Source organism: Cibotium barometz, chromosome 60 (assembly GCF_041138505.1).
Source record: "Cibotium barometz isolate CiBa-2024 chromosome 60, ASM4113850v1, whole genome shotgun sequence".
Lineage (NCBI taxonomy): Eukaryota > Viridiplantae > Streptophyta > Polypodiopsida > Cyatheales > Cibotiaceae > Cibotium > Cibotium barometz.
This window is the reverse complement of record NC_141105.1, coordinates 37,009,033-37,081,121: the sequence shown is the minus strand read 5'-3', so window position 1 is coordinate 37,081,121 and position 72,089 is coordinate 37,009,033. Positions and strand designations below refer to the sequence as shown.

The 72,089-nt window shown below is 42.3% G+C and overlaps 2 protein-coding genes and 1 pseudogene across 5 annotated transcripts; 1 reads left to right on the top strand and 2 right to left on the bottom strand.

Annotated features, from left to right (window-relative positions):
- Positions 1-20,448: 20,448 nt before the first annotated feature.
- LOC147605312 (bZIP transcription factor 30-like) lies at positions 20,449-68,725 on the bottom strand. Of its 4 annotated transcripts, XM_086793947.1 has the most exons (6): positions 68,545-68,725; positions 68,375-68,417; positions 66,605-68,272; positions 66,358-66,490; positions 21,236-21,320; positions 20,449-21,062 (listed from the first exon to the last, which is right to left on the bottom strand). In XM_086793947.1, the coding sequence occupies exons 3-6, from the start codon at positions 68,113-68,115 to the stop codon at positions 20,722-20,724; spliced, it is 2,070 nt and encodes a 689-aa protein (XP_086650073.1). In that variant the 5' UTR covers positions 68,116-68,272; positions 68,375-68,417; positions 68,545-68,725; the 3' UTR covers positions 20,449-20,721. The 4 variants fall into 4 exon arrangements, with proteins under 4 accessions (XP_086650073.1, XP_086650070.1, XP_086650072.1 ...); XM_086793944.1 differs by having other exon boundaries at positions 68,375-68,725; XM_086793946.1 differs by having other exon boundaries at positions 66,605-68,417.
- On the top strand, positions 38,342-39,510 carry LOC147605314 (uncharacterized). Its single transcript, XM_086793902.1, has 3 exons — positions 38,342-38,672; positions 38,779-38,940; positions 39,064-39,510. Exons 1-3 carry the CDS (start codon positions 38,370-38,372, stop codon positions 39,508-39,510), a joined length of 912 nt encoding a protein of 303 aa, XP_086650028.1. The 5' UTR covers positions 38,342-38,369.
- On the bottom strand, positions 49,666-52,246 carry LOC147605313 (uncharacterized; annotated as a pseudogene).
- Positions 68,726-72,089: the final 3,364 nt, after the last annotated feature.

The window sequence follows — 72,089 nt, the reverse complement described above, 5'->3', positions numbered from 1 at the left end:
CTTTTGCTCCCACATGTCGTATGACCACTGTTCGTAGCATCTGTGCATTAGCAGCTCATAATGGTTGGAATGTACATCAGCTGGACATAAAGACTGCGTTCTTAAATGGAGATTTGCATGAGGAGGTGTATGTATCGCAGCCTCGTGGTTTTGTTCAAAGAGGGCAGGAAAACAAAGTGTGCAGGTTAAAAAAGGCTTTATATGGTTTAAAGCAAGCTCCACGAGCTTGGTATGAAAAAATACATGCATATTTGACTGCACATGGGTTTCAGAATAGTCCAACAGAAAGCACTTTGTATGTTAAACGTGTGGATGGTGTACATCTAATCATTGCTCTCTATGTCGATGACATGCTGCTCACAGGACCAAATAAGAGTCATATTGCTGATTTTAAGGCTGATTTGAATGCCTCTTTTGAGATGTCAGATTTGGGGCATTTGCATCATTATTTGGGGATACAATTTAAGCAGTGTGATGGAGGTATTGCTTTGTGTCAGACAAAGTATATTGAAACATTGTTGCGGAGATTTGGCCTTGAAGACTGCAAGCCTATTGCTACTCCAATGGAGACAGGTTTGAAGTTGAGTCTTCATGATGCTGGGGATCACTTTGATGTCACACTCTATCAGACAGCTGTTGGTTGCCTCATTTATGTATGCATTACGAGACCAAAAATTCAGTTTGCAGTCTCACAGGTGAGCAGATTTATGCATAGCCCAGGCATTAAGCATTGGCAGGCAGTGAAGCGTATCTTTCGCTATTTGAGTGGTACTCGGCATCTTGGGTTGTTTTATCCCAAGGGGGGATCATTGCCGCCAGATTTACATGTTTTTTCAGATTCTGACTGGGCTGGTTGTTATGACACACGCGTGTCCACGAGTGGTTTTTGCTTCATGCTTGGAAGCTCATGCATATCATGGTTGAGCAAGAAGCAGCCTACTGTGGCCACTTCTAGTTGTGAAGCTGAGTACAGGGCAGCTTTCACAGCTACGGTTGAGTGTGTGTGGCTCAGACGCCTTATGGCTGATTTGGGTGTTGGGCAGCCATCTGCCACCACCATCTTCACTGACAGTCAGAGCGCATTGGCAGTTGCGCGGAACCCAGTGTTCCATGCTCGTACGAAGCACATTGAGGTGCACTACCATTATGTCAGGGAGAGACTCTCTGCAGGAGAGATCAGTTTGGCTTATGTGCCAACACAGGATAACCTTGCAGACCTTTTCACAAAGGCTCTGCCTCGTGAGAAGTTCGAAGCTTTTCGCAAAGCTTTGGGCTTACTCCCTTTTGTGGATTCGTCCACATAGCTAGACACTTCCCTATACATGAGTGCTAGCTCTTGTTCACCGCATCACTCCAGGGGGGATTTGTTACCATATTATAGTAGTGATGTGTGTGAACACACTTAGGACCGCCGGGGCACTTTTTCCCTCACTAGGAGGTTTTTTCCCCCGTGCATTGTATATACGCCCATTATCTTCTAGGGCTTGTTATCTTTCATTTTTGGCACTCATAATACACTACTGTGTTGTGCTCAAGCTTCCTCATCTTCTTGAAGTTGTGTGTGCATTCCTGCAACCCTAATTCCAACACAAATTTGGCTGATTGAGGTTCAAGTTCCGGTGTTTTGAGCTCTTGAGGTGTTGGAAAGGAAGACTTTGCAGTGGATTCCTCAACTGGTGGTAAGTTGGGCTCTTCTCTGAGATCTTTAGGTGTTGGCGAGGGAGATTTGGTAGTGGGGTCTGGTTTTGGAGAAGGTTCTTTGGAGGTTGGCTTTGGAGACTTGGCAGTCTTCTTGGGGAACATGAAAAAGAAATTGAATGGAGAGCCAACATTTGCCCTCTTACTTTCTTTGTTGGATGAACGACGCTTCTGAATTTTAAATTTCACTGGTGAGTGAAACGGAAGACCTTTAGTAGCACTCTTCTCTTTGACAGGGGTCTTCTCTTTGATTGGGGTTTTCTCTTTGACAGAAGTCTTCTCTTTGATAGGAGTCTTCTCTTGAGCTGGTGAAGAGCTCTTCTCTTTAGCAGGAGGGCTAGGGCTCTTCTCTTTAGCAGGAGGGCTAGGGCTCTTCTCTGTAGCCTGAGGGCCTCTTTAGCAGGAGGGCTAGGGCTCTTCTCTTTAGCAGGAGGGCTAGGGCTCTTCTCTGTAGCCTGAGGGCTCTTCCCTTTAGAATGGGTCTTCTCTTTAGTAGTGCTCTTTTTCCCCTTGGAAGATCTGCTCTTTGTAGGGCTCTTCTTTCTTTCCTTCTTCTCTTTGGCAGAGGTCTTTTTCTTTTTGGATGAGCCATCCTTGACATGGCTTTTCCTCTCCTTCTTTTTTCTTTTCTTTGAAGTTATACCCTTGGCTCCTTTCTCAGGTGGAAAGGGAGAATCAGGATCAACTGGATTGATAGATCTTTCCAAAACCATAGACACTGCCTTCTCCCTTACCCAACTTATCCAAGAATCTGGATATTCATGCAACTAAGACAAAAGAAAATGATAAAAATTTTTTAATATGAGAAAGTCACTAAATGTATTGACCCAATCAATCAATGCTATCATTACATGAACTTACAGTAAGTGTTGTCATTCTAAATCTTGACTTAAGATATCTCCAAGCATTAGCAAGTACCATCCATCCACAAGATGTTGAGTCTTTCTGCAAAGGAACTTTCTGATTGTAGTACTTAAAATCTTCAAGTTTGTAGTCTTCATAGGTGGAACCTAGGAAACTCAAGATAAGTTTGGCAGCACTGCAAGCATAAAATATTGAGGGTCAACCAAACAATTGAAAACTTATAAAATATTGCTCTAGAACATAAACCATGGTAAAGTTGATTCTTACATTTTACTTCTCCCATGAATGGATGCTAAAGAATTCATAAAGATTACATCTCTATCCAATAGATTGAAGATAATAAGACTCCAATGGCCTTTGTGATAAGATGAATACTGCAATTAGTTGTGAATATTGTAATGATGGACAAAAGATAATTGAGTGTGAGTCTTACACTTCAACATAAGGGTATACAATGTAATGCATGTCAGCATATCAAAGTTTTTTAGAAAACTTGCAAGATCCCCTTGCCTATTGAAAAGGCACTGTGTAACAAGGGGATCAAGAATGGTCACTTACATAGCCATTGAGTCAGGAAGATCCCTCATAAGACATCTGGAGACATAAACAAAACATATCAATAAAATATGGAATCTGAGAAATTCATCAAGAAAGCAAAAGGAAATCCACACAACCCTGAGACAAATAAAGAGGACTGTGTCACATATCTCAATATTGTGATTCACAAGCATACTTGTGTCTTCAGGGGCAATGTCACAATAAACCTCATCCTCTCCATGCATGGAGACATCTACTACCATTTGACCTGTTACATTTTGATAAAGTTCTGAATTGGATGCATGAAGAATTTCAGCTTGTAGAGAAAGAATGGCATCCTCTGTAATCTTCTCCTGCTCTCTCTCTTTCTCCACTTCTTCTTTAATATCTTGAGCTTTTCTTGTACTATAAGTATGCGAAACATCTTCAATAACAACTGATTGTTTGGGTTGTCTTGCTGGAGGAATATTAAGAATTTCAAAAGCCCTCATATCTTGACTTGGAATGGGTTCCAAAGCTTTGTCAAACTTGTATCTAAGTCTGGACACAAGCACAAAATCTTTGCTCATGAGAGTGATCCTATGAGCAAATGCAGCAGCAATGTATCCATCATTCATAAAGTCGATCAAAAAATCCTCAGCAGCCTCTTGAAGACACATAAGGGCCTGTGACTCCCATCGGACTTTATCAAGATTTGTGTTTCTCATTCTGCCAATTAACCTTTCTGATATGTCCCTGACAACCCGCATAAATGGCAGTCGAGGGATGAGAAGATTAGTAGACTTCTGTGCCTTTGCCTTGAAGGTGTTGTCAAGGTTCATGGGATACACTCCCCTTCAAATAAATGCTAACAAGGTCTTGCTTCTAGAGAGAGCTGCTGCTCTTAGAATCTTCGGATATGCTGCAGGTTTCAATGCCTCAAGAGCAGGATACTTTCTTTGCTACTCTAGCTATGCAGCTGCAGAGCAGCTGAGGAGTCAGATATCAATCTTCTTGGAGGTTATAGAAGGAGAAAATTTTTGAGATACAGAGGTGACATACCAAATAGTCCCAAGAGAATCAAAAACTAATGTACACACAATATTTTGCAAGGACTGATTATAATTCAGCAAATATTTTGTAAGAGGTACAAATTTGTTAGTAAATCATTAGTTGTTTGTGTAGTTTCAGATTGCTGGTTCTTTGATCTCATCCTTTGAAATTACCTCCTGTAGAACCAATTGAATAATTCTTTAAGTGCATTGCTTCTTCTTTGACCACCTCCTCTTTTGGTACATCTGAAAAAGGAAGTTCTCGCTTGATAGTGAGACTTTTCCATTCCTTGTGTGTTCCATGTTGCAAGGGGTCCTTCTGTAGCAAAATATGGTCCATGCAAGTAAAGAATATGCTACAAAGACAATTCTTTGTTAGTAAATTTAAGAAATTACACTTTACTTTTAACTGTTTTGATAAGTCTGAACACTCACCAAGTAATAAGTTATGTCTTTTTCTCCCCGGGCATCTATGATAGCTTTTATTAAAAGCTTTATTGCTTTTTTGAAATCATCTGCATAAGTATTTGAACCAACTTGTTGTCTTAGGACTTTGAAAAAATTGTTGAGTTTTTTCCAAACTTCCATACGTTTATTGGCTACATCTAGTCTACTTTTGACATTTGTGGTAAAAATGACACATAGATGTTTCCAGCAGTTCCACATTGCATTGACTTGTTTGGTGTCATGGTTGCTCAAAAATCTTCTTGCTTTTGCTCCTCCCATTGAAACTTCTTGCAGAATATCACCTGTACCTCTAGAAAGAACAGGATCTTTTTTAAGATGCACTTTGCCACCATGGAAACCCATTTGAGAGAGCAAGGCTTCGCATTTTTCTATGCACTCATCTGCAAGTTTAGTCGGCTTAATAGAATATGCATAGTCCAGATGAAGTCAGAGCAATTTGTCCAAGATTCTTATCTCTGCATGCAATGTACATATATGCACATTTTTTAAATGTATTGGTAGAATTGGATCCCAAATTTTAACAGAAGTTGGATAATCGACAACATTCACATTATTTCTGGATGGTGGTTTTCCAATCTCATTTTCTGCAAGCCATTCTCTTGTCCCTGTGCTTGCCATGCAATAAAGACATGGATATTTGGTATTTGCTCCTCCACATACACCAAACATACACTTCAACGCCTTGAGGTCGGCACTCAAATGCCATTCCACAATGAAATCACCTATGTCGTCTACATGAAGGTGTTCACCTGCATTTTGCCTCTGAATAACTGAAGGAATGTCTGTATGTGAAAAGAGCCACTTTAATGTTTCATGACTCTCTACTGGCACATGAGCTGATCCAATCCACCATAGCTCCATTTCTGATTGAGTTTTGTGGTATGGAGAATCAAGCTTACCTTGACTATAGTCCAATGCTTTATTCATTAGGGATATAGATATTCTTTCCATTTTTTGACATTTTTGGATTTGAGCTTCATCTAATTTTATAACAAATACAAGTTTTCCTTGACAATCTATTTCTCGAATGTTGTAATTGTGTCTCAACAAACACCCCTACTCCACTCCTCACTGATAGTTAAAGTGTAATGGCAGTAGCCAAGGATTATGTCTTTCATGCCAAGACCAAGCACATTGAACTGCACTATCTCTATATCAGAGAGAGACTCCATGCAAGTGAGATCAATCTAATCTATTGTGTACACATGACAATGTGGCAGCTCTTTTCACTAAAGCCTTATCTCATGAGAAAAGTTTGAGGTCTTTCACAAAGCTTTGGGCATCATCCCTCTTAGAGACTAATCTGCAATCTCTATAAACCTCACATTTGTACTACAAGGGGATTTGTTAGATATTTATGGTAGTACTACAATGAGGCCATGTAGTACTGATGCCATGGGCACTTTTGTCCCGTCGATTATTTCCCATACCATCTGGGTGTGAACGGACACCCTAGGGTTAGCCTAGTATATATAAGTAACTACATCTATTGTTTAGGGTTACTGCTCATTTATACTTTCTCCTTTGTACTTGTAGAGAGCTTCATCTCTCTTCCCTCTAAGCTAGCCATTCTCTCTCACACTGTGTTCTTCTTCTCATTGAGCATTGTGTGTGAGTGTGTGTGAGTTTAGCTCCATTTGTTTGGGGACCCAAGTGGAAGGGTTGAGTCGTCATAGAAGCTTGGGCTTCCAACACTTTGACATAAATCTAGCAGGGCTTGGGTTATGGGTAAAACTCCCTTGCATGAGCCTGTCGCTTGGCAAATCTCTACTTATTGGTAGGCTTCGAGCTAAATAGTAGCTGTGGGTGTGGCGAGGTTTCAAATCTCTAAATGGTTTGAGGGGGTAGTCGATGACACAGGCAAGGTGAGAGGGTTGTTTCGTGTTAAAGACTTAACTAAGGTGAGGGCTTGTAAGTGGAGGATGAGGCTTGGGTTGTTGAAAGATTTGGGGTGTCCTCAAACATATACGGTTGTTAGCCATCTAGTGGGGAAGCTCGAGTGTTGCAATTCTTTTCCACCAATTGATTACACAATCAGTGGTGGTTGCAATCCCTCCCTTCCCCCACAAGGATGCTGCTCTCTTTCATTGTGCCTATGGGGTCACATAAAGCTTGCAAGACGCAATTGATTACATAATGAGTGGTTGGTATCCATCTCCTCCCAAGGATAGTGCTTTCTTTCATTGTACATTTGGATTCATATAAAGGCTACAAGGTGCAAGTTTAGTTTCAACTCTAAATTTAGCTTCAAAATGATCAATAGTTATGTATTAGGAATTATTCACCACAGTGATGGGGTGGTGGCTATGGATGATGCAAGGGGTGGGTGGCCTAATGAGGTCCATGTCTCCTAAGACAAAACCTGTGTTAATGGTGTGTATGGAGTGTGTGTATGGAGTGTGTATACTCGCTTGCTTGAGTGAGAGAGTGACTGAGCAAAAGAGGGTGGTTTAAGCTCCCTGGCTTAACTATTGCCTTTTGAAAGGATTGCTTAGTTGATTAGAGAGTAGAGGAAGCTTGGCTCAAGTAGGAGATATTGGCACACCTCTTGGCTTCTTTAGCCTCTCCAAAGAGACTTTCATGATCCAAGACAAGTGGTCTAACAACTAGAACTATGATTCTTTGCTAGAGAGCAAGAAGGTTCTTAACAAATGCCGTCACTACCGAGGATCAAACAAATGGTGTCACTTCAAGGGATCGAAGTAGTCTAAGATTAGGTAAGGAACTAGAGCTATTTTTCTACTAAAAAATACTCTATTTTTTTCCACTCTATCTTACCCTTGGATGCAAATTCTTGGTTCATTTGTTAAGGAAATATTTTCTAATGTAGGATTGGGATTGCATTGTGTGATATATGTGTTATTGGTGTGATCAGGAAAGATTTTTGTGATTAGAATAGGTTTTTGCTTCTAGCCTTAACCTCTTTTGTGTTTTATGTTGCTCAATTTATTCAATTATTTTTCTCATGGGAGTGGTGGAATAAAGATATTCATACAACGAGACCCCTAGAGCCAATCATAGAAACGTCTTAGGAGGGTAGTGTCTCAACTTGGGAATCACAAAAAGATCACAAACCGAGGGACCTCCCAAGACAATAATATGAAAATAAGGAAGCATAAAATGATCTTAGAACCAAAGAGAAAACCTGCAATGAACCTTTGGAGCCAGAAGATGCACAAAACCAAAGACTGCTACATGATGACCATGTCCTGAGAGGGAATGAGAGATTCATGAGAGGCAACTTTCTCTCATCAGACAAGCTATGATAGGAGAAAACACGGAGAGAATTGAGTCCTATAGTGAGCATGGGCACCATGATAGCCTAAAGGACCATGCCTTCATACATTGGCTCTCAGAGATGGCTCCGAGACTAACCTAAAACAAATTCACTAAGGACCATGCCTTCATACATCGGCTCAAAGGAAGATTCTATGACCATCACCAATGTGCCTTTAATAAGACCGAAACTTAAAGAAGAAACAAGAGCCTTGAGAGAAATCCTCTTTGCCCCTGTGAATATCTTAATGGCTGAGTATTTGAAAGGGAAACTAGAAGCCTAGGATGAAGCCCACAAAATAAGCTTAAGCCAGTAGAAGATACAAGTGAGACGGACCAGGAAACCAAGGAAAACCTAGTAAAAATATACAAATATCAATGTAGTGAATGATATAGACACCACCATTTCAATCAAATTGGATCGAATTGGAGGGCTTGAGCACAACTAGAGCAGGAGTGAGCATAGCTGCCAAAAACATGTAGGGGATCAAGCCCCTAAAATCTTCAAAAACTCAAACTAGCCAAACTAGACAATGGAAAACACTTGTAGGAATACTGAAGGGAGTGGAATTAATGTCAAGGATAATTCCATTGATTTCAACCTTAGTTGACTCCAAAAAGATTTCCAAGTTTGGATGAAGAAGACGAAATAAAGCCATACACGAGGAACGAATCAAGGAAGAATCTCAAGAAGTTAGTTCCAATGGCAGTGACCAAAAAGAGAATTGCACACAAGTCCCTTCCCATTAGAGGAACTATAAGATTGAGAACAAAAAGGTGTGCGCACCAACACTAAGAGAAAAACTAAAAGAAACAAGGGTATCTTATGAAGGACTCTATAGAAGATGCCAAACAAATCGACCTAGCACTACCATGGAAATAGCCCAAAAAGTTTTGGATATCTACTAACTTAACCCAACATGAGGAGACAAAGCTAACGGAGTTTCTCAAAGAGTATAGAGATGCATTCGCATGGAGTTACTTGTATCTCTAGGGTGTCCCTCCAAAAGTTTGCCAGCATACAATTCCTCTAGTGGATGGTGTTAGGAGGCACGTTAAGAAAACCATACACATGTAATGAAACCTATTCAAAGACTATCAAGGAATTAGTCAATATGCTCCATTTTTTAGGTTTCATATATGAGATTAAGCACAGGCAATTATGAGGTCTTCATGGATGACCTTGATGTGAACTCAAAGCTAATAAGAGAGCACATTTCCACATCTACAACAAGTGTTCAAAAGATGCAGGTATTATCGGTTATGCATGAACCCAAAAAAATAAAAATTCATGGTTGGGCATAAGAGAATCCTTGGACAAGTAGTGCCCAAAGTGAGACCACCATTGACAAGAGGAAGGGAAAATTAGAGTTATTAAAAACAACTCAACAAACCAAAATCCCAAAGGCTATCCAAGATTTATGGGGAACATGGGGTATTATAGAAGGTTTATATTCATGTATCCTAAAATTGCTAGACCTCTAAATGCCATATTAGTCTTTTTTGTGTAGACAGAGGAATGCAAGGAAGCAGTTCAAGCAACCTTTGGTCTCAGCTCCAATTTTGAGAGCTCTAAGATGGGATATTATTTTCCATGTGCACATTTATGCATCAACTTATGCCATAGGATGCATATTACCTCAACTAAGAGAAAAGAACATGGATTTTCAAGTTTGCTATGCCAGTAGTAGGCAGTTGAATGAGCTAGAAAACAATCATATGACCATTGAGAGGGAAAGACTATCCATGCTATATGATGCTATAAAGAAGTTTCCCCATTACCTTTCAGTAAACAAATTTGTATTCTATATTGACCGCCATCAAATCTTAATTTATCTAGTGAACAAACACTGTACCACTTGTCTCAGTAAGAAAGGGGTTAACCCACGTAGGACCTAACCATATGTCAAGAATCTTGAGCAAAAGCCAGCACAATGGGAGTTGAGGATTATCTTCTAGAGGCTTCTCTATTCCAAATCATCTTAGTGCCAAGATGAAGCTATGAAATTTCTCAATTCTTAAGCAAGGAATCACTATACTTAAAAAGGAAGAGATAATTGGTCAAGACTACAGCACCTTACACACTTATCTTGGGGCAACTCTGTAAAAAGAGATAGAGGACATCCTAAGACTATGTGTGAGGATGATGGTGGACTCATTTCTTAAGTGAGATGGTGGAGTTTCTCTTAGAAGAATTTATGGTTACTCATCTTAAGTCTTCCCCTTATTACTTGAAGATAAATGGACAAGTTGAGAGCACAAACAAGGCCTTATGCTTATGCACAGAAGTGCATAAGACCTTGCTCATCATAATTATTCTCCTATTTATCTGAAGACAAATGGGAAAAGCTGAGAGAACAAACAAGGTCTTATGCACAGAAGTGCATAAGACCTTGCTCATCATAATTATTATCCTATTTATCTGAAGACAAATGGGAAAAGCTGAGAGAACAAACAAGGTCTTATGCACAATAGTGCTCTCAAAAACAGCCGAAGCTTCTAGGACAAACTGGGAAAACAAAAGCTTCCATTAACACCATGGGCATATTGCCTACTACAAAACATCAACATGGACTACACCTTATAACTTAGTCTTAGGACTGGATGTAATTCTCCCTGTAAAATTTTTTATCCCAACTCTGAGAGTAACAAAAAAAAATGGAGTGGACTAGCCATGAGTTGTCTGGACAAACTCAAAACTTGAAAAACTAGATAAGGCCATGCTGCACTCATTAGTGGGCATGTATGCTGAAAAAAAAAGGAGAAAAGACGGTTTGATTTGAACATAAAAACCAAGATGTTAAAGGTAGGTTATTTTGTGTTGGAAACAAATTTTCTCAATAATCCACCCCTTGTGATGTTTTGCATGGGTGACAGACGTGCTCTATTTTGTAAGGTCCCCTTTATGAGGAGTAGTTATCGTGGTGAGGAGAACCTACTTTAGACACTGGGGAAGATGGTTAAGAGACGGCTTCTGTAGACTTGGCACTCTACCAAGTAGGATGCATGCTTATGCAAACTAAGTGACCACTTTATATATGGGTGTTGGGATAGCAAAAACGGATGACACATTGTTCTCAAGTTATGGGAAGTTCATAGTTCATAGTTCATAGTTCATAGAACATATATCCCATCGTGGTGGATACATATGGTCGTTGGTTAGGATTCAACAAATTGACCTACCATATGGGGTACTATGTATGGGAGGATTTATGGAACTCCATAATCATCAAGTTCATTATGTTCAAGCAATCTTGTAAGCAAGATATCCTCCATCCAAAGTCTTTCTAGATCATGATGATCAAAGCTCCTTACTCAAAGCACACAGGTGGGTGGATGCCACCAGTTTGTAATCAAGTTTTTGCAAGAAATATTATTGTTTACTCTCCACTTCTTTCTACAATTCAGTGCTTTGTATTATGTTGATCTAGCTTCCACTACTATGTATTCTTCCACAGTATTAGAGCATAGGCTCTAGGCAAAGCTTGTTTCAAGTTAGCAGTTTGCTATTTGAAGGTATATTTAGACAGATGGCCCAACCTATAAATAATTTAGCTACTCATGCCTACCCTCCACCTTTTGGTGATGGGAAGTTGGATGACACAAATTACACTCTTTGGAAGTTCAAGATTAGGTCCATTCTTGATTCATATGAGTTATCAGAAAACCACAATAGGGATTGATGCAAAGTCGGGTCCTACTCTAGATCCGAAAAACCCACTATAGACCATACCGCTAGACATATTCTCACTTTAGCATGGATGCAAAGGAATGCAGATATGCTATGTGCCATCATCACCAGTGTCACAGATTTGGTGATGACCTTGATTCAACATACTACCAAAGCTTCTGAAGCATGGCAGGTTCTAAATAACCAGTATAAGATGAGGAATCGGACAAGGAGTCAAAATCTTAAGAATCAACTTGTAGCAGGCAGTAGAGTAGTTCATATTAAAGATAAATAATCTATAAGATCATATGGTGGTGGTGAGGATCACTACAAAGACCAATGAAGAAGTGGCACAAAGATGCATCAGAGTGTTGCCCCTAAAGTATGATAGTTTGGTGACCTCATTGAGCACATAGTAGGTGTGCAGCCTACCTCTTAGTTTTGAGGTATTTGATGCAATGATAGTGGAGGAGGAATTGCATTTCAAAGCCAGAGATGGTAGCAAGGTAGTATCCTCCATAAATGTAAAGAAAGGCAAGGGGAAAGGCAGCTCTAGTAACCCCAATACTTCTGAAAAGAAGAAGATATCTAAGGCAAAGTGTTTTGATTGCCACAAGCATGGTCACGTGGTCAAAGCATGTAGATTCAAGGAAGCAAATGAGAAGAATGGCACTTTGAAGCCTTGGGGAAGGAGTTCGAGAATAGTGATGAAGCAGAATTGGAGCTATTTGTGACAATAAACAACATCTGTGCAAAAGCACAATATTCCTCAGCATCCGTCGTGGATCATCGACAGTGGAGTATTCCGACATATGACCAGTCAAAGGGCTGGTCATATGACCAGTCAAAAGGGCTAGTATACCTCCCTCAAGCCTATGGGGGAGTCCATCCTGGTACCGTGGTCGAGAACGATGTCAAATGCCGAGCCATATGTTGAGGTACCATTTTTAATTCTAACAATGGTGTCCTTTATATGCCAGACATTAAGAGGAATCTATTGTATGCACAGTTGTTGTGGCCATAGCTGATCATGACTTCAAGGTTCTCTTCAATAAGGCTTGTGTAATCATCACACATGCCATCGGCAATGTCATTGGGAAAAGAATACGACATAACAACTTGTATGAGCTATTAGCTTTTATTTCCCGAGCCGATGTGGAGACAAGCAAGCTATGGCATGAGAGATTTGGGCACTTGAGCTTTGTAGTCTTGAAAGAGATGTATAGGTTTGGGATTGTGGCACATCTACTAGCATGTTTTAGAGATGTCAGATGTGTGTGAATCTAATATGATGAGAAAGCAACATCAACATGCACTTCCATAAGAAAGCAAGAATCATGTAAAGGCTCATCTCTAGAGCTTGTACATGCAGATCTCTATGACAAAATGCCAACCACTGCATTGGATGGTTCTTCCTAGTTCTTGTTTACTGATCGATGGCTTTAGTAGGAAGATGTGGCTGTATCTTCTTCAAGATAAGGCTGAAGCTTTTGAAAGTTCAAAATATGGCATAACTTAGTAGAGAATGAGACTGAGACAAGAGAGATCTTGAAGAAATTTTGAACAGATCAAGGAGGAGAATTCACATCAAGGGAGCTCAATGCCTACTGTAAGGATCACGTGATCAATAGAGATTTGACAATTGCTCATACTTTGCAAACAAAATGATGTTGCAGAGTTCAAGAATCATGCAGTGGTGGAGGTGGCGTGGAGTATGCTTAAAGGCAAAGGATTGCATAACTCTTTTGGGCCAAGGCAGTTAACACTACACTGCATATTCTTAGCAAAAGTTACACAAAGTATCTTATTCAAGTAAGAAACCCTCAGTTGTATATTTCAGGACATTTGATGTGACTGTTCTGTGAATGTTCATGTCTCATCTAGAACTAAGTGGGATTATAAGAGCAAAAAGTGTATCTTCATGTGGCATATTATGGAGTCAAAGGGTTATTGACTATATGACCCTGAGAGGCAAAAAAGATAATAGTCGACCATGATGTGGTGTTCAAGGAATATCCTCATCAGGTGCCTCATTAGGTGGAGGAGAGGGCTCCATCCACACTATCCTTCAATGAAGAAGTAGCCTAGTAGACACGACCACCACTGATAGTACCAACTCCATAAGATGTTAGTGGGGATTTTAATCTTCCTATGCAATACATGGCCTAACATTAGCTTTTTAATTGCTGTCTTTAGTTGTTGGTTTCCTTAGTAGATTCTCAAATCAGCCCAGAGAGAACCACTAGAAGGTAGGATGCAGATATTGCAATACATCAAAGGTACCATTGGGTATGGCATCACTTATGAATCAGGACATTCCCTTGACTAGATTTTGTGACTCTGATTGGGCAGGAGATTATGATAGCATGAAATCAATCTCTGGTTACTATTTTCTTATTAGGTCTAGAATTACATCCTAGATTAGCAAAGAAGCAACCTACAGTGAAACTTTCTTCTACAAAGGTTGAGTACAAGGCAGCATGAGTTGCTTCATGTGAAGCAATTTGGTTGAGGAGGATCTTAGGAGACATGGGTGTTTCTCAAAAGAGAGCAACAGTGTTGTTGTGTGGTGATAACCAAAGTTACATGGCTATTGCCAAGAACTTGGTGTTTCATGCTCGCATGAAGCATGTTGAGATTCAGTATTATTATGTGCGTGAGCTTATCATGGATGGAGAGATGGAGCTGGTCTATTGCTTGACACAATAGGGAATTGTGCAAATACGTGAAGCAGTCTGGTTAAGGAGGATCTTAGGAGACATGGGTGTTGCTGAAAAGGGAGAGTAGCAGTGTTGTTGGGTGATAATTAGAGTTACATGGCTATTGCCAAGAACTCGGTGTTTCATGCTCACAAAACACCAAGCACATTGAGATTCAGTATCATTATGTGCATGAGCTTATCATGGGTGGAGAGATGGAGCTGGTCTGCTACCCAACAATAGTGAATTGTTCAAATAAAGTTCCATCTTCATCGACTCGGCGTTGGAACGAAGAGGTAGTTCACATACGGGCGAACATTGAGGGGGGGGTTGGAAAAGCAATGCTCCACCCTCTCGATGTTTCTATGGGTGATGGATGTGCTCTATTTTATAAGGCCCCCTTTATAAAGAGTAGCCATTGTGGTGATGAAGCACCCAACAGTTCTTCCCAATTTACGCATTGGTGGATAGTAGCCAAGTGTGGCCAGATGGTTAGGAGATGGCTTAGGCACTCTGCCAAGTATGATGCATGCTCATGTGGGCTAAGTGACTGCATTCTATGGGCAAATCGAGGACACACTCTTCTCGAGTTACCAGGAGTTCATAGTACATATATCTTGTCTCAACAGATATCTACATGTGATCGTGGGGGTAGGGTCCTACCATATGGGATACTATATATAGGGAGATTTATGGAACTCCGAGTTCATTATGTTTAAGCACTCTTGTAAAGCAAGACGTCCTCCATCTAAAATCTGTCTAGATTACCATTAAAGCTCCTTCCTCACACCACATGGGTGGGTGGATGCCATTAGTTTGTAATCAAGTTTTTACAAGAAGTAGTCATATTATTTACTCTCTTCTTTTTGCGATTCAGTACTTTGTATTATGTTGATCCAAATTTCGATGTTGTGTATTCTTACGTTGGTCATACGCTATAACCTCAAGAAAAATAGAAAAAAATTCAAGCTTAGAGGGATGGGTCCTTTTAGAATCTATAGACTGACTTAAAGAGGAGTTGTCCACCTAGAAACATTGGATGGAGTCAAAATGGAAGAATAGAAGTGAACTAAGAAAGCTGCGTGGACCCTCTCCTATGAACAACTTGAAGCCATCCACCAATCTCAGGACATAAAAAAAGAAAGAAATAGAGAGGAAGAAAGAGGCTCGATGAGAGTAGTCAAAGCTCATAAGGAGAAGGGAGTTGGTCCACATGACTCGAAGATGTGAAGCCTGCAAGAAGGCTTTGCTTGGACTTCCCCACCACTAAGGTGTATGCAAGCTTGCTCTGCTAGATATTAAAGTAAGAGGAAACCTCTTATCCTATGAGACATGGGTCTCATTAGGAAAACCAGTCCTTGAGCCCACAAAAGCCTTACTGTAAACTATCTCAAGATTGTATAATGAGTGTCAAGGTGTTGTTAAACTTCATTTCCACATAAATTCTTATCCCATGGAAGGTAGTTTCTTTGTCGACTACTACAGGAAATATGCTGGAAGAAATCATAAAAGGTAGTTTCTTTGTCGGCTCTACAGGAAATATGCTAGAAGAAATCAACCTTGGAAGAGGGTGGATTGCTAAGCATGATTGTAGCGTTGATTAGATTGCAACTCTCAAGTTCAAGAAAAGAATCTTGAGTGTCCTTCTAGAAGGACCACCCCTCTCAAATATTAGAGTAAAGAATCATGAGAGTCCTTCTTGTAGAAGGAGAACCATGATAACTGCAACTCTCAAATTTGAGTAAAGAATCATGAGTGTCCTTCTTACAAGAAGAAGCGCGACAAATCTCCTCGGAGATCCAAAAATCGCTTGAACAGGTCCGATCGGGTGAGCAATTTTGATCATCTAAAAAGTCCAAGCCTCATCGAAACAAGAAACTTGTCCTCTAAGGTGTTATGGCATCAGAGTCAGATTCTGACATGGAGAGGACCCCATCCCCGAGACCACAATAACAAGACAAAGATAAGGGTGAGGAAACCAAAGGCCCCACTACCATCACTACAGTGCAAGAAAGCATAACACAAGGACCAAGTGAGTCCACAAAGGTGCAAGTTATGCCATAGTCTTTGGGACCGTTGTCCCCCGATGCTAAGGTGCTTGCATATTTGGTGGTTAAAGTTGCAAATGACAGCCAAGTGACATCTGAGAGCCATGCTCTGGTAGCGACTAGATAACCTGACATTCAAGCCGAATGTATAGAATTGATCCAATACTTTGTGGCCCAACTCCACAATGCACATGCACAACGAGTGGCAAAAGCAAATAATTAAATCACGCTTTTGTAGAGCAAGTTAGACTACGGGAAGCACATATTGTATAAATTGTTAAGTCCAATGGCCATTGTCAGAGAGATACATGGGAGAGAATGCACACCGAGGATTGATTAAAGTTTGATACCAAATCAGAAAGGGTGATGAACTTGCTGTTGGGGCAAACCTGGCTACTCTGATAAAAAAGATGAGGGAATTGGGGCACTCTAAGTAGAGAGGAACAAGACCTTGCAGAATTTCTAAGAGTAGCTTAGCAAGGTCATCCCCGCCTTGAGGCCAACAAATAGAATATCACTGCCTTGCATGCAGCTGAGCTCACTAAGAGGGATGCAATCATCAAAGCAGCAAGACTTTGGCCAAAGAGAGTGCACAAACACCCATAATCCAAGACTCTGCAAACTCGGCAAGGGCATAATTAGAGAACCTCTACATCACCTCTCTTTTTCCATGCCACCTCGGAAAATTGTCTGCCATTAGAGCTACCCAAAGCTTCCCACCACTTTTCTCTATATCCGATTCTTGCAGAAAAATCGGTCCCAAACTATGCTACTTAACCTTGCCTACCAACTTCGATTCTTGCAAATCAATCCCAAACTATGCCACTTAACCTTGCCTACCAACTTCATAGCATATCCTGGACCATCCTCACCTTCTACCCCAGTAGCACATCAACTTCATAACCGACTTGGGTGTAACGCGAGGATGTGGTCACCATTACAAAGGGGGGTAGTTTAACCACTCTGTAGGTTAAAATGGTTTCACTGGCTCAACCTACTATAAAGCGCATTGCCATTTTACTTGCTCAAACCGGCACTTAACTTTTGTAAGGCGGTACTAATACATATAAAGTGACCTTATTAACGTCAAATAGAAAAAGTTCATGGACTTAGTGAGCATAGCTTCTTAAAACTAGTAATAGATGCCGAACTAAATTTCAGTTTGATTGACTTAGTGTCCATAGTTGCTTAAGACTAGTGATAGAGGCCAAACTAAATTTCAGTTTCTTCGACTTAGTGTGCATAGGTGCTTAAGACTAGTAATAGAGGCTAGACAAAATTTAAGTTTGATTGACCTAGTGTGAAAACTAATCATGTGTACAAGTTATTTTTGGATAAGCAATAGACAATCATTCACTTGTAATAGTTTTTTTATGAGCTCTCCTTCTTCCCTCATCTTGTTTAGTTGCATTTTAGTTGAATCTTGCTTGATTGGTGGATGTATGCTAGATAAGTTTGATTGTAGGTTTTCTTCTTGTATTAGCTTCCTCTTCATTTCCTACCTATTATGAGAGAGAACCACTGTGAAGACGGATCTCTTGTTGCCTCCATCAAGGCATAAAGAGCTCTCCCTTCACCCCTTTGGTAAGGAGCATTCTCGTGTGACAATGGAGTGAGGACGTGATAGACAAGCAAGTGCACCCACATGGGAAGTTGTATTTGTGGTTCGATAGCAAAACCCAATGACACATGCTTCATCAAGGCTAAGGTATGCTCTTCTTGACTTGAACAATATGATAAACAATATCTTTTATCCATATTTTGAAAAGTTTATGATTTTTTTTATAGATAGCATATCAGTTCCACGGAGGAGAAGGAGCATGGTCAACACGAACTATTTTAGCAATTCCTAGGAGAAAAGATCTGTTTGCGAGGAAGTAAGTGTGACTTATTTAAACAAAAGTTATATACCTTAATTACATCATTACCTTTGAAGGTGTCAATATTGACTATGAGAAAGACAAAGAAGTATATGAATTGCTTATCTTAAAGATCATAAATTCTTTCTTGAAAGGCAAGTACATTAAGTACAAGCATGTGGAATGTGTTGAGGAGTTAAAGGAGTGTTTTATAGCATTGACACATGAGGCTACGATAGCTCCTATGCTTCAAATTATGGATCCCAATAAGAGATTTGTGATTAAAGCATATGCTAGTGATTATGCAATTGGAACAGCTCTATTCCACGATGGTAGGTCGCCAATGTATTTTGAGAGATAAAAAGCTAACTTATCGACAAATTAATGACCTATGCAGCATGAGAAGAAGCTTTAAGTTGTGCTTCATGCATTAAAAAGTGGAGACATAATTTATATAAATCTATGTTTGTGGTTTATGTGCATATCTCGTCCTTGGCACTTTTGCAATGCCTTTGAATGAAGGGGAAGAAAAGCTCGTAGGGCTTATGCGAGAGTAACTTTGAGATACATTATTAGAAAGGATCTATCAGTAAGGTGACACATGCTTTAACGAATATTAGACATGTGACAACTTTCATCTATTGAGATTCACTCCAATCTTTATGATTGTCTTAAGAGCTTGTATCCAAGAGAGATGCTTTAGTAGAATCAAGGATGTCGTCCAAGCTAAGACAATTGCTATTAGTGTCGGTTTGAGATAGTATTTTATTCAAACAGGGTTGCTTCTTTGAAAAGAGAAATTTTGTGAACTAGAAGCTTTAGTAGAATCAAGGATGTAGTCCAAGCTAAGACAATTGCTATTAGTGTCCGTTTGAGATAGTATTTTATTCAAACAGGGTTGCTTCTCTGAAAAGAGAAATTCTGTGTACCTACTGGTACAAGAATCTCATCTTGTTTGATTGTTATGAGACATTCTCTACAAGGCATCCTTGAGTATTGAGATTTGTGCATTTAGTTAGAAGGGATTTCTTTTGGCTAAAGCAAAAGGCTGATGATGTTATTTAATATGTTCAAAACTATTAGTGATGATAAGTCAAATAAGTTGAGCACTTGGTGGGTGGGGGTGGTTGTATCCTTTGGAGATACTTGAAACGAAAAACGTAGACTAATTCTATAGATTTTTTCTATAAACAACCATATACTACAAGACAGAATAATGCCATGTGGATGATCATTGACGGCCTCACCAAGTTACCAAGGTAGATCAACTTGCCTTTTGGAAATTATTAGAAATATAGATTCTAAGCTCACTATACATTTATGATGTGAGATATTAAATGGCGTGAGGTATTCAAGGAATTGGACACTAAGCTATTGACTTGTTTGATCATATCATAAGTCTAAGTCTGATGAGCAGATAGAGCATGTGAATTAGACAATGTACTACACAACAAGTAGTACATATTATGTACATGTCTCCATAAGATAGTTTGATTAGGAAGAGTATGTTTCATTAGTATAGTTTATTTAAAATGATTCTAAGCATTCTATGCTAACCAAAAGCAATTGGCTAAAAGCTCATCTTCATAGCATTCTCGTAGAGAGTTCAACCTGCTACAAAGGTGAGCTCTTTCGTGATAATGTATAGATATTTCAACCCACAGTCTAGTGGATCGTAAGACTCGGCATTGTTGTTGTCTTCTTAACACAACAACGAAAGATGTAGTTTGCAAGAATGAGCAAACGGAGAATAAAGCAAAATTCTAGCCAAAATTATACTCTAATAGTGTAATAGTGTTTGCACATGTATTGCTGAACTAGTGAACTAGTGTCTATGTACATGTACTCTCGTGACATATACTACAACGATACCTCTTTCACTGCATTCTCCCCAAGGAACATGCAGTGCACAAGGCAAGAGGGTTTTGGGTGGTGTTGAAAGGGTCGCAAAAGCTCACGATGGCCTGTATTATTGGTTCGTCCTTAACACAAACAGTATTAACACTTGCTCCCAGAAGTAACAAGACCTATGTGATGTAATTTGATGTATCTTATTAGCTCGTCGAGGATATTAAGCTACACATAAGCATTCTGCAGAATGCCCCTCTCCACAAAAACGATGCTCTCATGGGTACGGAGCAGAAAATTGGCCGACGGGCGCTCTGACATTTCAAAAAGTCAACAGCACACAAAAAAATTGAGCTCTCTTGGAAGAAGAGCTTGAGCCTAACAGACCAAAACATGATTCAAATCACATCCTCGTCGTCTCAAGAAAAAACAGTGCACAAAAAAATAAGCTAACAGACTAACACATCAGATGATTCAAATCATTGCAGGGTCTGCAGGTATCTGCTTGTTTCTCCAATGTACAAGGTGAGCCTAAATTAGTAAAAGAATGGTGAGATTCCAGTTGCCGTGTCCTGAAAACTGAAAGACTTTTAAGAATACAGAAGCCCAGTCCTCTCTCTCTCTCTCTCTCTCTCTCTCTCTCTCTCACATATGTAGAGGTATATACAGTGAGCAATTTCTGCAGAATCATGAATTCCAATGCATAGAGCAACATGGCAGTTATCATCCTTCAGGGCCAGCTCCAACAGTACCAGAGGCAGACTCCTCTGATTTTGTCAATGAGTTCTTCAAATCAGAAAATGTGCCATCCAAAGTCTTTGGAGGGAGCTCAGCTTGATTCTGTTGCTGGCTTGGAGATTGATATGAATTGCTGGTTTGCGTTTGCTGTTGCTGTTGCTGCAATTGTTGTTTCTGTTGCTGATGCTGATACTGGATTTGCTGCAATGTACGATGGGGGCCGTGTTGTGGCAGTGGTAAAAGCTGTCCGTTCAAGGCTTGCCCTTGTATTTGTCCTGTTGCTATCTTAAGCCTCTGGACCTCTTCCCTTAAGGCCTCATTCAAAGCTGTATACATTAAAAAGCAAGGCAAAATTGAACATGAAATCCCCTCCAATTGATCACCCAAACACAAATGATAAAAGTACTGATGACCTTGCACACCCATTTTTCAATGAAGCCATCAAAAACATGAGCAGAACGAACTGATCTGACACATGACCTTGAAGCAAACCTCTAACCTTCACGAAGCTGTGCTTGCTGTTCCATAGCCTGGAGTCTCAACTTGAGTTCACTATTCTCATTGCCAAGGCTTGTAGAATCTCTCTGTAAAATGTTAACTCGATTTAGTAATAGGCCTTTTAACGTCTCTAGTTTTGGTCTATCCTCTTCTTGTTAATTTTCATCCTAGCATCCCCCCCCCTTTTCTCTCTCTCTCTCTCTCTCTCTCTCTCTCTCTCTCTCTCTCAAATAGCCAAGGTTCAAACAGCTCACAAAGAAGGCGAGTGGGAAGTCTATCGTGAGGGTGAGGAGTCGTTGAGGATTTCAGCAAAACAAAACCAGAACCCAAAACAAAACCAAATCGCTTCTAGTTGAGATGAATGTATCTGATGCCTAGCATCGTAGCTCTACTAATTGATTAGTAGGATCACATTTAGTTCTTTCCTTGGGTGTTTTCTCTTTTACTTTTCCAAGACCACAAATTTGAAGTAAGGGTTGTTTGTGTATTTGGTCACGAAGGTCATTTTGGCCTTTTGCAGACATTAGTATAATTAATTCTCCCTCACATATTTGGCCTAAGGTCCATGAAGTCCCTAAGACCTTTGTATCGTGTATTTGGTCTCATACGCTATTTCAGCCTTCCCTAAAATATTCTCTCTCTCTCTCTCTCTCTCTCTCTCTCTCTCTCAACTTCACATCCGAGAGATTCTTTAAAGACAATAGAGATCCCCCTCTACAAATAGTGGACATATAGAGCATATATGAGATTATACATGAGCTGTAACATAGTGACAACGCCCATATTTTACATGGCTACCTTGTAACTCTCTAGTGGCATGATCATTTCTTTGTATGGGTAGGTAGGTAGTTTACTGTTCCATTTTTTATGGAATGGGATCATCACAACAAGCATAGATCACAACTGAGAAGCATGAAGCTAGAATGCTTGTGTGTGTACAACATTCAGAATCGATGATTTGGGCGTTGCTTAGATAGCCCTCAAATGGAATGTCCAAGGTCTTGACCTTTGGACTAACCACAACTATTCATTATTATAATCACCATATATGAACCTTAGTTTACAATCAATAAATGAGTTTGTCTCCCAAGTGCTAAATAAGTGAACATTATCTTTCACATCTCCCCGTTAACGATCAACTTACACCCATCGTATCTCTGAAATACTCACGCGTGAGTTTTCGTTTTCTTTTCAAATGTCGACTCATGGTACTCACAGCATAAGGTATGTCAAGACGAGTAATTATCACATATATCTAACTTCTAACATGTCACGTGCACAGGACATGCTTTAAGGATTAACTTCTAACATGTCATGTGCACAGGACATGCTTTAATCCTTAAGGTAGCTCAGAGATCGAGTACAAGGCCAGATTCATGTGTTTGTAAGGGCTATTGTGCCATATTGATGAGCAACCATATGTGGACAGAGTTATTGGGTTAGTTTGTGAACACGCTTAGTTGCGTTGCACGCATTACTATTACCGTTGGTACGGTTGGTAACTAACTCACCAACATTAGATGCTATAAATAGGAGTCTAGGCCTTGGTCATTTTCATTCATTAATCAGTCAATTAAGTCATTGAGAACTCACGACCAGTGCTTCATTGCGTATCTCTATTTAGAATTGTATATAGTTCATGTTTGTAATACATGGTAGATTAGGTCATCTCTCTCTACTGCGTATTGAACATGAAGTAGAAGCAGTTTGTTACATGGGTTTAATTCTCTGATTAGATACTAATCACAATCAATCAATCAAAAACACGATTCCACCAGCACCCATGTTACATCGGTATCAAACTGTTAGAAGGCGGCTGCAACCTTTTTCCTCTCACAAGGGCATGGAAATTCATCGCGAAAGACTCCATCATCATCAACATTTTCACTCAAGTTTGCATTTTTCATCAAGGTTGTGTTTTGCAAATTCTATACTAGATTGCTCGTGTGTGCAAGGGGCGTTTAGCCAAAGGGAAAGAAAGAAGGCCAAATTGTCACGTGCACCCCTGCATTGTGGTACATGATGACAAACTGGCTCATCAACAGTGCAAGAAACATGTATAAAAGTACCTTTTAGGATTTATTTGTCGTATGCCGTGACCCCTTTGTGAGCCCAGTCAGGGACATGTCAGGCACGAGGTCAGTCTCTTGGCCTTAGAGAGTCAGGTCAGTCCTCTTAACCCATTGTGGAGAATTCAGCAAGTGTTCATCATTCAGGAGCATGTAAATGTCAACCATAGCAAAAGATGCATTAGGAGCATATAATTGCACTTCATATAGATGGGGCCAGCCCCAAGGCAGCCCCCAAAGTGTGGGCTAGCCTTGCAAGGGATAGACAATCCCCTAGCCTTGCTTATAGGCTCAGCCGACCAGCCCTTGGGAGGTTGTGGAGCAGTCAGCAAGACCCATTGAGGTCTTGGGGCCCAGTCGGCCAAGACTGGCAGCCACCTGACTTGTTGCAGGCAGCCGACTGGCATTAAATGTCAGTCGTGGACAGTTTCAGCCAACCGACAGGCTTAAGGGGCAGCCAACTAGGCACCCTGAAGCATATGAAAGGCAACTGCTGTTCGGTCCATAAAATCATCAGTCATAAATCAGAGATTATCATCAAAATTCAAGCATGTATGCTTAGGCTCTTGCCTACAGTCCAAGGCAAAGAAGGTTAGTCTCTTTAGGAGTATTTAGCACACCTTCCCTCAGTCTCGGGCAACGTTTGGTCGCTTTGCCCTTGCGTTTGGCGGTCACAATCTATCGGTTTGTCTGCTCAGTCTTGTGGACATAGTTCAGCTTGTATACAGTTCTCCAGAAGAAGAAATAAAGTAAATACTCCTGCTTGCAAGGCGGGCCCTTCAGTGGGTAATTCGGGACTCCATCTGGTGTCGTCACTACATCATCTATTTTCAGATTCATGTATGCTGTTTTAAAGGATTGCTAAAGACTCACTAAACTCCGGTTTAAAGAAAGGCTTCGTTGTTTCACACGATCCTAACTCGGCGCATGCTACATTGGTATCAGAGCGATTCAACCAGGCAACCTAGGGTGAGGCCATCCGTTGGATGGTAAAGCTGAGATCGCGAAAAACCACTCGCCCATCCACAATGGCATCAAGCTCTGAAGACATCACTAAAGAAGAAGAACCATTCGAAGAAACCCTTCCACAAAAAGAAGTCGAAGACACCCAAAAGCTAAAGGAGTAGATAAGGCAACTCCAAATTAAACTCGAAAGAGTGCAGATAAAGAAAACTGGCAAAATTACATCAAACATTGGCCCAGCAAGAGACACCCAAAGAACAAAGTTCCTCAATGGAACAATAGTATCGATGGATGACTCAAAAGGAAGAGTGAGACCGTGAAGCAAGAATGGCCAAACAATTGGCACAGAAAGCCAAACGCAAGGCCAAAGAGGAGCGATTGCGGGCGGAGCTCGAAGTGAAGGCAAACCACCAGCGACAAGCCCGAGAAGACTCCAGGGACCAGTTCCAACAGAGACTCCAGACACTGGTAACTTCTTCCACCCTTCTCAATCCTCCACAACCCCAGTCATAGCCTCGACAACAGTTATTCGTGCCTTAGCAAACTTCACCAAGTACGATGGCAAGTGCGACCATTCGGTAATGACTCAGTTCATTCACCAGTTCGTTGCCCACTTTCCTATTTCAAAAATCACAAAAACCCAAGACAAAGCCCATCTGGCGGCTCCACACCTCACAAGTGATGCAATCACTTGGTAGTAACATTGGTCCCGTTTGCATACAGATCCTTGCAGTGTCTTCCCGAACTATGCTTGGCACACCTTTGTGCCCGATTTGAAGACGAGGTTTCTATATGTACCTAGATGAATCTAGGAACATGCCCAAATCCACCTTTTAGGAACATGCATGTTATATACACATGGTAGTCAACCCACAAGACTATATAACTAACACCTCCATTATGCATAGTATGGACTAGATACTACAACACCCCCACTAACGTCATCAGTACCCAATAGTGGGTGTAGAACTTTGTATCAAGATATGCTCTCACACGCACTCCACACACACACACACACACACACATAAGAGCATATATTCCCACAAAGCCCTTCGTACTAAGTTTCTATCAAACCTTCGAAGATGCATGGCAGACTCGGCCATAATAGTACAGCAAATAGAAAGAATTAGTACAGCAAATAAGTAGTTATAAGGCAAATGCACTGCTAAAGATAGAAAGAATAAGCACAATATCAACTGGCCGCAACTCGGACAAAAACTTCACAATGTGAAATTTGCATGTCCGCTAATACGGTTGAATTATATACCTAGACGAATCCAAGAACATGCCCAAATTCAGCTTTTAGAAACATGCATGTTATATACTCATGGTAGTCAACCCACAAGACTATATAACTATCCACTCCATTATGCATAGTATGGAGTAGATACTACGACATCCCCACTAACGTCATTAGTGCCCAGGTTTCTACCCCCGCAGTACATGAAAAATCTACATGATGAGTTCTACAAACTCATCCAAAACGGTTCCCATGTGCTACTACAACAAGGTGATCACATCAGCTCAACAGTTGGGAAGGTCCGAGGAGCAGAAGCTCAAGCAGTTCATTCGAGGATTGGATCCAAACATTCGGTTCCCCGTTCGAAATTTTGAACCTCAGACATATGACAGGGCTTTGACTCTTTTACAGAATCATGAGATAATGCTCAATGGAGGCAAGCCCAAGACTGCTCCAGTCACCCCCAAACCTCAACGACAAACACAATCCAACCAACAGAACCAGGTGTCTAACCAGCACTCGGGTAAGGAGGCTCCCAACAACACCGACAAGGATCAAAAGAAGAAGGACCATAATGGCTGTGGGAAGGAGCAACAAGATGGACCTAAGAAGACCCCTAAAGAAAAGATCAAGGAGGGTCTTATTGGAGGATTCCTCCACTCAGATGAGAAGGAACGGTACTTCAAAGAGAACGTTGTTTTTTATGCCACCACACAGGACATGCCAAGAAGGATTGTACCAAATGGCAGGCGGAAAAGAGCAAACAACCAGCCTCTACAGTGGGGCTACCGCCACAACTGTACCACCCCTCTACCCCCGCCCTCGACCACCAATGTCGTTCAACTTTTGTCCACTTTGAATGCAATACTCGTAGTGGTATTCGATGATAAGCAGGAGGGCAGCGCTGAGGAGCATCAAAAAGGTCTTATCAAAGCTTATGGCACATCGAAGGGGTAAGAGTTTGTTGTCCTATTCGACATGGACAGTTCAGAAGATGCCATCTCTCCGCATTTCGCAACCAAGATGAAATGTGCCCTTGTGCCGTATCATTTGGACGTGAACGGGTTCACTCCCAACCTAAGTAGTCATATTTCTCGGAAAGCTCAACAGTTTGCCTTCACAGTTCAGAAGACCCAGTTTCAGAGGGACTTCATTGCCCCTTCTTGGGTGCAACATGATCCTTGGAATTCAGTGGTTCCACCAGTATGAGCCCATTCCTGATTGGACGTAGGACACCTTCACAATCGTCGAAGGTTTGTTTGAGCCTACTATCATTAGAGGGGATCAGAGCATTCAAAGTATTCCACTTATTTTCCACCTTCAAGCCAATAGAGCTATCGGAAAGGGAGCTCAGTGTGCGATGATCTATGTCCCCTCTACCCCCGCCCTCGACCACCAATGTCGTTCAACTTTTGTCCGCTTTGAATGCAGTACTCGTAGTGGTATTCGATGATAAGCAAGAGGGCAGCGCTAAGGAGCATCAAAAAGGTCTTATCAAAGCTTATGGCACATCGAAGGGGTAAGAGTTTGTTGTCCTATTCGACATGGACAGTTCAGAAGATGCCATCTCTCCGCATTTCGCAACCAAGATGAAATGTGCCCTTGTGCCGTATCATTTGGACGTGAACGGGTTCACTCCCAACCTAAGTAGTCATATTTCTCGGAAAGCTCAACAGTTTGCCTTCACAGTTCAGAAGACCCAATTTCAGAGGGACTTCATTGCCCCTTCTTGGGTGCAACATGATCCTTGGAATTCAGTGGTTCCACCAGTATGAGCCCATTCCTGATTGGACGTAGGACACCTTCACAATCGTCGAAGGTTTGCTTGAGCCTACTATCATTAGAGGGGATCAGAGCATTCAAGGTATTCCACTTATTTTCCACCTTCAAGCCAATAGAGCTATCGGAAAGGGAGCTCAGTGTGCGATGATCTATGTCCACCCACGGCAGATAGCAACATCCACCGTGACTCCAATAGAATCCCAAATGACCGGCCTGTCTCTGTGTGAATTATCGAGCCTTGAACAAATTGACAATCAAGAATAGAGTACATCCTTGAAAGGCTCAACGGTGCTCACTACTTCACAACGATCGACCACAAAAGTGGCTATCATCAAGTCAGGATTTTCAAGGCCGATATTCCAAAGACATCAAGTCAGGATTTTCAAGGCCGATATTCCAAAGACTGCCTTTCAAACAGAACGAGGGCATTGTGGGTTTGTGGTCATGCCTTTTGGTTTGACCAATGCACTGAAGATGATGTCACAAGTCTTTGACGTACTCATCAGTATATGGCTTTTCATTTTTTTGGATGACATTCTTATTTTTCTACCACTACATGGCAGCACGTGAAGGATGTCCAGAAGGTCTAATAGCTTTTGCCAGACAACGAACTCTACATTACTGCAAAGAAGAGCATATTTAGAGTTCAAGAAGTCCAATACCTGGGTTATGTGATCAATTCCAAAGGCATTCGCCTTGATCCTAAAAAGATAAAGGCAATCCTCGATTAGGACGTTCCAAAGGCAGCCCAAGAGATGCGTTCCTTTGTGGGCTTGTGCCAAGCATATAGCTCACATATGGATCAATTTTCTAACCTTGCAGCACCATTAACAGATAGAAAGTTTAAGACACAGGTGAGGCTTTAGAGGCTTTCTTGGCTTTTAAAAAGGTAGCTTCCGAAGCACCAGTTCTTTAACTCGCATCATGGGATGATCCTTTTGAGGTAATCACGGATGCTAGTAATCTCGCCATAGGACAATTTTGCAACAAGAAGGCAAACCAGTGGCGTATTACAACAGAAAGTTGAATGATATAGAAAAAAAATTATTATGTATATGACAAAGAGTTGCTCGGGGTTATCATAGTCTTAAAGCAGTGAAAACTTTTTCTTTATTGAAGGGAAATTACTAGGAAAGATAGACCACCAGGCCTTGAAGTGGTTACAAACTATGCCAAGTGCACAGTGGAGCAATCGACAACACCGGTAGAGTCAGTTGTTCCAAAAATTTAGAGGAATGATAGAGTATGTGCCGGGTAAGAACAACCCCGTCGCGCCGACGCTCTAAATCGCAAAGGTCCTATTCAAACAGTGCACGAGTCCACTTTGTTGGAGATACAAGGGAAAGATTTAGACAGTATGAAGACACAGTATATAGATTGTCCAAAATTTGAAACTCCTTAGAGTATGGCCCTTTATTCCGAATCGGGCCATTACACCATTCAGGACAGTTGGCTCTTTTACAAGGGTCGACTATGTGTTCTAAGGGAGAAAAGACCGGCACTCCTCCATGATGCCCATGATTCACTTGTTGGTGGTCATCGCAAGATTAACACAACCTTGGAGAAGTTAGATATCGTTTTATTAACCGAAGATGCGTAGGACTTTCTCCACATCAATGTCATGCTGCTTAACTGTAGCTGAAAATACTAGTATGTCGTCCGGAAATATGAAAACACATTTCCAATCAATTCCCGAAACACCCGCATCATCATGCGGTTGAATGTGACTGGGACGTTCGTCAAGCCAAAAGGCATGACCACAAATTCATAGTGGGCCCGATCCGTACAGAAATCCGTCTTGGGAATGTCCCCCTCAACAATCCTCACCTGGTGGTACCCACTCTTCAAATCAAGTTTCAAGAACACCCTAGCCCCATTCAACCTCTCGAGAATATAATCTATTCGAGGCATCGAGAATCTACTCTTGATAGTCAGCTTATTGAGTGCACGATAATCGACACACAAACGAGAACACCCATTTTTCTTCTTGACAAACAGGATTGGTGCTGCAAATGGCGACACGCTGGGGAGGATGAAGCCAGATTGCAACAATTCTTGGAGTTGGCGGTCCAACTCTAATTCCATTGCCTTGGAAAGGCGATATGAAAACTTGCTCAGGGATTTCGAGCCTGGAAAGAGATCGATCTTGTGGTCTTCCGATTTGGACGGGGGAGCCGGGGAGGGAGATTGTCCCAAAGAAAAGTCTTCTTGAACTTTTCATGGAGCCATCGTCTAGGCAGTATGGATGTACAGTATGGATGTAAATCATCACACAACGTGCGCCTTTCCTAATTGCTCGTTTAGCAAGTGGCTTATGAGCGGAAAGTTCGAGATTCCTAGCTCACACTTAATGGTCACTGGGACGTTGAACATATTCCAACTAATCTGGAAAGTGTGCATGCCCCACTTGACATCATGAAGGAACTTGTGAAACCACTGAATGCCCAAAATTATGTCTGCTCCTACAAGAGGGGCAACCATAAAATCACGCACAAGAGAAGGAACCATAAATTCACGCACAAACTCTATGCCGTGAATAGCTAACTTTGAACCAGGAGCTTCATACTTGATGCTCGTCGTCATGCCTGTGCTAAGACCCTAAACTTGCTTGTCCCCCGAAGTCAGGACAAAACGGGCACGCCGAGCAGCCTGTTCCGTGACCACGACCTCCGTGCTGCACCTGTCAAACAAGACAACAACTCTGTAGCCAAAGGGCTTGAGCAATTCATTGCGCTCATGCTCTTGGTCATAGGTGCGTGCCCTTTTGCTTATCTTCGAGCTCCCGGTTATGACTGCTCCAACTAAAGCATTGAGATTCGAAGAACTAGAGACAGCCACCACTGGGGTTTGTGTGGGAGCCGGGCTCACCACTGAAGCCGTGGAGGCTGAGGTGGCAGTCTTTGGAGCGGTAGTCTTCTTAGAACACTTCCGAGAAGTGTGTCCTTTTGTATGACAAAAGAAACACCTACCCTCCTCCATGTACTAAGCAATCTCCTCAGCACTCAACTTGCCACCAATCTTGCCTGCCTCCGCTTTCTGGTCTAGAGTAAGCTTGGACACATTGGTTGAGTTCTTGGAGCAGAAGGCTCGTGTGCTATGTTCTGGGAAAGAACTCGTCTGGTTCTGGCCTTTTCCCCCCAAGGTGGTAGCCTTGGGAGTAGCCGGCTGGGAATTCTTGGGCTTTCCACCATTGTGCTTCATTTCAGCACTCTGCGTAAGCGAGAGTGCGTCTTTGAAGGTGGCTGGCCTAAACATATGCACCTCCCACTGGATTTGCGTGTCAAGACCATACAGGAATTGCCATTTCTTGTCCATATCAGATAAGCCCCAACTGCAAACATAAGTTTGAAATTTTATTTGCACCTTTTGACGCGCTCTCCTAAACTCGTCTTTGAGTCGCTCAAGGTAATGGGACTGTAGAAACCGCAGTTCACCAAGGAATGACCTCACCTTCCAAGTATCAACTAGCTAAGATCACCCTGTCAATATCATTTTTTCTAACTGCAGCAAACTAAGCTTCAAATTGATGCAACCATGAAAAAAGAGTTGTGGGGTCGAGTTTACCATTATACTTATTAGAATTCATTTTCTCAAGAAAATGACTTGAGAAAGCCACTGGTGTCAGTCTTGCGTCCAAAGCCTCAAGGTATCGCTCATGTTCCACGCGTCGCATGGCGTCGTCTTCACGTTGTCGAATCTCCAATGCATGCATTTGTAACTCAAGCATCGAACCCGGCTGCGGTCGTGACTCTTTGAGAGAGTCCCTATGTAGAGGATCTAGAATCTGGGAAACGAAAGGAGAGGGAGGAGGAGATGCAAAACGCGGAGATGGAGAACGGGTGCGCTCTTGCAAAGCTAGTATCTGCGTCTTCTGCTCTTCCAACTTGGTATTCTGGTCTGCGATTGCTTGCATCATCTGTTGAAACATTTCTTTTACACTCATGCCTGTGATGCCCAGCTGGACTGCTTGGTGCACTTTGGTCCCAAGGTTCTTGGTCTCTCTCGTCGTCGAAGCTCGCCATAGCAAGAAAATGCACCTTCTTTCCAGAGCACAATCTGACCATCCACTATGTGTGTGGGAGACTTCTGGAGGCTGAAAACCAGCCGTCCTTCGAGGGACAAGAGTAACTCCGAAAGGGATTGTCCACCGGAGCCTGAAAACCAACCACAAGCGAGAAAAAAGAAATCTGGTTTCTTGCTCAATCTTTACACTTGAAGTAGGCTCTGATACCATTGTAACACGCGGAAGCTTCGGGGGAGATCAATAACTTCAATGCTCAGAAATCAGCACACTTTTCACGACGAGAATAACGCACAAAGCTGAATATAGATGTGCAGAAAATAGAGAGAGAGAGAGAAAGAAAGAAAGAAAGATTGTATTAATGTCTCTCTCATGCCAAAGAGAACTGGCCTATGAGACAAAACCATGTACAATGTATGTGGTATCTCTGAGTATCAGATGGTGCTCAGTGCACAATACAACAACTGGAAGAAAACCATAGTCACAGGGGACGGAAGGGACGGACTGTTAGAACGGAGAGATGCCGAGTCGGGACAGTTCAAGAACTGGGACAGCAGGGAACGGCTGGACGTCTCCCCGGAGGCGTCCCTCACAAGGGACGGTGAAGGGGACGGCAGTAGGAACGGGGACGGCAGGGAGCCATTCTGCGCAGTCAGACTGGTTTCTTTTGCTCATTTCTAGCCGTTTGCGGGGCCGTTTCTAGCCATTTGCTTTGGCTCTTTCTAGCCGTTTGGGAAGGCCTTGAGCCTTTGAGACTTGGGCCTTGAGGCTTGGGCCTTGGGCCTTGCCTCTCTCTTGCCTTGAGGTTTGGCCTTTAGGCTTGAGCCTTGGGCCTTGGCCCTTACCTCTCTCTCTCTCTCACTTGCCCTTGCCTCTCTCTTGCCTATCTAATATCTATATAAGAACAAGACTACAAGGCTACAAGCACACACACACCCCTTTAAGTTTTCAAAGTTCAAGCAACTCTCTCTCTCGCTATTCTCTCTCCCTCAAGCTTCTTCTAACTTAGTAACTTCCAACTTCCAAGCCTCTCACACAAGGCCCTACTCTCTACTATCTAGACTCTCTCTCTCTCTCTCACCTCTCCCTCAAGCCTCTTGAGTCTTCCAACTTCCAAGCCTCTAGGCCTCTAGGCTCTCTCTCTCTCTCTCTCTCTCTCTCGTTTCAAAACTAGATCCAAAAAGTAAGCTGAACTGATATTTTGTATCTACTTAATTATTAATACAATCAACCGTCAACGTCTTTACTCTTTGATTAGCGTATTTTATTAATATGACTCAAAAGCTTATATGTAAATTTATGCTCATTTTGATGTACTTCCAAAGTAGAATAAGTGTAGAGTAGAAAAACTTTTAAAAAAAGTATTTTTTGAGTGTCATTCCCTCCCCCGTCCCCGTTCTCGTTACCGTCTTCCTTTCCTTGTGACTATGAAGAAAACTAAAAGAAAACTACTACTGAGGTCGGGATGTATGTACATATATAAGGATGGAGCACTATTGGGGTAAATACACAACTATATGCCAGGGTGATACAACGATGCTCAATGCAGGCATGCTCCTAGTCAGCTCCATCCTGTGGTGAGAGGGGAGGGAGGGGGGGAGAGTATAATATGTCATACATGTTAGCGCCAATTGTAATGATATGCAAGATGGCCGCCAAATCAATGGGTCTCGGCTCTCCTCTCTCCTGTAGTCGCCTCTGGTGTCGTGCCCAAATGTCCCTGATCAGATGTCGATGTCTGTGGAAACGTCAATATCTAGGCGCTCTTGGACGCCGCAATGCTTGAATCTCCTCTGCTCTCCTCAAAGTGACCCCTCGGCCCATCACTGTGGGATTTGGCATGGCTGTCCTCTATAAAAAATCAATCAGCTGAGCCTGTCGAATCTGGGCTCTCCTCTCTCTTAACTGAAGTAACTGCTCTCTGTCAGTATATCTCTAGTAAGAAGCGCCCAAGTACTCAGTCCATGTCCACATTGACATATAAAACTTTCGAAATAGAGACACAACAAGGTCACAAACCTACTAATTCAAAAGTGAGAAATTAGAATCACAAGTCATCAATCATACTTATTAAGTTAATCGTACTTAATACTTATTACTTAAGACAAGTCACATTGTCACAAGTGAGTCGTGACAACTCACAATTCACATCAAAAAATGATGAAATTTGAAAATGAGTCTATGAATAATGACAAAATGTGCATGTCCATACAACACCAAATCAAAACTAAGGTAATCCAATTCAAAACTCATCATCCGATGAGGATGATGACCTTGGAGAATCAAGCATATAACCCTCCGTGATGACATTGCCCTCATCATTATACTCAGGCCGTGTCATCATGGGCACAAGTGGGTGGGCTGCCTCAGATGTCCCTGTCCCTGCCTCTGCATCATCCTGCTGGGTAGTGTGAATGAGGCGAACGGCCTCATTCGCACGTGCTCGAGGAATTCAAATAGGCAGCTTCCCTCTCCGGCCGCCTCTCCGGCCAGAACTCTCTGCATCTGCGGGTCCCTCATGTAGCTGAATTTTATAAGCCCGGGCTCTTGATCTCGTCATCCGCTTGTCTACACTCTCCAGCTCTCTATGCAGGAGGCAAAGAATCTCATCCTGCTCATCTCTCAACCGTTGCTCTAGCCTCTGCCTCATCAATGGTGGTAGGATCTGGGACCAGCTTGACACGTGTTGGATCACCTATTCAACGTAAAACCAAAGAGAACGCGGAGTGTCAACGACTCAACTGTGTGTATACTATAGTATAAAAGCTATGTAAATGGGAGGCCAATCCCCATAAGAGAATGAATAGGATAAACTCACCTGTTTTGGGGTGCCCAAAGCATGATAAGCTCGTACGAGCTTCATGTTGGCCCTACAATAGACCAGTCTCTCTAGTTGAGAGGTGCTTAAACGATTGCGTATCTTTGTATGTATGAGCGAGAAAGCGCTCCAGTTGCGCTCACAAGCACCTGCTGAACAATCCTGCACTCCAATTCAAAAAAAGTGCTTCATTCATGTGAGCTCGGCAATTCCCAACAAGCTTCACAAGACTAGTTCATATGGCATAGTACATACATGATATACATACCTGAGATAGCACTTGCAGAGCTATATGTGTAAGCTGTGGAAGACCCTCTTCCATAGTTTTGCCACCAAGTAAGAGGAAGCTTGGTGGCCTCTGGTCTAAGAGCAACAGCTCTAGCAAATGAGGGTCCCAAGTTGTTGACCCAGCTGCAGAGCTCCGCATCAATCTCCAATTGCTGCTCCACATCATACATACTATTAATGTACCTATCTCGTAAGGTGAGCAGCTCCCTATCATGAAAGAGAAGTGGCGTCTTGTAGAAAGGATGGAGGAATGCAACCATCCCATGAATGGGGCGACTCATATACCCCCATCGATAATCCACAATAGCCAATATATCATCTCGGCTGCAAGAGTAAAATAAACAGAGAAGTGGAGCAATTAGTAAGTCAAGACTCAAGAATCAAGATTCTGTAATCGGCCATCAAGAATCAAGATTTTACTTACCAATTCTGTGTCAGGGACGTACAGGCTGCAATATGACTCTTCATCTGCATGAAGAGGTGGTACACTAAGCCCAAAGTGGAGCCCTCCATGTCTGTGACTCGCAGAAGTACAAATACTGGCTACAAAGCCACTGAGAGAGTTTGCACATCCGTCCAGAGGGTCTCATCCAGTATCCGTCTTTGTATATATTTGGTGGGCTCTGTCTGTGAATGATACATATCTCTCCACTTTGGATCCACAACTGTCTGTAATAGTGGATCTCTCAATTTGAAAAGCCTGTGTAGCACCAAATACATATAGGCAAATCTTGTCTTGGATGGCCGCACCATATCTAGGTTGCTGTGGCTCCTAAAGATAGCCAATGCCTACTGCTTCTTTCTGAAGAATGTAGTGATCTTCGTGGCATCAAAAACTGTGGGTTGCACCCAACTCAGCTTGCCTATGTCCTCTATAAGCAAATCAAGGCAATGGGCTGCACACAGAGTCCAAACAATGCGAGGAAACTCCGCCTCCACCATGTCTCCCATTGCCTTGCAATTAGCAGCATTGTCTGTGACAACCTGCACCACATTCTCTCGAACAACCTCAACAATTGCCTGGCGAATATGCTCATAGATACTCTCAGCAGTGATGCGTTCGTCTGCCACAGCGCGTAAGAAATACGTACCAAGATATGAAGAGACAAGAATATTGATGATGTGTCGTCGCCATGTGTCACTCCAGCCATCCGAAATGATAGTGCAACCAAATTGTTGCCAACTTGCTTTCACTGGCACCAATGCCTTGTCTATCAAGGCCTTTTGCTCATCAAGCATCGTGGTGCGCATCTTTTTGTACTCAAGCCCTGACCATGACCCCGTGTGTCTAACCTGGGCTATAGCTCTGACCATCCTCTTCCATTGGTCAGTCCTCAAAACATTGAAGGAGATATTGCACTCTATGAGAGTGCGAGCAATCTCCATCTCAGCCACCTTTTGCCTTTCTTTGACCCAAGACTGTGCATGCACAGGAGAAGGCAAGGTGGTTTGCCTTTGCATATATGTATCACCCTCATCCTCATCTTGCATGACAGAAGGCCTCTTTCTGACAGACGATGCCTGCTCAGAAGAGGCAGGCTGAGATTGTGAATCCTCATCAACCTGCGTGGATGGACCGGCCAAGTCCCCAAGAAGAGCATCATGAAGCGCATCTTGTGTCTCTTGCGTGCCTCTTCCTCTTCCAGCTGCCCCCATTGCAGGGAAATTTTCAGCAATCAACTGATCTCTCAATGCTTGTGGCACTCTCTTGCACCCTGCACAATTGTTGGTGGTGCCAATGCCTGTGAGGTGCTTGATGACACGTATAATTGTACTCGTGAGGGTGAAATTGCAGTACTTGCACTGCCATTGTCGAGTGTCACTACCTGCCTGCCCTGGAGTAGTCACAATGCGAATGACGTTTGTGAGCTCCTTCCAGTATGGGGTTCTCTCGCTTCGGCATGATTGCTCTGACAAATTCAATGCACAATGCCATACAATTTCAATCATGATTCAACAATCATGCGATGCATAATATCAGGATTCAACAATCATGCAATGCATAATATTTAGTGGGCAGCTCAGCTGAGAGGGAGAGGGAGAGGGAGAGACTTGAAGGAGAGAGAGGCTGAGAGCTCAGTGCACGGTCCACAGATGGTGGGCAACATAACTCTCTCTCTCTCTCTCTCTCTCTCTCTCTCTCTCTCTCTCTCTCTCTCTCTCTGAGCCTTAGCCCACCATCTGTGGACCGTATACTGAGCTCTCAGCCCCTCCCTCTCCCTCTCCCTCTCCCTCTCCCTCTCAGCTGAGCTGCCCACTAAATATTATGCATTGCATGATTGCTGAATCCTGATTGAAATTGTATGGCATTGTGCATTGAATTTGTCAGAGCAATCATGCCGAAGCGAGAGAACCCATACTGGAAGGAGCACACAAACGTCATTCGCATTGTGACTACTCCAGGGCAGGCAGGTAGCGGCACTCGACAATGGCAGTGCAAGTACTGCAATTTCACCCTCACGAGTACAATTACTCGTGTCATCAAGCACCTCACAGGCATAGGCAACACCAACAATAGTGCAGGGTGCAAGAGAGTGCCACAAGCATTGAGATATCAGTTGATTGCTGAAAATTTCCCTGCAATGGGCACAGCTGGAAGAGAAAGAGGCACGCAAGAGACACAAGATGCGCTTCATGATGCTCTTCTTGGGGACTTGGCCGGTCCATCCACGCAGGTTGATGAGGATTCACAATCTCAGCCTGCCTCTTTTGAGCGGGCATCGTCTGCCACAAAGAGGCCTTCTGTCATGCAAGATGAGGATGAGGGTGATACATATACGCAAAGGCAAACCACCTTGCCTTCTCCTGTGCATGCACAGTCTTGGGTCAAAGAAAGGCAAAAGGTGGCTGAGATGGAGATTGCTCGCACTCTCATAGAGTGCACTATCTCCTTCAATGTTTTGAGGACTGACCAATGGAAAAGGATGGTCAGAGCTATAGCCCAGGTTAGACACACGGAGTCATGGTCAGGGCTTGAGAACAAAAAGATGCGCACCACGATGCTTGATGAGCAAAAGGCCTTGATAGACAAGGCATTGGTCCCAGTGAAAGCAGGTTGGCAACAATTTGGTTGCACTATCATTTCGGATGGCTGGAGTGACATGGCGACGACACATCATCAATATTCTTGTCTCTTCATATCTTGGTACATATTTCTTACGCGAAGTGGCAGGCGAACACATCACTGCTGAGAGTATCTATGAGCATATTCGCCAGGCAATTGTTGAGGTTGGTCGAGAGAATGTGGTGCAGGTTGTAACACACAATGCTGCTAATTGCAAGGCAATGGGAGACATGGTAGAGGCGGAGTTTCCTCGCATTGTGTGGACTCTGTGTGCAGCCCATTGCCTTGATTTGCTTATGGAGGACATAGGCAGCTGAGTTGGGTGCAACCCACAGTTTCTGATGCCACGAAGATCACTACATTCTTCAGAAAGAAGCAGCAGGCATTGGCTTTCTTTAGGAGCCACAGCAACGTAGATATGGTGCGGCCATCCAAGACAAGATTTGCCTATATGTATTTCGTGCTACACAGGCTTTTCAAATTGAGAGATCCACTATTACAGACAGTTGTGGATCCAAAGTGGAGAGATATGTATCATTCACAGACAGAGCCCACCAAATACATACAAAGACGGATACTGGATGAGACCCTCTGGACGGATGTGCAAACTCTCTTAGTGGCTTTGCAGCCAGTATTTGTACTTCTGCGAGTCACAGACATGGAGGGCTCCACTTTGGGCTTAGTGTACCACCACTTCATGTAGATGAAGAGTAATATTGTAGCCTGTACGTCCCTGACACAGAATTGGTAACTAAAATCTTGATTCTTGATGGACGATTACAGAATCTTGATTCTTGAGTCTTGACTTACTAATTGCTCCACTTCTCTGTTTATTTTACTCTTGCAGCCGAGATGATATATTGGCTATTGTGGATTATCGATGGGGGTATATGAGTCGCCCCATTCATGGGATGGCTGCATTCCTCCATCCTTTCTACAAGACGCCACTTCTCTTTCATGATAGAGAGCTGCTCACCTTACGAGATAGGTACATCAATAGTATGTATGATGTGGAGCAGCAATTGGAGATTGATGCGGAGCTCTGCAGCTGGGTCAACAACTTGGGACCCTCATTTGCTAGAGCTGTTGCTCTTAGACCAGAGGCCACCAAGCTTCCTCTTACTTGGTGGCAAAACTATGGAAGAGAGGGTCTTCCACAGCTTACACATATAGCTCTGCAAGTGCTATCTCAGGTATGTATATCATGTATGTACTATGCCATATGAACTAGTCTTGTGAAGCTTGTTGGGAATTGCCGAGCTCACATGAATGAAGCACTTTTTTTGAATTGGAGTGCAGGATTGTTCAGCAGGTGCTTGTGAGCGCAACTGGAGCGCTTTCTCGCTCATACATACAAAGATACGCAATCGTTTAAGCACCTCTCAACTAGAGAGACTGGTCTATTGTAGGGCCAACATGAAGCTCGTACGAGCTTATCATGCTTTGGGCACCCCAAAACAGGTGAGTTTATCCTATTCATTCTCTTATGGAGATTGGCCTCCCATTTATATAGCTTTTGTACTATAGTATACACACAGTTGAGTCGTTGACACTCCGCGTTCTCTTTGGTTTTACGTTGAATAGGTGGATCCAACACGTGTCAAGCTGGTCCCAGATTCTACCACCATTGATGAGGCAGAGCAACGGTTGAGAGATGAGCAGGACGAGATTCTTTGCCTCCTGCATAGAGAGCTGGAGAGTGTAGACAGGCAGGTGACGAGATCGCGAGCCCGGGCTTATAAAATTCAGCTACATGAGGGGCCTGCAGATGCAGAGAGTTCTGGGCGGAGAGGCGCCCGGAGAGGGAAGCTGCCTATTCGGACTCCTCGAGCACGTGCGAATGAGGCCGTTCGCCTCATTCACACTACCCAGCAGGATGATGCAGAGGCAAGGACAGAGACATATGAGGCAACCCACCCACCTATGCCCATGATGACAGGGTCTGAGTATGATGACGAGGACAATGTCATCACGGAGGGTTATATGCTTGATTCTCCAGGGTCATCATCCACATCGGATGATGAGTTTTGATTTGGATTACCTTAGTTTTGATTTGGTGTTGTATGGACATGGCACATTTTGTCATTATTCATAGACTCATTTTCAAATTTCATCATTTTTTGATGTGAATTGTGAGTTGTCACGACTCACTTGTGACAATGTGACTAAGTACGATTAACTTATTAAGTATGATTAACGACTTGTGATTCTAATTTTTCACTTTTGAATTAGTAGGTTTGTGACCTTGTGTCTCTATTTCGAAAGTTTTATATGTCAATGTGGACATGGACTGAAATTTTATGTAGGTGGCTGAAATTTCTGAGATTTTATGTATTTTTATGTATTTTTACTAATGGTACGTATTTTTACGTGTCTTAAAATTTTTTTTCCCGTACCAAACAACGTACAATACGTACGGATCCATACAATACATAACGTTTGGTACCACCTTGCTCTAGAAGAAGAAATAAAGCAAATACTCTAGCTTGTAGGGGAACCCTTCAATGGGTAATTCGGGACCCCATCTGGTATCATCTCTAAGACATCTATTTTCATATTCATGTATGTTGTTTTAAAGGATTGCTAAAGACTCACTAAACTCAGGTTTAAAGAAAGGCTTCGTTGTTTCACACGATCCTAGCTCGGCGCATGCTACACATATGCACCAAGTAGAGGGCAGACAAAGCAAGGCAGCCTATTGGTGCTTCGAACAAATTCAGGCAAGGATGGAAGAAGGTGCATAAAGAGGGTCCACTCGTGAGACTCAAAGGCAAGATGGGAGAATAATCGAGAAAAAACGCAACCTGTTCAAGCTGAAAGGCAACATACACATGGCCATCCACACAACAAAATGCATCAGAAGGGTTCCTCCAAGGGGGTGGCCAGTTTGTGGACAGAGGGGGCATCCACGACAGGGTTTATATGTCTAAGTATATGTGGCTTCCTTGCTATAGGCCAACCAGTTTGTGGATGGAGGGACTAGCCAAGGTAGCATTTATATACTTGAGTATATGCGTATCCCTTGTGAAGGCAAAAGGACGAGAGGACCAGATGTACGAGAGATTAGAGCAAAACCACGCAGCATGAAATATGTGAGTGAATATATATAGAAGCGTGAGTGCAAATATGTACAAGATCCCTCTGATATGAGGTGACTCTGAGAAGAAAGACTAGTGCAGAAGCAGAGATGATGTCGAAGCTAAAGCACAATCGATGACGAAGGCTCGCGTCGATGTGAGGCAAAGCACTCCGAGTGGTGGTCGGTGTCGAAGGCTCATGACGATGGATGCAGAGGCACTCCGAGGTGGTAGTGGCAGCGGAAGATGAGGTGATGCAAGCTCTGAATGATAAGAGTGTTGTTGTACTTGAGGTGGTAGATGAAGAGCAGAGAGGGCTGTCGTCCTAAGTGGTGGTGGTGGTGGTTGTGCAAGCTCTGATCACAAGGGTGCTGCAAGACCTGAAGGGTGCAGGCTCTGATGTCAAGGGTGCTGCGTACCTGAAGGATAGTGAGAAGTAGAGAGGGCTGCTGTCGCGAGTGGTGCAAGCTCTCGTGGCACGGGTGCTACATACCTGAAAGTGGAAAAGGAGCAGAGGGCTGCCGTCCCGAGTGGTGCAAGCTCTAGTGACATGGGTGCTACGTACCTCATGTGATGTCGATGGTCAAGCTAAGCAGAGAGTGGGCTGCCATCCCGATGGTATGATGTAGCAGAGAGTGGGCTGCTATCCCGATGGTGAGAGCTGAGGCAAAAACGCTACTATGCTCTATGTATAGCAGACGTGGCTGCTGTCGCATGGACTGTGGTAACATGCAGATGATATGTTGATGTAAGCCCTGAAGCAAACGCTGATGATAGGCTGATGTAAGCCTTGATGTAAGCACTGATGTCTGGTGATGTAAAACGCAGATGAAGTGTTGATGTGGGCGCTGATGTATGCTGATGTAAAACACATATGATGATGTAAGCCTGATGTAAGCGTCGATGTAAGCTTGATGTAAGGCTGTTGTAAAACACTGATGATAGCAGAGAGGGCTGTTGTCCCACGGTGGCCTACAGCAAAGGGTGGGCTATTGTTCCGCGTAGTGGCCAAATGGTACTGGATATGACAATGAAGTGGTACACCAATGATGAAAGATAGGCAAGACTATATATACTGAGAGGGGGGGAGGGGGTGTTGGTCAGTCAACCTAAAAGGTGTAGGCCAAAAGCCAAGACAAAAAAAAAACCCAAAATAAATCATAAAATACCCTTTCTAGGACTGGGAAAAATATTGTTTTCACACCCCTCTCGAGCCAAAAAGGGGACCATGAGAGAAGATGAGAGAAGATGCCAAAATACAGTTTTCTCACACCCCCTCTCAAGCCAAAAAGCGGACCATGAGAGAAGATGATGGATGCCAGGGTCCCACACTAACACACTGGCAGAAGGAATGTATCGCCCTCTGGAAACAAAATCTGATAAAGTCAAAGATAGCGATCGTGATGACAAAGGTGGTGAGGATGAGTGGATGTACATGGGTTGATCGTCTCCCAAAGTGAGATCTTGAACGGGGCCCTCCACTGAGTAAGAAGTCCCATTTCTTTTGTGGTCCAGATCAGAGATTGGAGAAACAACTTCTGGTGAGAGAAATTGGTCCTCCCGGAGTGCGGGTAGACAATCCATGATGTGTCCTCTCGAGGTCTTCAATCCTTTTGCTCACGATAGCTCTGATACCATGTGAGGCCCAAAGGACGAAAGGACCAGATGTACGAGAGATCAGAGCAAAACCACACAGCATGAAATATGTGAGTGAATATAGGTGAGTGCAAATATGTACAAGAGCCCTCTGATATGAGGTGACTCTGAGAAGAAAGACCAGTGTAGAAGCAGAGATGATGTCAGAGCTAAAGCACAGTCAATGACATAGGCTCGCGTCCATGTGAGGGAAAGCACTCTGAGTGGTGGTCGGTGTCGAAGGCTCGCGTCAATGGATGCAAAGGCACTCCGAGGTGGTAGTGGCAGCAGAAGATGAGGTGATGCAAGCTCTGATGACAAGGGTACTGCTGTACCTGAGATAGTAGATGAAGAGCAGAGAGGGTTGCCGTCCCAAGTGGTGGTGGTGGTGCTACAAGCTCTCATGACAAGGGTGCTGCAAGACCTGAAGGGTGCAGGCTCTGGTGACACGAGTGCTGCGTACCTAAAGTGGAAAAGAAGCAAAGAGGGTTGTTGTCCCCATTGGTGCAAGCTCTACTAACACGGGTGTTGCGTACGTGAAGTGGAAAGGGAGCAGCGAGGGCTGCCGTCCCAAGTGGTGCAAGCTCTGGTGACATGGGTGCTGTGTACCTGATGTGATGTCGATGGTGAAGCTAAGCAGAGAGTGGGCTACCGTCCCGATGGTATAATGTAACAAAGAGTGGGCTGCTGTCCCGATGGTGAGAGCTGAGGCAAAAACGCTGATATGCTCTATGTATAGTAGAAGGGGCTGCTGTCCCATGGGCTGTGGTAAAACACAGATGATATGCTGATGTAAGCACTGATGTGAGCCCTGAAGCAAGCGCTGATGTAAGCCCTGATCCTGATGTAAGCGCTGATGTCTGCTGATGTAAAACGTAGATGAAGTGCTGATGAAGACGCTGATGTATGCTGATGTAAAACACAGATGACAGTGCTGATGTAAGCCTGATGTAAGGCTTCTGTAGAACGATAATGATAGCAAAAGTAAAACGCTGATGACAGCAGATGTAAAACGCTGATGATGGCAGAGAGAGCTACTGTCCCACGATGGCTTGTAGCAGAGGGCGGGCTGTTGTCCCGGGTAGTGGCCAGATGGTACCGGATATGACAATGAAGGGTACACCAATGATGAAAGTAGGCAAGGCTATATATACTGAGGGAGGGAGTGCTGATTGGTCAGCCTAAAAGGTGTAGGCCAGCAGCCAAGACAAAAAACCCCCAAATAAATCATAAAATACCCAAAAAATACCATTATTAGGGCTGGGAAAAAGAATGTTTTCTCACATCCCTTGTCCATTAAGGAGGATGCTGAGAAAGGATATTTTTGGAGACTAGTATTGTGTCCAGTGATGCGAACACCCTCTTATTAAGAGAATGTAAGATGAGGCTTGATGTGGGAGTATTATCATATACAATTAATTGTTGTGCTGGGCAATCTTTTTCTATCATCTCTCTCTCACACTCTCTCTCTCTCTCCCCCCCTCTGTGTCACATGAACCCTGCACTATGCATTTTATGTAACATTATACAACATTAATACCCTTTTTAGGATTATCTGTCGGATGTTGTGGCCTCATTGTGAGCCCCAGTCAAGCACGAGCTACGTAGGCCATTCTCCCAACCTTAGGTGTTAGGGTTAGTCTTATAGTTGTGCATGTAGATGCATGAAAGAGTATTGAGAAGCATCATATTGAGAGAAAGGTAAATTTAGTAGAGCAAAGACGAGAGAATCAAAAAGTTGAGAGTAGATAACACCATAGTTAGCTGTATCAGAAATATTTGAAGAAAAGTGTGGCATCCGAATGATCTTTAAGTTAGCATATTCAGGTTGTAAGCGTTTGTCATAAATATCTACTATGAAGCCTGAGATGATTAAGTGATCTTAAGGTCTAAACAAGCACAACTATCGCTATTCGAGGTGCGGTTAAGTTCGCAAAATTCCTTGGGATAGATCCCTCCACCTAAGGAATTTGGACTGATATACAAAAACACTTGAAAGAAAGGAATGTCGGGAACAAAGACGTCATCTACAAAACGTCTCACATTACAAAGTTTGTCAAGAAAGACTGGACAAGTATTAGCAGAAATAAGACGTTCCATAAAATCAAACTCATAAGTAAAAAAATAAAAATTAGCAAGAAAGACGACACAATTGGTACCCATGGAAATACCAATTGCTTGCTTAAATAAAGAGTCGCTTAAGGATATATAAAGGTTATCTTGGAGAAAATCTAACCAAGTACAAATGTCATCTTTGTCTACAATTTTGGTGAATCTTTTCTTTCTCTTATCTACATCTTGATTTTTACTTTTTAACCAAGAAAAATGAAAATGAAAAGTTGACTTTTCTACTAATAAAGCCTTGCATCTATCCTTTTCTAATCTATAGGCAAAAACTTTTGTCATAAGGAATCTAATCCTTACACGTAAGTCTTCTAAGTCTAGTTTGGTGTATAAGGTTGTGAAGTCGAAGGTTTGTAGGCATAAAGGAGACGACTTTTCAGCCAGGCTCCGAGAGGAGTTTAAGAATTTTAAGATGCGAACTGCTCCTACCAGTCCTGAAACTTCCTGATTTCGCCAAGGAATTTGAAGTAGTTACTGATGCTAGTAGTCTAGCACTTGGTGGTGTCTTAGGCCAAGAAGGAAGACCAGTCGCTTATACTTCCCGCAAGCTGAAGCAATATGAAGCAAATTATGCCACCCATGATTTGGAGCTCTTAGCAGTTGTTCATTGCCTCAAATTATAGAGACATTATTCTCTTGGGGAGCAAATTCCAGCTTGTAACTGACCACAAAAGTCTAAAGTGGATCTTCACCCAGCCTAACCTCAACATGCGGCAAAGGAGATGACCCAACTTGTGTCTATAGGCACGTCTGCATCTTTAAGAAGATTTTTCCAAAGGTCATAGACACTAGGTAAAAGGGCTTTAAAGCAATGACTAAGCCATTCAGAAACATCCGTCAGAGATGTATTGCAAGAAGCAACTATGAACCTGGGCTTTATAGGATTCTTATGAAACTTCCAAACTATATACAAAAAAGGCAAAGTATGGTTACACTTGAAACCAAACGATTTACAAAACTCTTGGTGTTCAAGATAACGTCTTGAGAAGAAAGTGAACAACTAGAGTAAGTCTGAGAGGAAGAATTCACTTCACTTAACAAACATTCTAAGTAAAACTTTTTACAAGTAAAAACAAAATTGTTAGAACACTTGTCTACATAGGAAATAACAAAATCTTGATGAAATTTCTTGAGAGCAACTAAATCGCTAGAAGATAAAGAATTGCTAACAAAGGGAGTACTCTTTGAACAGAGTTTCGTGAGTTTCTCAAAGGCCTTTCTCAAAATAGTAGCTTTCCAATGAGAAAAAATGCCTTGAACTCCTAAAGATTCTTCTAGCTTGACTACAAAATTAGATATGCCCTTTTCTATGGCCTTAAGAAGACAAGAGTCAACTCAAGAAGAAAGTCTAAATTGCTTAATTGATCTTTTTCCCATAGGACCATTTAACTCTCATACTACCAATTTGATGGAATGGGATCACCAAATATACATCATCACAACAAGCATATAAAACTAGAATGATTGTGTATACACAATGTTCAGAATCAATGACTTGGGCTTTGCTTAAATAGCCCATGTAGAACACTTATGCCTATGTGCTAGGGTTTTCTAGAGATGGAAAGAAGAGTGCAACGGAATCTTACATACAACACGCACAAAACTTGTGCTCTATATTATGTACAAGAGAATAAAGATGGCAAATCACAACCCTATGACATGTACACTACTAGCTAGCACTTCACCTACGGAGAAACTCTTGTGTAAAGTCCAACACTGAGAAAGACAAATGAATATGATGATTTGGCTACTCATGCTCCTAGTCAACCTTGTCGACCTGACAGCCACATCATCAGTGCCATGTCACTACCACCATGCCATCACTACCACATCGCAATGCCACATGTCACCTATGATGTCCGACTTTGCCTACCGGCTACTATCTGATGTCCGGATGTGCCTTGCATACTCGTAGGGGTGTCACATTCTCCCCTACATGCATCACACATGTCCTCAACTGCATGGCCTCTTGATAAGCTCTAAACAAGGGGTGAACAAGGCCGCCTGCTGGATTGGGCAGCCCTTGAACTTGAAGAGATATTGGAGCTTCTTTCGACGAGAACCTTGCTTGTATTGGAGCGCAAAACAACCTCCTCCGGTACTAAGACCTCTTGCAAAAAGGAGTATCTATCTAAACAAAATCCATGGCCTTTGGCCTACCCAAAAGGGTGACTAATGACCTTCTAAATCCTATCTATGACCTGACTTCCTGAGGGAGCGATGAATCACAATGAACCATGATGTACCTATAAAAAAGGGATGAACAAGGCTACCTGTTGGATTGAGTAGCCCTTGAACTTAAAGAGAACCTTGCTTGTACTCATGGAAAACAACCTCCTCCGATACTAAGACCTCCTCCAAAAAGGTGTATATATCTATACAAAATCCATGGCCTCTAGCCTACCCAAAAGGGTGTGTCACCTATGATGTCCGACTTTGCCTACCGACAGCTATCTGATGTCCGGATGTGCCTTGCATACTCGTAGGGATGTCACATTCTCCCCTACTTGCATCACACATGTCCTCAGCTGCATGGTCTCTTGATAAGCTCTAAACAAGGGACGAACAAGGCTACTTGTTGGATAGGATAGCCTTGCTTGTACTGGAGCGCAAAACAACCTCCTCCAGTACTAAGACCTCTTGCAAAAAGGTATATCTATCTAAACAAAATCCATGGCCTTTGGCCTACCCAAAAGAGCGACTAATGACCTTCCAAATCCTATCTATGACCTGACTTCTTGAGGGAGTGAAATGAATCACAATGAACCATGATGTACCTATAAAAAAGGGATGAATAAGGCTGCCTGTTGGATTAAGTAGCCCTTGAACTAGAAGATAACCTTGCTTGTACTCGTGCAAAACAATCCCCTCCGGTACTAAGGCCTCCTCCAAAAAGGTGTATATATCTATACAAAATCCATGACCTTTGGCCTACCCAAAAGGATGACTAATGACCTTCTAAATCCTATCTATGACTTGACTTCTTGAGGGAGTGAAATGAATCACAATGAATCAAGATGTACCTTTTTTATAAGTCCTTGGCACCTAGGCCATCTAACCGACTGTTGTTGGCTAGCTCCAATGGACACAAAAACCCAAAAAGATGCCAACCTAAGGTAATCCTTCAGTTTCTGTAATCATCTCCTATTTCTGAATGCAAGAAAACATTCTTTTTCCTTGTTTTAACCTAGAAAGAGAAAATATTCTAGAGAGAGATAATACAAAATTGAGATATTTTTTTATACAAAGTTTTTCCTAATATCTAAGATGAATTCCCCTGAAACAGAAGTTCAAAAAGAATTTTTTAATGTACATTAAAAATTAATTGAATATGTGTATAAGAGACCTTAGTCTAAGAGTCCACATTTTCAAAAAAAAAATGATTAAGGTCTAAATAAGGTTCCAAAGGACCAATAGGATTAATCCAAGTATTGGGATGACAAAAATACAAAAGAATTAAAAAAAACTCCCAAAAATGAGTAAATGTTCACATAAGATAAAGAGTTGACCAAGTACTGGATTTATTAGTTAAAATTTAAGGTTTATTAATAAAAAAATTAAATTTTGATATCCCAGTAAGGAAGGAAAGGACTCATGAAAGAGACGCCTTTTTTTCATCATTACCTTGTATTTTTAATTCAAAAAAATAAGATATTTTTATCTCTTTTTTTTCCTCTTGCAAACTGGATCAAAAAGTGAGCTAAACTGATCCAAAACTTGTCCAGAATGGAACAAACTGAAACTGAAAGCCTCTAGATCCCACTTGAACTTGGTTAGTGACCTTACTCATCTTTAAATAGACCCTCACTCCTTTGTATTTTCATCTTTGAGTAATTACATGCCAGTATTATCTTCATTTTAGTGTAATTCTATTATCTCTCTATTTTGCATCTACTTTTGAAAGCTTTGGAGCTTCACAATTCTCCATTCTCTTGGAGATTATCCTCCCCAACTTGATAGCTAAAGCTTACTTTGTGGGCTTCAGTTCTTTCTTTATAAAAAATCAAGCCAAAATCAAAGGTAAGTCTTAATCCAATGATTTTTCTATCTTTCTCAATGGTTATCTCCTTCCCAACTCCTCTAATACTTGGAAAGCTTTCAATTAAATGATTTTTTTTCTTGAAATTAAGCTTTCTAATGATTCATAATGTTTAAATGATTTAATACTAATCTTTATGCTTAATTATAGTATTTTTATTAGTAAATCTCTCTTTTTGGAAAGATTAATCATCTTTATGATTAAATTCTTGTTAGAAGGATAGTTTTTAATGATAAACTCATTATCTTAAACAAAACTCTAGGCTTGACAAGTTAGAAAAAAAGATTAAGTACTTTTATGATTTTAATCTAGTTAAAAATAATGATTAATTTCTTTAAGCTTGTTTATGATTAAGAAAAATCATATTAATTCATTTTAAGTTGAAAGAAGATTATACTAACATTTTTAGAAATGAGAAATGGATATTTAAGAATAATCAAGAGATTTAATCGTAATTATGATTATAATTATGTTATGTATGCATAAATAAATTTTAGTTTAAAAGAGAAGTTCTTATCATATTTCAATTATGAATATCCATTTAAAGTTAGAAAATTGAACATTCTCAGAAGCTGCAGCGAAGCTATGGCAAAAATTTTCAGAAAAAAGATAAATCTTATTTTTTTGCATAAATTTAATAAAGCAAAGAGAAGAATTCCCATCATATTCAGACATAGATATTTTAAGCTAAAAGAATGATTTTTATCATATTTATGAAAAATACTTTTATAGTATTTATGCATAATTGTTTAAATAGAGAAAAGAGAAATTTTTATTATATTTATTTTTACATATATAAAAATTTAGATGCAAAAAGAGAAATTCCCACGATATTCTAGGTACAAACATTTTTAGTATTAAAAGAGAATTTTTTGGCATATTTCAAAATATGGGTATTTTTTATTTATTTAAAAGTAAAATTTTGAGTATTATCATTTCTTAGAAAATATAGAGAAGCTATGGAAAAATTTATATCATTTGAGAATGAATTTATGCATAAAAAAATTTATGCTAAAAGTGAAGTCTTGAGCATTATTCAATTGTCAGAAAAATAAAGAAAGTTATGCACAACTTTTCTAGAATCATTCAATTCATGAGAATTATGTAAATGATTCATTTAGATGAATGAATGTAAATGATTCATTCATTTAGATGAATGAATGTGAATAGATGTGAATGGATGTAGGAATGATATGAATGGATGTGAATAGATGTAGGAATGATGTGAATGGATGCGAATAGATGTAGGAATGATGTGAATGGATCTCGGTTGCAGGAAACGTTTCCTGGTACGAAACGGAAAGACCCGGGAAACGTTTGGAAACGCCAAACTCAATTACTAGGAAACGTCGGGGGTAGGCTCAAGTTTAAGGTAAAAAAACAGAAGTACAAATATATCTTTTTACAAAAAAATTAAAGTACATGTACAAATTCAATTATTGACCGGTAAGCACCATTAAAAGATGAAAAACAAAGCAGAACAACGGAAGACCATCATGGCTGAATTTCATTAATCAATCATTCTACAAGATAGAAATTGTTTACATGGGAAGTACACCTTCATCTTCAAACTGATCCTCAAAACACTCATATATAGAATCCTCCTCTAATACATCCCATGCCTGGCATGGACCTGAAGAATAAGAGGGCTCTTTCCGTGATATGAGCCTAAGATTACTGTGCACAAAGACCAAGTCATCTGCCTTCGTATGACCCAGCCGGTTCCGCTTCATGGAATGTATGAAGCCATAGGTGGACCAATTTCTCTCACATGCTGAAGCGCTAGATACTTGAGATAAGACACGAATAGCCAATCTCTGTAACATAGGAGTACATGTACCATAGTTCTCCCACCATGCAATAGGAGAAAGCTTTTGCAAGTCCGCTAAAGCTGAAGACTCTGCAAAATCCCCCTGTAGTCCAATGTACTGTGACAATTGTGCTTTGTACTATGTCTTCTCATCTTCATCTTTGCCCACCCTTTCATCACATCCTTGTCCTTGTATGGTCGCTTCATAAACCACATTGGGTGGTTTATGAAGCGACCATACAAGGCAGATGACTTGGTCTTTGTGCACAGTAATCTTAGGCTCATATCACGGAAAGAGCCCTCTTATTCTTCAGGTCCATGGAATGTATGAAGCCATAGGTGGACCAATTTCTCTCACATGCTGAAGCGCTAGATACTTGAGATAAGACACGAATAGCCAATCTCTGTAACATAGGAGTACATGTACCATAGTTCTCCCACCATGCAATAGGAGAAAGCTTTTGCAGGTCCGCTAAAGCTGAAGACTCTGCAAAATCCCCCTGTAGTCCAATGTACTGTGACAATTGTGCTTTGTACTATGTCTTCTCATCTTCATCTTTGCCCACCCTTTCATCACATCCTTGTCCTTGTATGGTCGCTTCATAAACCACATTGGGTTGAGGACATAAGCTGTTGCATGAAGAGGAGAACGAAGCATTTCCCAACGCTCTACCCGAATCTCCTCGTACTCGTCGTTGCCGTCTATGTATTCTTTCAATATCTCCTTGATTTTCTCTAGCATCTGATCAATGCCCTCATAAACTGTACCCATGACCGGTTCATCTCTATCCACCATACAAAGCATTGCCATGACCGGCCACAAGACCTTGACATACTTCTCTATGTCCTCCCAAAAAGGAGTAGACAAGAGTTGCATCTCTATGTGCAAAGCATACTCGTTGTTTCTCTTCCATGCATCCCACTCCTCGCTTGTGACTAGCTGCTTCAAGGGACTCTTCACCTTCACCAATCTCTGCAACATCATGAAGTTTGAAGCAAATCAAGTATCACCTGGCCTAATAAGCTTGAGCTTGGAGTGTTTGCTGAACATGGCCCTTGTTGCATCATGATTCGAAATGAACTGCTGGACTTCTTTGCCTTGGGTGATAGCTCGATCCATCCACTCGATTAGGACCAAGTCCTTCAGTAGAAGATTCAAGCAATGAGTTGCACATGGTGTCCAAAAAATATGGGGATATGCTTGCTCCACCAACTAACCTGCAAGCTTGCAATTGGCAGCACTATCCGTAATTACTTGCACCACATTGTCCACACCAACCTCCCTAATGATGTCCAAAAGAGCTTCTGCAATAAACTCCCCTGTTTTTTGGCTCCCGGATGTATCGATGGATCTCTTGAATACCACACCTCGAGCACTGGAGACAATAAAATTAATCAAGGGCCTCTTTGCGGTGTCTGTCCATCCATCAGACACAATGGAGCACCCAAAGTGTGGCCATGAAGCCTCTACCCCCGAGAGACGACTGCAAACCCTGTCTTTTTCCTTGTCCAAGAGTGTAGTGCGAAGCTTCTCATAGTTTGGGGCTTTGTAACCCTTACCAAAAGACGCTATTGCACCCACCATGTCATGAAAATAAGGAGACCGTGCATAAAAAAACGGCATACCACATGCATAAAAGCATCGAGCAACGGCCTCATCTACTTCCTCTCGAGATGCATTCTTGAACATACCTTCCACGGACGGTTGCATTGTAGGCTTCTTGTTGACTAGATTGTTGCCAATCTTTTGCTTCTTGATAGCGCTCTCATGGTCTTCTCGAGTCATGTTTGCTCGATTTTCAATCGACACCTTGCAGCACACTTGGATGCCTTGGTTCTTGATGCCGAGTAAATGGGCCCGTACTCGCGGATAGGAGCCTACAAAATTTGTTTTGCAAAAAGAACATTCCCATTTCTTGCTACCCCCCTTTCCGAATGCTGCATTCTCAGTCACATACTTCCACAATGGCTCGGGAGCATGAGGTGCTTTAGGCTTGAAGGGCGTGATAAGGGGGACCACAGAAGAAGAAGAAGAGAACATGGTTGAAATTGGAAGTTAGCAAAAAAGAGGGGCTCTTCTCCTTCTAAGCCTGCAGTTTTGCTCCGATTGAAGCTGTTTCGAACAAAGCCACTCAGGGACAGAAACTAAATTGATGCATTTGCATTTTAAGGCTCTATGGCGAATAGCATCTGCAAGAGTAAGGTGGTATTTAGGATCAAGGGGACATTTGCAAGGCTCAAAAATGATCCTTCTTGGCGCACAATTAAAGCAAATGCAAGGAGGTTGGGGTGCACAGTTTAAGCAAAGGCCCCTGGCTCCTCCTGTGCTTGCATGGAAAGGGGTGGGAAGGGGGGAAAGAGAGAGAGAGAGGGGGGAAGGAGAGAGAGCTGTGTGTGCGTAAGTTTCTCACAGAGAGCTAACAACGTTGCAGCCTCAGCTAACTTTTTTTTTATTTTAATTTTATTAAAAAGGTGCTTTTTAAAAAAAATCCACAAACGGGCTTTTTAAAAAAACGGGCTCCTCGTTTTCAAGGTTCACGATATTTCTACAAAATGTGTAGCGTGGAATGCTCTGGCTCACTCGTTCTCTTTGTGGGCTTGTGGGTTCATTAACTATGCGCAGAGTGTGTGCAAGGCAACAAAATACGCTTTGAAGGCGAATCGTTTTTTTTTAATATTGGGCCCGGTTTGTTTTTTTTTAAATTCGCAGGCTATTTTCACTTTTTGGCCTGCCACGTGTTTTTTAAAAAGACTTCTAAAATCGTCCGTTTCCCAACCGTTTCCCTCTACAGGAAACGCGGAGCTGGTTGGGAAACGTGGAAACGACGTTTCCTTTCTTTCGTCCCACGTTTCCTGCAACCCAAGAATGGATGTAAGATGATGTGAATGGATGTGATATGATGTGAATGGATGTAAGAATGATATGAATGGATGTGAGTGGATATAAGAATGATGTGAATGGATGGGAATGAATGTGAATGGATGTAGGAATGAATGTGAATGGATGTAGGAATGATATGAATAGAACTGAGTGCATACAAGAATAATGTGAATGAATCTAAGTGGATGTAGGAATGATGTGATGTAAGAATGATGTGAATGGATATAGAAATGATGTGAATGGATGTAGGAATGATGTGAATGAATGTGAGTGGATATAGAAATGATGTGAATAGATGTAGGATGACGTGAATGGATGGATGGATATAGAATTGATGTGAATGGATGCGAATGGATATGAATGGATGTAAGATGATGAGAATGGATGTGAATGGATATGGAATGATGTAAATAGATGTAGATCGCCCAGGATACCCACGCGTGCGTCAGGGGAAAAAAATGAGTTGGAGCTGTTTTCTGAATACGGACATGGATCTGGTTGATTGGCCTTGTTGATCTCCAACGGATGAGTTCATGGCTCTTTTACATGGATCTTGTTGGTTGATCTTGTTGATCCCCAATTGAGAGTCCATATGGTTTTTATGTGATTAAACTCCTAGGTACTATGGGCTAGGAACTATTGAAAAGACCCCTGAGTGAGCAGGTGATAAGCGTTCTACTTGTTGATGATGCCATAAGTACGCTGAGGAAGGAATGACTGAAATTCGATCTTAGGGTTGGAAAGTGAAAAAGTTAAAAATTAGATCTGGAAATGGAATACTGAGGATTAAGAAGGAAACACTATGGTTTTAGTACAAATCTGTTTTGGAAATAGTTGAATCAAAGAAAAGGCAATTTCATATTGGGTGTGTAAGTAGTGTGTCTATTTAATTTTTGCATGAGAGCCGGCTAGAGGACCTGGGAACTCTTTTCCCTAGTACTCGAGACAACGTAACCAAATTTTCATAATGGATCCTATCAATACAGTGGTTGGGCGGTTGACTAACCCATGGGACTGGATGGGGTTAGGCTGGACTGATGGATTCCTATAATAAAATTCAATTTTGTTCAGGTTACGATAGTTGAAGTAAATCACGAATAATCCTTGTTCTATGGAAAAGAATCAACGGCTGTGCCTCTTGACAGGGAAAAAAGCCTTGGTTTCTATGATCCAAGTGCAAGCTCCTCCCTTGATCCGGTCATGTGACCCACAGGTTCGGTCGAAATGCAAAAGGGTAATTAAGGCTCTTGACTACGTTAGAATAAATTTTCCTAGAATTGCCTATGCCTTCCGGGCGAGGAAAGTTTTTCTCACGTTTGGTTTTGGAAGAACCGAGAGATTAGTCTCTTGTCCGGACATTCGTGGACGAGGCCCCTAGTGGGAAGCTCTGCCCTACGCAAGAAGTTGCTACTTCCGCTGTTAGCACTCCAGAATTGGATGCGCAAAGGGGCAGGGATGTCTCAAAATCAGAGATTAGCTTTGGATCAACCATGTCTATGTGTGTGCACATGACATCCCCTCCTACTAAACTTGATGACACGCCTCCAACCTTTGACCTTGGATGTCTGTCATCATCCCTTTGTCTCCACATGGACTCCCCAATTTATCATCCTTCTCTTCCTAGCAACCTTTTCACTTAAAACCTGCCCTATATCTAATTCCACAATACATTTGATGTAGAGATATGTGCATCTGTTCCACTTTGTGCCCTTGCCTTCTTGCCCTATCCCTTCTTGAAACTGATCATAGAACCCTTGGCACCACCTCCTTGGATGATCATCACCCTTGGAGTTGCTCCATAAAAGCCTTCCTTGGTAGCCCCAATTGGCTACCAACTCTCATGAAACTCTCCCCTTGGGCTTTGCCTAACACCAACTAGCTTCCGGGGGTTTTGAGTCTTGACACATGCTAAGTTACTCTCCTTGGACCTGTGCACTTCTTCTCGGACACCAACAACACTTAGCATAGCTAAGCCTGATGCTATAATACCACTGTGACATGTAGAAGCTCTCGGAGTCTTCTTTCAGCCGCCTTATATACTACATAGGAACTCTTGATGCAAGAACAATAAACATAGACAGAGAGAGGAGAGAGAGAAGTGTTGTAATTTCAATATATTTCTTTAGTATAAAAAGGTGTATTATGTCTATACAAAATCCATGGCCTTTGGCCTAACCAAACGGGTGACTAATGACCTTCTAAATCTTATCTATGATGTGATACCTTGAGGAAGTGAGATGAATCACAATGAACCATGATGTACCTTTTTATAGGCCCTTGAAAGCCATGCCATCTGGCCAACTGTTGTCGGCTGGCTTATCTACTACAAATCAAGGATTACTTTTGGATCAGCCATGTCCATGTGTGTGCACATGACACCTCCGTCATCCACCAACCCTAGTTCATCCTCATTTGGTGTAGCGCTCTGCTCTAGCTCATGATACTCTACAACGTTGCTCGAATGAAACATCGGATGCATCCTCCAATGGCTAGTAACTCCAACTTAAAGATTACATCATTAAGCTTCTTGGTAGTCTTAAATGGGACTTTCTTCGAAGCTTGTTTGGAAGCAAATTCCCCGAAGTGTTTGAGTCTACTTCATGATCTTCAAATAAACCCAATTTCCTTCTTTGAAGGTACTATCCCGATGATGTTTGTCAACCTCAAAGACTTGCTTTGTCTATGCCTTCCGTATTTCTTCTCGAACTTGTCACAATAGCTGGTCCAACAAGTCATCAATGCGAGGCAATGTGAACTTGTTTTTGACACTGAGGTTGTTGAGCACCCAATAGTCCACACACAAACGTATACTCCCATCCTTCTTCTTGACCAAGAGAACCTAAGCCCTGAATAGTGAGAAGCTCGGACAGACCAAGCCTTTTCCCAACATTTCCTCCGGTTGCTTCTTGAGCTCTATCATCTTGGGATGACTCGTCCAGTATGGGGCACGAGATCAATGTGGTGGTCCTCAAGCCATGACGAAGGTAAGTCCTCGAGCAAATCGACACTGAATAAGTGTCCATGTAAGAAGAAGAAGATGGAAAAAGTGACATGTGTGTGCTTCTCACCTCCCAGCCAATATAGCCCATGAGTTTCTATAAATGAAAGTCCCTTAGAGCATGTTCTCACCTCCCAATCAAGCAAAAGGTAGAAGTGCTCTCTTAGCTCCCATTCCCGCACTCCTTGGCTAAACCCCGAGCTACGGACCTTGGCCCACTAGGCCCCTGCCCGCGCACACACTAGTAATGTCCGGTCTAGGCCTAAGTGCCTCGGACTAAATCAATATATGTCTAACATTCTCTCCCCCTTCTAAGATCATCGTCCTCGATGATCAGCTGTGGGAAATGTTTACGAATCAGAGCTTCTGATTCCCAAGTAGCATCGGTTAAAGGAAGACCTTTCCAGGCAACTAGAAACTCTCGGAGAACGCGATTACGTAACCGCTTCTCTCTGCGATCTAGTATCTTGTCTGGACCATGGTCTACAGAGTCATTTTCCTGCAAAGAAATAAGACCATCAATTAGATTATCATCCTTAAATATATATCTCTTGAGTTTACTAACATGAAACACCGGATGGACACGACAGCCTGGTGGAAGTTCCAACCGGTAAGCTACGTCACTAAGCTTCTCCATAATGGTCCAAGGTCCACAAAATCTAGGCGAAAGCTTAGGACACTTTCCAGTAAATAAAGATGTCTAGAGTTCAATGGTACTTGAAGAAAAACTTTTTCTCCCTTTTCAAAAGATCGAGGAGATCTTTTCTTATCAGCATAAAACTTAGCTCTTTCAGCTGCTTGCTGAAGCTTAGTTTTAGCCAATGCTAGAGTATCTTGCATTCTTGCCAAAAATTCTGCCGCACTAGGACATTTCTGTGGTGTGCCTATAGTACCAGGAGTTAAGGGAGACATACCATAATTCATCTCAAAAGGAGACATACCGGTCACTTTATGAGGTCTATTATTATATGCAAACTCTAACAAGGGTAAGTATGAATCCCAATCTGTCTGGCTATCAGATACATAAGCACGTAACATGTCCTCGAGTACTTGGTTGACCCTTTCCGTCTGACCATCTATCTCGGGGTGGTCACCACTACTCATATTGAGAGTACCATTCAACTTTGCAAAAATATGTCTCCAGAAATGTCCACAAAAACGCACATCTCTGTCTGAGACAATAGACAAAGGTAATCCATGTAATCTAAATACATTCTGGATAAACAAATCTGCAACCTGTGGAGCTTCCACATTGTCCTTGGTTGCTATAAAATGAGCCATCTTGCTCAGGCGGTCAACTACCACCAAAATGGTATTTTTTTTGTCTTTGAGTTCGTGGCAATCCAGTGATAAAATCCATGGATATGCTTTGCCAGTTAGATTCCGGAATTTGTAAGGGATGTAGTAACCCTGGGCTCTTTACTCTTTCTGCCTTTATTGCTTGGCATTGAAAGCATTGTTGGACATACTTGTGGACATCTCTAAATAGATGTGGCCACCAAAATGCCCGTCTAACAAGCTGAACTGTTTTATCTTGACCAGGATGCCCAGCACAGGGACTATCATGGTTCTCTTGCAAAACTTTTGTTCTTAGTTCCCGTGCACAAGGAACATATATCTTTCCTTTCCGCTTTAGCCATCCGTTCTCAACTGAGAAATTGGCATACGGACTTGATGAAGGTCTTAGTGAAGAAGTAGACGAGGCTAACTCCTCACTAGTATCCATACTAGACTCGAGACTAGACCTGACTGTCTGTGCATAAAGGTCCTCCAACTGTGCTTCCTTGATTTCTTGAAGCAATGAGTTTTCTAAAACTGTAAAACTCATATTATACATAATTCTCGATAATGCGTCAGCGACTACATTATCTCGACCTTTACGATACAGAATTTCCATATGAAATTCTTGCATCAACTCAGCCCATCTACCTTGTCTTCCTCGTAGATCAGGTTGACTGCAAAAATACTTAAGTGTATGATGATCTGTATACACTTTAAACTCAGCACCATAAAGATAGTGCCGCCAAATTTTGAGAGCATGTATAATAGCATACAATTCTTGCTCATGGACTGGCCAATTCTGTTGAGTTGGCGAAAGCTTCTTGCTTTCAAAGGCCACTGGCCTACCATCTTGGCTTAACACTGCGCCAACAGCCACACCGCTGGCGTCAGTTTCTAAGACAAAAGGCTTTTCTAGGTCGACCACTTTCAAAACTGGAGCTGTTGAAACTGCTTGTTTCATTGTATCAAAACTTTCTTGTTGCGTAGATGTCCACACATAGGGCACCTGTTCTTGCAACAAATCTGTCATAGGAGCTGCTATTAGAGAATAGAGCTCTATAAATCTACGATAAAAACCACTTAATCCCAAAAAGGATCTAAGTGCAGTGATATTTTCTAGGACTTGCCATGACAATATCACGGAAACTTTCTTGGGATCCATTCTAATCCCATCTGCAGAAACTATATGACCTAGATATTCAATCTCAGTCATACACAAAAAAGTCTTTTCCTTGTTGGCAAACAAACTTATTTCACGCAACGCTTGAAAAACAGAAATTAAATGTGATTCATGTTCTATGATGTTCTTGCTATAAACTAGCACATCATCAATGAAATCTACCATAAATTTACCCATGAATGGTCTTAAAATATCATTCATTAACATCATAAAAGTAGCTGGAGCATTAGTCAAACCAAATGGCATTACTAAATACTCATACTGACCAAACCTGGTTCTAAAAGCTGTTTTATATACATCTTCTTCTCTTACTCTTATCTGGTGGTAACCACTTTTTAAATCTATTTTACTAAAAATAGTAGCACCACCAAGAGCATCTAAGAGATCATCAATCCTAGGCATAGGATAACGATGCTTGATAGTAATTTTATTGAGTGCTCTGTAATCTACGCACATCCTAAAAGAACCATCCTTTTTCTTTACAAGTAAAACAGGCGAGGCAAAAGGTGAAAAACTCGAACGAATCAGGCCTTTACTAAGGTATTCGTCCACCACCTTCCTAACCTCGTTCTCCTCCTTGAGACTCATGCGATATGGTGGTCTAGCAACTGGATTAGCTCCTAGAACGAGCTCAATCCTATGCTCCACATTCTTGCGAGGAGGTAAACCAACAAGTAACTCAGTTTTAAATACATCCTCAAATTCAGCTTTTATCTTATTAGAAAGATGTAAAGCTGAGGTGGTAAAACTGCCACCAACTGTCGAATCCATCCTTGCATTTGATTTAGAAATATTTACAATATAACAAAAGTAAATATACTTACAATCTAACTTGAGCATCTTGGTAGCCTTTAACACTTTCGCTTCTGGGAAATCGGGTTCCCCGCGAATCAAAAGGCGTCTGCCGCTATGCTCGAACTGGATGACGTGGGAAGAAAAGTCTATCATTGGCTTCTTCCATACATGCCATTGCTTGCCGAGAACTAGATCGAATCTCGCAAGCCATGTAATATCAAAGTCCAATCTGTCCTCGTAGGACTGGATCTGGAATGGGAGTCCTCTGACTTGACGATCCCACACTTTTGTGCCCTTGCCGTCAGCTAGCTCCACTGTGTAGCTGTACTCTGAAGGCTGCGTTTGGAGCTTTAGCTTCTTGACAAGCCTTGAGCTAATTACATTATGAGTAGAGCCAGTATCAAAGAGGATCTTGACTGGCGTTCCTTGCACAGTCCCCTTCAATACTATAAGCTCTGTGTCTGGAAACTGGTAACCCTGCTGTGCCCCAGGAGACAAGACTGCATCTGGAGCTGTAGGCACCTTCTTGGTTACCGAAATAGCTAAAATTCTTTTAGGATAATCTTGTGGAGTGTCATCCAACAAGTCATCCTCACTATCCTCGAACACTTGCATTGGATTAACCACCATACTAGCCGTGATCTTTGACTTCTTTGGGCAATCTTTAAATTTATGCTGGCCCATACATCCATAACACAGCCCTTCCTTCATTGCTTTATCCCTTTGCTGCGGAGTAAGCATAGATCTATTAAAAGCCCTTTCCGCCATAGCAGAAACTTTTCTTTTGGTCCCCTTTGCAGTTTTGATCACATGAATCTCTCTAATCTCTTTACCCCTACCCTCACTGGTGGATGGTAAAGTAGAGGAAGCTTTGGCTAACCCCCGAGCTACGGACCTTGGCCCACTAGGCCCTTGCCCGCGCACACACTAGTAATGTCCGGTCTAGGCCTAAGTGCCTCGGACTAAATTAATATATGTCGAACAGTCCATGCTCATCAAAATGCGTTATCTATCTGCCGCCAAATCCTCCAAGTCGTCTGGCTTAATAGCCCGGGCATATACCATATATGTCCTCTTCTCTTTGCTGGAGTCACTAAGCCGTTGCTGTCCAATGTCCGCTATTTGCAAGAGAGGGGCCTTATCAAAGGTCTCCCCATCCCAAAGGAAGATCACGAGATGATTACCCAGTACTTTGCCGACGATAATAGCTCTATATTGGCTTATGATGAGACTAGTATCAACACTTTCCTGTAGGTAGTGGACGAGTTTTGTCAACTCTCTAGTTCAAACAATCCACGTTAGTGCATGGGCTGGTGGCAGGGTGGCAAGAGCTTTTCGCCAACCCAAGATGGATTGGTCAACATCCCCTCATGAGAGACGGAGCCTTGGGTGAGAGTATATGGTGGTCATTATGTAACATGGAAGATGGTAAACCACAAGCACTAAGACATGTCAACCAAGCCTGCAAACTTCACAAGAAGGGCTTGCAAGTATGGAATGCTCTTTGGGATAGCAGAACGGCCCAATGGTTGCTTGCCCGACACTATGGTCTCTCCAACTCTACACTCACTATACTACAAGCTGTTGATGCGCTCCCCCCACGCTCGCTAACTGCCTTAAACCTGAAAAGTGAGAACTAGCTTGCTAACTGGGCCTCGGATACAGGGAAAGCACTCCTGGACCTGAAAGGAGCTGACATCCATGACTGCCAAACCAACTGGTTTGGAAAGCTAGGGCACAGGTGGAACTCACTGCCGGAACTTGGGCCTAGCGCACTGCGGCAGTGTAGACAGCCACTCCATCCTTCCGCATCAACGTTTTTCTCTGACGGCTGCTACACCAAAAAGCTCCCCACAAGGTACAAACTCGCCAACTCGGCTCTGGTGTCTCCACTCTGCCCCTTCTGCAACACACACAAGAAAACTGCATTTCACGTGTTTTGGGTTGGCCCCAATGCCCAAGGCTATGGAGAGGAACTGCAAAGTTGTGGCACGCAACACCAATTTACATGGAAACATGCACTGCTCAGCGACACCAAGTTCCTCAACCTGGCCCTAGTGTGCATCTGGCCTTGGATCCGTTACTCTGTGTTGTATCAACTTTGGATGGCCTGGAACCAGATAGTCTACAATCGATGCCCACACATGCACCTCACTGAATGGAAGGTGGAATCCTTTGTAGCCAAATTAGAGATTCTAACACGCCCTTTCAGCTCTGAATTGCTTGATAGTGCCAAGCTGCGGCTATTGCGATCTTAGCCTGTTTTTATACAAGTGATGTTTTCAACTTTTTTGTATTTAAACCTTATTAATATAAAAGTTTCTTTCTCAAAAAAAAAAGTTTCTTTTAAGTTCTAGTGTATGAGAAAGAAAGAAAGATACATTAATATATATATATAGTATATACCTAGATGAATCCAGGAACATACTCAAATTCACTTTTTAGGAACGTGTATATTATATACTCATGGTAGTCAACCCACAAGACTATATAACTATCAACTCCATTATGCATAGTATGGACTAGATACTACGACATCCCCACTAACGTCATCAATGCCCAATAGTGGGTGTAGAACTTTGTATCAAGATATGCTCACACACGCACTCCACACACACACACAAGAGCATATATTCACATAAAGGCCTTCGTACTGAGTTTCTGTCAAACCTTCGGAGCTGCAGGATAGACTCAGCCATAATGAAGCCTAGCACTAAGGGAAGTAGCAAATAGAAAGAATTAGTTCAGCAAATAAGTAGTTGATAGGGTAAATGCACCACCAAAGATAGAAAGAATAAGCATAATATCAAATGGCCGCAACTCGGACGAAAAATTCACAATGTGAAATCTGTATGTCCACTAATACGGCTGAATTATATACCGACATGAATTCAAGAACATGCCCAAATTCACCTTTTAGGAACGTGCATATTATATACTCATGGTGGTCAACCCACAAGACTATATAACTATCAACTCCATTATGCATAGTATGGACTAGATACTACAACATCCCCACTAACGTCATCAGTGCCCAATAGTGGGTGTAGAACTCTGTATCAAGATATGCTCACACACGCACTCCACACACACACACACGAGCATATATTCACATAAAGGCCTTCGTACTGAGTTTTTGTCAAACCTCCGAAGATGCAGGGCAGACTCAGCCATAATGAAGCCTAGCACTAAGGGAAGTAGCAAATAGAAAGAATTAGTACAACAAATACGTAGTTGATAGGGCAAATGCACCGCCAAAGATCTATCGAATTGAAGGTTAATGTTCACTTGCACTTAGGACACACAAACTCATTTGTTAGATGTTATTACATTGTATAGCCCCTTGTGTGCATTGATTGATTGGATAGGATAGAGTAGTTAGATTCTAAGAGTGCATAAGTTTGGGTTTAGGCAAAGTGAATATTTGGGTTCTCTTCATTGCACCTGGGTTAATCGGGGTATATTGGACTCCCTTGTCCCACCAAACACTTATCTCAGTGCGTGGGCTGAAATCCCTCACTTGATCACTTGATATTTATCATGGATTCACAACTCGCTGATTTGCTTCTCAGCATGAAGGCATCCATTGTCACATGCGGAAGCTCTAGGAGTCTTCTTTCAGCCACATAAACACGATCCTAGAGCAACCTGATGCAAAACGCAAGCAAGAGAGATGGAGAGAAGACAAAGATTGCTTAGTTTCAATATATTCATATAGTACAAAAGGTGTACATGTCTTGACCAGCCTTTGACTTCCATCATCAAAAGATTATCTAACCCAAAAGAGTCCTAGTCTAGTGATTCTACTCTCTAGAGAAGTGAATGACTCAACTAACAACTTGGCATAGCCTTTTATAATCTCTCTTAGTGCAAGAGACCTCGCCAACCTGCTATCGGCCAGTAGCATCCTCTACCCAACCTGAAGACCGCGTCGACGAGCTCTCTGTAGTTGTAACCGACAGATTCCTATTCCACTCTTGGGTTTTCCTCCCGCACACCATCGAGCTTTGCTCATGCCCAAAAACCTGTCTTTTCCTATTGCCTAGGAGAGATTAGCTCCTCGAATGAGCATGCACGTCTTGCACATGACAATCCCCTCTACTAAACTTGATGACAAGATTGCAACTTCTGTTCTTGGATGGTTGTCATCATCCCTTTGTCTCTTCGTGGACTCCCAAACCTATCCTCCTTCCCTTCCTAGCAAACCACCGAAAACCCTACCCAATCTCCAAATCCAATTCCAAATTTGCTAAAGATCCATGCATATGTTCCATCTTGTCTCCTAGCTCTTCATGCCCAGTCCCTGTACACTTAATGTGGTCTTCTATTCCTGAGTATTGAGTCTGGCACTCTCACTCCGTCCCTTGGAGGATCATCCTCCCTTGGAATCGTTGGCTGAAAGCCTTTCCTCCTCCCTTGGAATCGTTGGCTGAAAGCCTTTCCTAGTATGCCCCCAGTGGCATGAAACATCCATTTCATAGGACAGCCATTCCCCTTGGGTCTTTGGGAACACCACCAACCAACCTCCTGGGAAGTTCTTCCATGTCTTGTGTTACTCTCCTTGGATTGTGCACCTACATCTATGACAGAATCAATGTTTAACCTTGCTGAGCTTGATGCTCTGATACCAATGTCACATGCGGAAGCTTTGAGAGTATTCTTTCAGCCCTAAACACGAACAACTTGATGCAAAACACGGAGCATCTTCACTTGCATTAGAGTTGGTTCCTCGACTGGGCTGGGGCAGTCCTTCGTGAAATGGCCAACCTACTTGCATTTGTAGCAAGAATCTCGGAAGGTGCCAAAGCGGATAGAGATGTTGAACTCAATCCCTTTCGGGGTCCAAAGCGACAGGCCATCTCGGATATCGTTTCTTCTATCCCACGGGATACAACAACCACTGGGGGAACCTCGGCCCCAGGGTAGTAAGGCAAGTCAGGGAAACTGACCCACATTGGGCACCCGTTCTGCAACACATGCTCTAGTTTGAAGGTGGGATACCAGGGGATGATATGCACCAAACTGCCGTTATGGCAAGGGACCACTGAACATATGTTGTCTCTCTACACCATTGACTCCACCAGCACCTGCAAGAAGCCTTCGCCAGCAAAATGAAAGCGAGCAAGAGAAGCTTTACCTTGAAATGCTATAGCGACCCACCTCTTGAATTCTTCCTCCGAAGGGATGCGTCATGAGAAGTGGAGGTACACCCCACACTCCATTGCGTATTTGAACTCAAGCCATGGGGAGGGCGACGTGGGATCGAGGGCTTGGGAAAGGTTGGCCTTGGTGGTTCAAAGATCTGCGGCAACTGCATCTTGTAAACTCCGCATGACAGTGGCATCCACTTTGCCGAAGGACAAAGTGTTAGCATACGAAAGGGACTGGGGCAAAGGGTTTTGAGCTCCTTCGTTAAAAGGAGAGGTCATTGGGACAAGTGCTTTTGCGCAATCATTGTTGCCTGCAGGAGGATCAAGCTGAATCAAAACCGTTGCATGATGGCCAGCCAGGTATCCCATTGGCTACTCCAGAGCTAGACTCGAGAAGGCACTTGCACTCTTGCCATAAGGGGAGTATCGGATCCTCTCTTCCGGCATGCACCAGCACTAAATGTTGATCGTGCTCATTGATTGACGTAGGCAACACAAAGGCCGATGCCCGCTCCCTAAAACCCTAAGTCTAACCAAAAGGCCATACAATTCTTGGAGCCTTCCCACCAAAAAAACAATCTTTTTTAACTTGTTTCATCGTGTTTCGTCCCATGTGACACGATGAAACAATGTTGTTTCATTCAAATATGACATTTTAGAGGGATTAAAAAATCATAGGTTTTTTTTTCCCAAATCCTTAGTTCGACGTTTGCGCATGTTGCACCCACCTACTCACTCGTTGTGCCACGAAGAGTCCATTGCTCCATGATTTGCTCGGTGCGCACCACATGCCTGTGAGTCCAGTGCAGCCCCCACCTGTAAAGTCTTCTTTCCATCTTGCCCTCTTCTTCCTCTCATCTTCCCCTCTTTCCACCTTAGCTTCTCTCTCTTCTCAATTTCCTCCACTCTTGTCCACTTCTTTACCCAATTTCATAGCACAAGAAAATCAACCAAAAACCCCCATACCGACACCTAAGGCTTCACATGTGACCTACATAACTCGTGCCTCACGTGTACTTGGGGACTACGGCTCACGATGGGGTCACGGCATGCGACAAATAAATACCTTGAAAGGCTACGGTGACGTACAAATGTTGCACTGATGAGATGAGCCACTGCATGCGACAAATAAATCCCTTCAAAGGCTACGGTGACGTACAAATGTTGCACTGATGAGATGAGCCACTGTGTCATATAGCACCTCACTCCATGGGTGATGTACAAATGTTGCACTGATGAGATGAGCCACTGTCACATAGCACCTCCCTCTATGGTGCATGTGACAAGCAATGATTCCAAGCACATTTCTAGTAGTTACAAACAAATGCTTCTCTCTTTGACTCATTAGTCACACGTGCAACCATGTATGAGGCACCATTTTGGACATCTCATCTCTCTTGACTGGAGCTCGATCGAGAGACTGCAGGTCACAATGCTCTCTCATCTCGTTTGACATAAAGACATATTTATGCTCTTATCACAAGTAAAAAGAAAAGGAAAACAAGATTATGAGTCTAGAGTGACAATGAATTCTAGGAATCACAGAGTCCCGTACACACAAGACAGCTCCAGATCATAGACATGTGGAGCCTTGTTAGTGTGTACACCTAGGTGGCTTTATGCTATATCAATGCTATGGTTCTCTGTCAAGATGTGGTTTAGGAAGCCCAAGATAGAGAGATGGACACCAGCTTATCCACGAGTCATGCCAGGAAACCTTACAATGTTACTATGTCTTGACACAAGAAGTCACATTTGTTTTGCAGTACCACCTAGATTGGGATGAAGTATCCATTGATTAAGATTGACTAGAACAGGGTCGGTGAGGAAAAATATCTGTACTGCCATTTCTGTCTTTCGCAATCTCCAAATTATACATTCAAATCTTTTCGAAGCTGTAAAAAATACCTGCATCAAGGTCAGTTGCGCAGACAAGGTAGTGGCTTCAGTTTGCAATATCTGAACCTTTCTCTCCAGCTCTGCGATGTATCTCATCTTCCTCTCCTTAGAACGAGCAGCTGACTGTCGATTAGCCAGGATTCTAGCAGCAAAGGATCAAATACTAAATTAGTTTGCTGCACCTTCTGATTCATAGAAACCTGGAATTGGTTCCTTACAGAACTCCATCGCTAGCACACAACTATGGGGCGCTTACCTTTTAGCTCTCTTGGGATCAGCAAGGGCAATCTCTGCCAGCTTGTCATTTGCCATGATCTTTCTCAGGTCTGCCTCATCGAACTGTCCATTGGCAAACTCTAAATTCAAGTTGAAGGTATCATCCATGGAATGGCTATGGTGATGCCGTACTTTTCTGCCTTGAGATGAAGAGCTCTGCTGCACATCTTCGGGTTCTTTCAAAGAGTGTATAAGGCTGTCCATGGATGCACTTCGTGAATGGTGAGAGCCTCCGATAGGATGGCTGCTTTCTCCAGCAAGGCTGCTTCTCTCCCCTTGATGCTTGCCAGCAGTTGTTGCTGTATCTTTTCCATTGCTTCCCATGAAGCTGTCTTCTTCCTTTTCACTGTCTTGTTTTTCACAATCATCAGCGCTGTCTGTAGCCTCTAGAAAGCTTTCCCCCTTGTCTGAAGACATCAGTGGCGATTTCACTTTTGCTCCAGAATTTGGCTTGTCTGTTCTCTTAATCTTGTCTGAGCTTTCCAATATCTCTGTGCTATCAATTTTATCCACATTAATATACATAGAGAAGAGATCATCCCCACCTTCACCCTCACTCACCATTTCCATTATGGCCTCACCATCTTTGTCATCATTCCAGTGAAGCTCCTTCTTCACTCCACGATTCATGGTTCTGTAGTTCTGCCACGGAATCTCCACACCCTTTATGCAATCATCTTTTTCTGAGCTAAAGGACAGGCCTGGCCCAAGAGCTCGGCCAAACAAAGACTCTGCACCTGTTGAAAAGGTGAAAGGGATCTCACTGTGCGATCGCCTGTGGCCTCTTTGAGGTGTAAGATTGCTACATATTCGGTTGACGTCTGCACCATATCTTCTGGAGGCAGAATGGTAAGGGTTGGGAGATGGAGAGAGCGGGGGAAGAGAGGGGATTGAAGGGCCTGACGCCAAGGTTTCTTGTTCGCTCATGGAGACCTCCACAGGCGAGGCTGACAAAGCAGAGATGTCTGAGATGGGCGAAGCAGTGGGAATGTCGTCTTTGGCTGAGAAGCGGGGTTTGATAGAGGGGAAACTTTCGAGATATGCTGTGTTCGTGAGGTTGGGAGGGAGAGGGGAGGTAAGGGAGAGGTTTTGAGAGGAGGAGGAGGGTTGGGAGATGGAGCGAGAGTGGGAGGGACTGGTGGGCTGGAAGTTTGGCTGTAGGAGGGAGCGAGGTTGCTGTTGTTGTTGGCTATGAAGGAGCTGCTGGGAGAAGGCGGTGTGCAGAAGAGAGGAGTAGAGGGGAGGCAGCTGCTGCTGCTGAGAAAGAAGCTGCAATGGATAGTTTGCCTGTTGAGAATGAGATCTGAACATACTGTTCTGAGACTCCTCAGCTATGGAGGAGGGGGAGGCCATCGCAGAGCCTGCCTTCGAGCTTGATTGAGACGAAGCTCCCATAGACGATTGCAGGCGTTGCATCAGGTCGCTGTAATGTTTCCCATGACTTCTACGGCTAGATTCTTCGAGAAATCTACTTGAGAAATGCCCAAGCATGCGTCGTGTGCTTCAACCATTGCGAGTGCAAACCCTAGAACTGAGAATCAAAGCACAGGAGCAGAGAACTCTTACTGGTTTGCTTTCCATGCTAGATTCGTCTACAAGTTTGCGTGAGAACTGCCTTAACAATAACTTTCTGCTTCATAAATTGCGCCTGTAAATGCGAATCAAAATGCAGGAACACAAACTTTTACTGGTTGGTTACATTCTTCTGTGTGTAAAACCCTACTGCAGGTTCAGGGAGGCTTCTTATTACCGCTCTTGAGAAAGCTCCATAGCTTGTGATTATTGCACCGAGCCTGTCAAGTGGAATAGAAAGCTTGAGTGAGAGATACAGCCTTTGCAGGTGCCAACAGTCGAGAGACTTGCTCAGAAAGCAAGCGATAAGCAGTACAACAGACAGCGTAGTAAAAGCTCCTGACTGACACAGTAGTAGCAGCAGTAGCAACGGAGCTTGACAGCCTTGACGTCCGCTAAATCTTGAATCCCCGCCTAAGAAGACGACGGCGTACCATTATACGCACCGTAAATACTTCGTAGCGATACGTTCTTTATGAATTCGTCATTTAAAGCAAATAATCTACCAGAAACGGTCCCTATTTATTCGCACGCTGCTCTTATAATGTTCGTCGTGGCGTATTAACGTCTCTAAATAATTTTTAAAAATGAAAATGTTGGACGTGGCTTATTTAACGTCTCTATGCTCTCTTTCAATAATTTTTTAAAAAATGGAAATGTGGCTTATTTAACGTCTCTATGCTCTCTTTCAATAATTTTTTAAAAAATGAAAATGTTTTTATAATGGACGTGGGCTTAAAAACGTCTCTTTGCTACAAAAAAAAATTATGAAAATGTTGCAGGTCCCTGTTTTTTTTCTCTCTTTTTTTTGGGTTTGTTTGGCTTTTGTTTTTTTAGTCAAATCGAACTGACTCCCACATAAATTATTTATAGTGAAGTTATTTTCAAAAACACCTCTATTCTATCTTTCACTAATTTTTGAAAAAAAATGAAAATGTTGAGGTATGTTAACCTTTGTTCCCACTACTTGCCACTATTTTTTTTTTAAATTGGCTACTACTAGAAGGGAGCAAAGTAGTCCGTGAGGACCCCTCATATCCTCTACAAAGCGAGGGCAAAGGTAACTATACCAACCGGGGATCGAACCTGGTACCTCCAGGTTACAAGCCACCCACCTTCAACCACTAGAACAAGCGCCCGATGTTACTACTTGCCACTATTTTGAACCAGTATAGCAATTGATCTAGTTAATGTGTGCGTCCACATAGCTCAAAGGGCTAGAAATTCATGAAATGTCTCTGTAAAGACCAATCTCTCTCATGTGAGCTTACCCAGTCACATTTGACATGAAAACCCACTAGAAGTCAATCATGGTAATAATCGATCCAAAGAAATGTCCTCTCCTTATTTGAAAATCTTATTCAAGTATCTTTCCTCCCAAATGAGTGTGTAGGACAAGAACCTGAATGGTAGAACGGTTGAGTCTTGACAAAGGGGTGAGGTAAATAAAGGTGTCTGTGCATCCTTAAAAATAAAAGGAGTTATGTAAGTATGGCACTCACTTAAGGCTCTATTTAGAACACTTGTTGAGACTTCAAAGGAAAAAAGGAAGAAAGTGCAAGGTGGCTCAAAAGTATGGCATTTGTTGAGATATCGAGCTCAACTAGCGCAAATACGGATGACACACCAAGTTAATAGCTCTACACTTACACCACTGGTATGGTTGGTGAGATTATCGATATGCCATGAGTGATTTACAAGTTGCATGATAGCCATTTTGGTTTACCAGAGTTATGGCATAGTTATAGGACCAACTCATATAGTTGAGTTCACACTATGGACCGACCTTTGTATATTATAATAGGAGAGTACTTTCCCTTATAGTATGTAACAGTTCTCTTATCTTTATGTTATGATTCTAGAGAAGAGAAGAGAATGGAAAAAAATTCAGCCAACCATCTCTCTTGCGTGCTTATATATTCTTGTGTGTGTGTTTTTGCAGGGAGCTCAAGCTCACCCTCTCCTCTGCATTCTTCCCATAGTATCAAAAAGAAATTACAATGTAATATTGATAGAGATTTTTGGTGTTCATAAGAATATCTTAATGTCATTGATTTAAATGTTTAATGATTGAGAAAAAATGCATATTAATCTCCACAGTGTTGGGTCTATCAAGCACACCCCCATATTGGTGTGCAAATAAAGCCTACAAAGTTTTGGACCTATGTGACTAAAGGGTAGCCACAAAGTTGCATTGTCTTGCAACAAGCCCAGTTTCTCAATTAGCAACATCTTATGTAAACATTTTGAAGAAAAGTACCCACAATCATCCATATGTGACACATGGTTGCTTTCCCTCCAACAATAAGCTCCTAAAGCTAGTGGAGTTGATTAGAGCACGTATAGATAACTTGAATTGAACACACAACAAACACACACAACCTACAACTAGGTGCCTCACGGTTTGGTCCAAGGAGATTCGATCCCGCAACCTCAAGGAGGCACTCAAACACTTCCACCATTTGGACTATCGGTTTTTGGCATGTATAAAGAACTTGTCGAAAGACAAGGAGCCTTTGTTGAATTTGCATGAGCAATGGTGTGGTCTTTTAATCTTCTCCTCTACCATGTGAAAAGTAGTTCTTTGGGCATATGGACTTCAACAAATGCATGAGGTTACTTTTTGTTATATTAATTGGGTTATGCCTTAAAATAGTATACTCGAGGATTTGCTCCCCTAGCATTGAATCTTAGCAAAGGTTATATCCATATCCACCTCAATCAACTAGTTTTTGTTTGGAAGGTCATGGCTTGTTGGCTGCCTACATCCCACATGCATAGAGTCCCAAGCAATGGGATCATCTATAAGAATAGAAGACTAGGGCCATTCTCATCCCTCCACCAATTTTCATGGCTTGGAAGGGATTAGAGTGGTGGAATTAAGCGTACAGTGGCGTGAACACTACTGGGATGGGTGACCTCCCGAGAAGTGGCCCTCAATTTCCAACATAGTATCAGAGCCAAGGAGGGCATGCTGGGATGTTGGTAGCAGAGTTGGTAGACTTGCCAATTCCTCTCGACATAGTTGAATGAAGGCCAAATGCGTGTATGAGCGGATGGACAAGCTTGCTAACATGCCGGGCGTAATCACGGGCCAAAAAGAAGGCTGTGTGGGTAAATCGTAAGGGTACCAATTGTGCTAACATGCGAGAAGCTTCTAAGCCCCATATCATTAGAGCCTCTGGGTACCCTACATCCTGGCCGCCAAAGGAGGGTGTTGGAAGGTCGTGGCTTTGGCCGCCTACATCCCACATGCATTAAGTCCCAAGCAATAAAATCGTCTGTAAGTAATAGAAGACTAGGGCCATTCTCATCCCTCCTCCACCAATTTTTGTGGCTTGGAAGGGATTAGAGTGGTGAAGGTTAAGCACGCAGTGGCGTGAACACTACTGGGATAGGTGACCTCCTAGGAAGTGGCCCCTAATTTCCAACAGTTTTGGTGTCAAAAACTCTTCCTCAAGCCCTAACTCTTTCCTCTCTTCATGTGAATTAAGAGAAGAAGGCAATCCAAATAACCTTCAAATAATGAAAACCTTTGGTTTCGACTTGTGTCATTTTCCTCATTAGCTAGAGTTTTAGTATATATTGAGATTTTGCACAAGGAAGCATCAAGCGCATCTTTTTTATGTTGCCTTTTAGCCCTACCCACAAATTACCTAAATTATTCACACATGTGATTTTTCACACTATAACTTTGAACTCCAATAATTTGATGGATAGAATGCAAAATTAGAAAAGGTGCCTTCCAAATACACCACAGAGAGCCAATTTTAGGACAATATATTATCAAAATAGAATGGAGCACACCAACCCACACGATATGCAATTATATCTTCATTCAAACCTAGTTTTGACTAGTAATTTTGCAAAATTGGATTATGCTTTATAAATGT

Bases quoted from the DNA above. Each gene is read 5' to 3' on its own strand.
- LOC147605314 (XM_086793902.1), top strand. From the start codon at position 38,370: ATGAGTCGCCCCATTCATGGGATGGCTGCATTCCTCCATCCTTTCTAC. The intron at 38,673-38,778 runs GTATGTATATCA...ATTGGAGTGCAG, and splicing joins CTCTGCAAGTGCTATCTCAG to GATTGTTCAGCAGGTGCTTG. The intron at 38,941-39,063 runs GTGAGTTTATCC...TACGTTGAATAG, and splicing joins CTTTGGGCACCCCAAAACAG to GTGGATCCAACACGTGTCAA.
- LOC147605312 (XM_086793945.1), bottom strand. From the start codon at position 68,115: ATGCTTGGGCATTTCTCAAGTAGATTTCTCGAAGAATCTAGCCGTAGA. The intron at 66,491-66,604 runs GTAAGCGCCCCA...CTTTGCTGCTAG, and splicing joins GATCCCAAGAGAGCTAAAAG to AATCCTGGCTAATCGACAGT. The intron at 21,321-66,357 runs GTATTTTTTACA...AACATTTTACAG, and splicing joins CGCAACTGACCTTGATGCAG to AGAGATTCTACAAGCCTTGG.